The sequence below is a fragment of the Nyctibius grandis genome, chromosome 5 (assembly GCF_013368605.1).
Source record: "Nyctibius grandis isolate bNycGra1 chromosome 5, bNycGra1.pri, whole genome shotgun sequence".
Taxonomy (NCBI): domain Eukaryota; kingdom Metazoa; phylum Chordata; class Aves; order Nyctibiiformes; family Nyctibiidae; genus Nyctibius; species Nyctibius grandis.
This window is the reverse complement of record NC_090662.1, coordinates 36411118-36477984: the sequence shown is the minus strand read 5'-3', so window position 1 is coordinate 36477984 and position 66867 is coordinate 36411118. Positions and strand designations below refer to the sequence as shown.

The 66867-nt window shown below is 42.2% G+C and overlaps 2 protein-coding genes across 3 annotated transcripts; one reads left to right on the top strand and one right to left on the bottom strand.

Moving 5' to 3' along the window:
- Positions 1–9678: 9678 nt before the first annotated feature.
- On the top strand, positions 9679–30344 carry DBX2 (developing brain homeobox 2). Its single transcript, XM_068401727.1, has 4 exons — positions 9679–10015; positions 22668–22763; positions 27418–27605; positions 30027–30344. The coding sequence occupies exons 1-4, from the start codon at positions 9679–9681 to the stop codon at positions 30342–30344; spliced, it is 939 nt and encodes a 312-aa protein (XP_068257828.1).
- A 7900-nt stretch (positions 30345–38244) lies between these two features.
- LOC137664199 (prolactin-like) lies at positions 38245–42546 on the bottom strand. Of its 2 annotated transcripts, XM_068402016.1 has the most exons (5): positions 42331–42546; positions 42076–42227; positions 41845–41952; positions 40246–40425; positions 38245–38509 (listed from the first exon to the last, which is right to left on the bottom strand). In XM_068402016.1, the coding sequence occupies exons 1-5, from the start codon at positions 42359–42361 to the stop codon at positions 38315–38317; spliced, it is 666 nt and encodes a 221-aa protein (XP_068258117.1). In that variant the 5' UTR covers positions 42362–42546; the 3' UTR covers positions 38245–38314. The 2 variants fall into 2 exon arrangements, with proteins under 2 accessions (XP_068258117.1, XP_068258116.1); XM_068402015.1 differs by lacking the exon at positions 42076–42227.
- Positions 42547–66867: the final 24321 nt, after the last annotated feature.

Sequence of the window (66867 nt, the reverse complement as noted above, 5' to 3'; positions counted from 1 at the left end):
CCTCAGGTTTCACTGGATATAAAAATAAAGAGCAAATGGGTAATTGAGTCAAAAGAATAATTATGAGACATATGATTTTAATGCCTTTTGCTGAGCCGTTGCCTCCAGCAACTTCCGCTAGCTACAGGAGCCTGCCTTTAAATTCAGCCCAGGCCAGAATGACTTAACAATTGGAACCTGCCTTCAGCTCATGGCACTGGGAGGCTTTTTGATGGGATGAAGCTGACAGCCCAGTTCCTGCCTGGCAGACGTTCACATGAGACAAGGCTGAAGTCATATAGATAAGCGCTTAAACATTCAGGTATCTTGGGTTTTGGAAACAACGGAGGAGAGCTCTGTTGGTAAGGAGCTGGTACACAGAAGTAAATGCATCTTTTCTGCTATTTGTATGAGGAACCAGCTGAAAAACATTTAAAAATAAAGAAGATCGAGAAATGAAGTAATTTAATTTTACAGAAACTATAAAGTTTATTTAAACTATGAAGTGTATTTAATCTTGAAAGATTTTTCCAATCCTGCTTTGACTGGATTTTACTGGATTACTATCTCTTCCTGTGTAACACAGGGGACTTTTACAGACCTATAGATCACCTGCAGGAAAGATGTGACACACATGTCATGGTGCCCTATGCATATCAAAGAGTTATGTCTGGAAAAAACAAAGTGAAACACAACAACAAAAAAGGCATGTACCACTTAGGGCAGACTTTCCCAGAAACTACTACTGAAATGCAAAATATCATTTGGAGATTATTTAGCAAGATCCTTGCCTCAGTCTGTCAGTTTGCCCCACAGAAGCCACTAGGAGAAATTAGAGTCGGTAGAGTTGAGCTCTGTTCTCTTTGCTTGCAGAAATCTTGCTTTCCTTTGGGTCAGTGTGCTCGGTCAGTCTGCCCAGTCCCTATGTTGCTTGTAGCAATAAAAGCTTTGTGCAGCAGTCAGCAGCTTGCAAGATTCCCCACCTACTCTCCTGCTGGACCATAACCCCTGCTGCAGCTTCGCAGACCTTTTCTTCTCTCCCTCCACCTCCCAAATTGTTTGTGAAGCATTTATGCTTGTTTCTGAAGAAGCAGTATGTTTGGGGGTTTTGCTTCAATCTTTTATTGTTTACCATGATAATGAAAGGTTCCTTTGTGAGCAGAAAAATTGCCACAGCACAGCAAAACTCTGATGATAGCTAAATAGTGAGATTTCCTTTGGGAAACTATGAGGCCCAGTTCTCCAAAAGCCTAAATAATATGAATGGTCATTCTGACTTTAGTGGTGCTCAGGTACTATGATCAGCATGGCACGTAACCTTTCAGCTAGCTGGATCAGGTAGGCTTGAACCTTTCAAGAACACCACACTGAAATACTACTATTTTCTTCAGTAACACCTTGGCTAGACCTACACAAAAGATGGTTCCTGAATTGCGCAGGCAAAGTGCTCTATTACTAGTATCAAACTGGCAACTGCACCATTCTTCCTTTGAAAATAGATTACAGTCATTCCACCTGCGGAAAGAGAAAAGATGTTGTCTTTGGATAAATGAATGGCTACATTCAACAACGATGTTGTTTTATTTAATTGTTTGTTATTAAGCAAAATGTGGCCAAACCTCTGTCTCTTGTGCACTATTTGCAAAGCATGTCCAGCTCAGATCATTGTCCTCTTTGTTCTGAATTTAGATTTCTTCTTCGTTATTCTGGTAACAACCTTGCTTCTCTTGGTGAAAAAAGGAAAATCTCCATGATGTTATGATGGTGTGCAGTGAAGAGAAACTGCCACAGGAAACCAGTCCAGTACCTTCTATGCAGAGTTACCTGAACGGGACTTTTGCTTGACTAATGGACCACGTAATTGTATTGTAAATGTTGGGTTGAGACCTAGCTGTCAAGATTTTACCTCTCACAACTGCAGAAGCTATTTGTGTTTTCCTTTGCCTTGAAATTTCATTACACCACCTAACACTTCAGTTAGGAAATGCCAGAGTCATCCAAGTCAGCCATTTGGGACCCAACCAAATTGCGAACCTTCACCTCTAAGGGTAAAATGCTTCTGAATGCAGTAACTCACCTCACGTGCTCCTCTGCATCACATTACAAAGTTTAAAATAAATTAATTATGTCAATAAGGGGGCAAATATTCTCTCTTTCATACATCTCCCCTCCTTGATTCTCTGCTGGTTTTTTGGAAATTATTATTTCTAATGTCTAAGGAACAATGTTTAAAAATTGCTGAATTTGTTCTTTTCAAAGTAAGCATGAGGAGGGTATGCACCATCTGATAATATGATGGTGACTGATTTCACTTTTAATAGATTTATCTGCATGTGTCTTATTGTAGGGCTCTTCTAGGTACAGTAAACAAACTACATTAATTGACACATATGTAGGGAATAGAAAAAGACTGTCCATCTGTCCCAGTTATTTTGAGACAGACTCACCTGTGCTGGAGCAGTGCAGCAGCACCCTGTACCCTCTGACCTGAAGATGTTAAAGCTTTGGAAACTGTGGCACCATCTGTAAAATAGGAAATAGGGGGAAGATGGGCCATAGGAAAGAATGGGCAGAGGAAGCCTCCTGGAAAGGGAGGGGAAATAAAGAAAACTGTGACCCTCTCACCTTCTTTAAAATTGTTAGAAGGACATTTAACAATTTAGTCTTTTGCTAAAAATACAGCCTGAAACTATGATCTGAGAGGATCACAGTGCTCTGACCACAGAAATAGTTGGTACTTTTGAGCACTACATGGATTTCAGCTGGTTAATCCAACATTGAAAAACATTCCTTAAAACAATTACACAAGTCTCTAACACCATCACTTTCCCAAGAGGACAAAGGAACACAGTAGAAGTTGTGTGAAATACCCAAGACATTCAGAAAACCTTGCTCTGTTTTTTATATCACCAGATGCCTAAAGTATCAACACTGCTATAAATCATACCAAGGTATAGAAGACGATGCTGGACAGACTATTGGGTAAGCTCTGTATTTCACACCAGCAGAGTTGTAAATGTGATTTATTCTTAGGAATATAAGTCATCTTCTGAGAAACCACTGTATGTTTTATACACTGCCTTCTGAATCCTTTGTATCAGAGTAGGAGCAGTAGATCCTACTGTCTAATTAAACGTGAATTACAAGCTCCATTATATAAGCTCTCTTTCACATGCTACGTTTTATTCCTGATATGTCACAGAGGTGAAAAAAAATCCTAACTATGAAAATGAAATGTTTGTGTAAAAGCGTGCAGGACCGAAGTTTTCCACGAGTGGTTTCTGCAGGGAGAAGCATAGTTTTAAAAGTTCGAGTCACATCCATATAGCTAGCTTTCAACACATTAAAATAATGCACAAAAGTCAGGGTGCATGCTGCAGTAAGAATTTGTGCACATCTGCAACGTAACTTGACAGGGAATATATTTCTTTTCACACTTCAACATTTCACTTCTGTGTATTTTTTTGCAACTTGCTGAGATCTAATGCCAAGCCAAATTTGGCGGAAATTACTTCAGTCATTTGAAACTGAGCTCTTGAAGCTTTTTATGGAACTGGATTGAAAGAATGCTAATTCCATCTGTGTTTATTCAGAATGATGGTGATTCCTAAGCACAGCAGAGTTTCCTGGTGAACAGTTAAGTTCGGCTGGCAGTTCTGTGAAATGTTTTAGCTAAATCTAGACTTCTCAAAAGCCTGACTAACCTGGCAAAGTTTATATTGCTTTCAGGATGTCAGAACTGAAAAAAAAAAACCAGCAGGAGGCAGGAAGAGAAGTAAGCGTCAAAGCGAACTGCCTCCTCAGAAATCAGAATGGCAACAACAGGGTGCCTCAAATCTTCTAATGTTGTGGGCTGGATGCCAGTTTTGCTCCTCCCTCATAAGGCAGCTGTGGCTTGTGAGGTTTGGGAGGCTTGCAAGTGGCTTGTGTGGCCAGCTACAGCGGAAACCCATATCCAACACAAGCCCACCCAACCTCTCATCAAGGCTGCTCCTCACTGCTGCATGCAGAGCAAGACAGCAGCATAGTTGCCTACTGTTTTCTGAGCACTGCCTATGTCTCCCAATGCACAGAAAATATTTCCAAGCCAAATGGAGAAAATACTGAGCTGTGACAGGACCCCAGCCTGGCCAGAGTGCACAAATCTAATTCTCCTCTCCTTCCACACCCTGCCCATTCCTGGAAAGAGATACCAAAGGCTTCTCCAGGCTGTCTGTGGGAGACCCAATCATAAAGTGGTGCAGGTAACACTCGTCCAGCAAGTCACCGTAACATTTTTTGGTGTAAGCTACGCTTAAAAAGTCAGCTTATAACACGTTCATGCCTCACATCATGCAGGTGCCATACTTCTTATTTGAACTGTGCCCTAAGCTTCATGGTACACAAAGCAGCAGGTGTAAACCAGAATAGTTTGGGATGCTACAAGAACCTACAAATAAACTTATGGTCAAAACATATACCCCACCTGCAGAGCAGGAGCTTTGCTCCTAGTTTGCTGAGTACCTGTGCTACTTCTGTCATCACTGCTGTTCTCTGGTGCCTCTGGGCTGGAGCTAACCAGAGTGGTTTGTACCCAGGTTAGCATAACCTGACAGTGAGTTGCTTTCTCAGGCCAGGACACTCAGCCTCCACATACATTATTACCACCAAAATGTCAAGGGAGCAATTTTTGAGTGGGGAGGTGTAGTAAGGGGAAAACCGGGGGAGGCACGCTCGCGGGTGCTGGGGAACTGTCCGGAGTAAGCTACACAATCTCAATGTGAGTATGGAAGCTTCTCGTTTATTAACAAATAAAGCAGTGGTTATATAGACTATGCATATGTTAATTACGCGCCCCGATCGCACTTGTGATTGGTCCATAGGTTTACATATTCAGAGCCGTGACTGCCCCCCCCCTCACGGATGTAGTTTTGCTTCCCACGAAGCAGGCACCACGGGGTTCTTTGTTCTGCACCGTGCAAGGGGAGTCCAAGGTCGCTAGCCCTGGGCTTAACCCTTGCTCAACGCCTGGGTTGCTCAGACTGCTCAGTGGCACAAGATCGTGCCCCTTCTCACTTAACCAAACCTCTACAGGGAGGGGAAATTTAGAGCAAAGTCTGCAGCAGTCCTGCAGTGATGACACCACCCAGCCTGAACTTGCCAAGCTGGGTATTATTTTGAAGAACGTACTTTTGCAGACTGCTGTCTACCGTGCTCAGGTCAGATGAAACAGTGTGAGACACCTATCTCCAAGAGTGTGGACAATACATCTAACTTGGAAAATGGCAGATAATTATGTTAATAGAAGTGCATTTTGATGCCTAAGTCCAGGGTTTTTTTTTTTGCCAGAGAACTTCAGGATCAATCTCAAGAAGTGCATGTACACTCTGGTAGGGTTCGTGTATTATTCCTTCGGCCAGAATGTCACTCCAAAGCTTACAACTAGAAAAACAGAGAGAGTATGGCATTATTTTGCTGGAAAAGCAAAGTTAGAAATAATTAATAAGTGAGTTCAAATAGATGTCTCTAAAGTGTCATACACAGAATCCAGTAAAATTACAACTGGCTAGAGCTGCCTTCAGCACGCCTAAGCAAAGAGAGCATTACGAAAGACCTGTGTTCAGTTACCTCATCCCTGTCTCCTGTAAGCGTGCATCTGTTTCTGGATAAAGATCCTCATTCTTGGCTATATGGAATAAAATGGTGGTAATACAGTTTGAGCACCTCAGGCTGCCAGAGACGAACATTGTTTGGATGCATGGAGGCAGACGGCTCACACCACATGAGGTCTTCACGCCCAGAAACAGCAGGTGTGCTGAAGTTTTTGCTTATCTGATTTTAATAGAATGTAAAGACCATTTAAATGACTAATTTATCTTCTTAAATCAATTTTAGGCATTTTATCCATGCTGATTGTAGATGCCTTTGGGAAAACTCTTAGTCAGGAACAGCACAGTGTGAATTTGCCCTGGGCTAGGTAGGACTTTTCCCCTATTTACATGCTTCTTTTGAATTCCAAGGCTTTTCAGCTGCTGCTGTCACAAGGTCCTGGAAAACACATCTTCTCCTGAGATACCTATGCTACCAACATAGCCTATGCAGTAAAATAAAGGAGCCTCCCCATCATCCTTTGGATACCTTGGAGTAATTTACTGGAGTGCAGACCTAAACCTTAGCTGCTTAAACCTTAAGCCGCTGTCTTAGGGAGGTTCTCCTTGTCAAAAAGGGCTCACAGGAAAATTAAATGTATGTAAATCTGGCAAATAATGTAGGTGCTGATTGAATCTGGTAGAGTGTAAAATAAGGAAAAGAATAAAGAATTGTTTCTGTTATTTGGATTATGCGGTTGACTGCTGCAGCTTATGACTAGCCATATAGTTGGCAGCTTCAGAAGAAAGTAAGTAAAATGTCAACAAGTTAGTGAGAAATTACTCGAAAGAAAGTTAAGAGGAACATCGGACAGCTAGTATGTGTGCTTCCCACTAAGCAATGGGAAGGTTTGTAAGAAAAGTTTGAACTAAAGGCAGGATTCAGCTTAACTTGAATTGCTACAGGGAAGGAGCTGCAAGGGAGAGATCCCCCAGCTCAAGGATGAAAATACCATCTGAGAAAGGGCAGAGCTGATGTAGAAGAGGGATCATTAGGGAGACTTTGATTTAGTTGCACAGATCTTGTGCTTGGTATGTCAAACAAATTGTCTGCTTTGGCAGTAAGACTGTACCCAGGACTCTCAGTGGGGAAGGCATAACAGAGAGTGCTGAGTATTTCATGTATAGTCCATGTATCCAATTTTTTAAGCTCTGCAACCCTAGACGTGTATCTTCATGTTTTCTAATCACCCAACCCAAGCCAAGATAGCCAGTTAAGGCAAACTTTCTTCTCATTTAGTCTGGTTATGGTAAAAGTAAATTAATAAATTGACAAAATCCAAATACAGAGTAAGTACCTTCCAAGTTTGCAGAACCAAATGAAATGAGAGCTATTCACCATGTGAATAGCATCTCTACTTACTGTTTGTATCCAGGTAATGCACATACAATGACTTTCCAGGTCCTTGGCTAAGGATCTCTTTGTCACACATTTCCAGGCTGCATTTACGAGAAATGATCTGGGTTTAGGGATGCTACTTGTTTTTACACACAAGTCAGTTCATACTCCAGATCTGAACAAGGAACCTATACTTTCTTGTACTGTGCTCTCTAGCTTTTGACAGGTAACATCTCTTGGGCCTGACTGTACCCGATTATCACGTGTCCAGAGGACAAACAGAATTTGCTAGCTACTGCTCAACAGAGTGACAGACATGTGTCCCAGAGACTAAGTGCTCAAAGGCTGCCTTGGTTTAATGAGTTCATTCATCTGTTCTACTCTACCACCCTTACTTAAGCTCACACAACTGGTTTTAGGTCTGCACTGGGAATCTCTTGAAAAATAGACTGTTTTATTTAAAACCTGGATGAGTTCTCTGATCTGGTTCACAGTGCTTTGTTGGTACAGCTATAAGAGTGGAGCTGGAATATGAGTGAGAGGCCACCGATAGATGAAAACGGGAGAGAGAAAGGGAACTGCTTAAACACACATTTCAATGACTCTGTTGAACCCTGGAACTATAGATGAAACCTGACATGAATTGTTAACCCATAGTGTGGCAACTGATCACTCTCTTCCGTGGAGCAGAGCAAATTGTCAAATGCTGCGTGTATTGGGCTTGTATTTCACAGAAATGTGCAACTTGCTAATCATACTTTACTGAACTACACAGTTGAGATTAACACAATAGTAGCTGCTTTGGCATGAGAAATGGCTTTAGAGGAAACCAAGTGCCAAGCCTGCCTTTGCAGGCTACTGTCTTTGACAACCATCTTTTCCTTGGTGAATACCTTTTATTCATGCAGCACAGCTGGATGGACTAACTGCACTTTCCCAAGTGTTGAATTACGGTTTTCAGTGTCTCAGGCCCTTGGGAACTCTGTGAGAACTTGGTCAGTGAAAGGAAAGACAGAATAAATCCTGAAGTGTGAATAAATTTATGAGGGATAATTGGAAAGGCAGCTACTTGCAATGCTCAGAAGCAGGTGCTCTCCTGGGAAGACTCATTTATTTCCCTTAGAAAGATGATAAACATATATTTCTGCATCTTAATGTTACAGTGATGCATATTACCTTCAGATGTACTCTGGGATCCACCAGGCTAGATTCTGTCCTTTTCTATGGCAAGAGGCAACTCCAGTCTCAAAATGCTCACAGGTAAAACACTTGCATTAATGTCTTGAGTTTACAAATACGAAGGCCTTCAGATCTATAAATACAAGTGCTTAAGCTGTAGAAATCCTTTCAGCTGAGAACAGTTAGAGAACGGGAGTGTATCAGCACAAAACTATCAGATACACTTGTCTTGGTCTTATTCTTCCTCATACTTACAGCCACTGCTGAAGATAGAAGGTCAGACTACATGGGCCCCTGGCACGAAGAATCCTTATCAACTCCTACGTTCCCGCTCACCACAGGTAAACACATCTTGGTGCCAATGGAGTAAGTGCCCAAACTCTGGCAGGGCCAATCTACCCAAGGACATGAAGGAAAGCTTGGGGACATCCAAGCGCTTAATTCACATCTCCGAAGGTATTACTTACTACCGCAGCAGTTAAACCATCCTTCCCGTCGGCTGTCAGAGGACATGGATGATTCCACTTCTCCAGCTGATTTTAGCTATGAACTACCCTGACATCCAAGGGGTTGTGCTATACAAAATACTACTGCTATACAAAAATAAGGGACACACCTGCTCCAGAGGATTTTGCAGGGAATATCCCTGAGATGAGACTGGTGAACAGATGCTTTAAATAAAAGGATCTCTCTGCAAAACAGGGAGAGGCTTTCAGGTCTTTGGGAACAGTATAAAACTTAAACTTTCTGCATGTTTGTTTAAACTGGAAAATGAGACATCTTTGCCACATTACATGGTTTGTAAGAAAACAAATAAGAATACGTTCAAAGAAATAGAAACAGTCAGAGCCACCCCTGCCAAAGGATGTTTATGCCGACAGAAAGCATTGTCCCGCATCTCGAGGAAAACATGACTAACAGCGCCACGCTGACCTTAATCAGATTTATTAAGACAAATGTTGAAAATCCAGCGTGTATGTGTGTGTGGAGGGTAACTAAAGAAAAAAAAAGAAACCAGATAAAAATGCCCAGAGGGAGTGAGCTAATGACTATCTTCCCATTACCTCATGGGATCATTAGGTCGACATGATCTCGCCGCGGCCAGCACCGGAGCCACCTCCCCGCCGGGACGGAGGCTTTTCCCTTCCCCTCCGCACAGGTGCAGCCCCGCAGCGGGAGGCGGCGGGCCCCGGGGGGTGGGAGCGGGGTGGGGGTAACGCTGGGCAGCCACCCCCGCGCCAGAGCCGCTCAGCTGCCCGCCCTACCCCCCTGGCTGCCGGGCAAGGCGGCATTGTTGGCCGCGTCCATCACTCCCCGTCCCCGGCTGACATAATGAATGCGCTTGGACACACCTTCCAGCCCGGCAGAGACGCGCCGCGTCTCCACAGAGAGCTTCGCCGAGCTCTCCGCTCCTTTTCCCTCAGCCATCGGGGAGGCTTCCCCGCAACCCCGCCCGGCCCCGTAGCCCAGCGCCCCGTCCCAGCCCAGTGAAGGGCCGCGGCGGCCGGGCTGGGACGGGCCGGGACGGGCGAGGCGGGGGTAAAAGCCCTCGCTATGCTGCCCAGCGCCCTGTACTGGGACCTGGTGGGCTCCTCGGCTCTCCTCAACTTGCCGGCGGCGCCGGGCTTCGGCAACCTGGGCAAAAGTTTTCTCATCGAGAACTTGCTGCGGGCCGGGGCGCCGCCGAGCCCTGCCCAGCTCCGTCCCCTCCCCGCCAGCCCCGTCCCCCTCAAGCTGTGCCCCGCGGCGGAACAAATCAGCCCCTCAGGGGGTCCCTACCCGACAAGATGGGCTTTTCAAGTGCTTAACCCCTCCGCGGCGGACGGCGGCCGCCTGCCAGCGCGGGCTCCGGCGGCGGAAAGAGGCGGCGTCTTCCCGCCGGCAGCCACAGGTGAGCGCCGGCCCCTTCCCGCGTCCCGCCGCTGGGGAGACGGGGCAGAAGGGGCTTCGCGAGGGCTCGGCCCCGCGCCTCCGCGCGGCGCGGAGAGACGCGGCTGTTCCCCTCCACCCCGACGAGCCCGGAGGCGGAGGGACGCCGTGCCCCGCTGGGTGCGGTACCGCCGGGGCGCCCTCCCCGCGGCGGCCTGCTGCCGGCGGGGCTGCGGGGGAGGGTCTCGCGGTGCCGCTGGAGACGGGACCCCGTAGCGGGGGCGAGGGCTTGGCCGTGAGGGCAGCCGGACGGCGGCTTTAAACCGCGCGGCCCGGCGCACCTGTGGGCGCAGTGAGTGCGGCAGAGCCTCGTGCTGGTAGTGACGGGTGCTTTCAGCTGCCCCGAATCGCAGTTCTTTCAGGTCTACTCGTTCTTCACAGCCTGAAGGGGCGGCAAAAGGCGAACACGCGCTCCAGGAAGGACTGAAGTTCCGAGTTTTGGGAGAAAGACGAGCGGTCCCGTCCCGCTGGTTCGCGGTAGCTCGGGAGGCAGCAGCCCCTTCCGTGGGGGACAGCAAGGGGTGAGGGACCTGGCTCTTCCTACCGAAAGGAAAATAAAGGCGAGCAAAGCAGGCAATTTTCTGGAAGTTTTGACAAAACCAGAGGCTCCAAAAAAATAATCTTTAAAGCTGTGTAAAAGTCTGTAATTAGAAATCGGGTCCAGTGTTGAAGTAAAAGCCAGCGCTTTGGTGGGCGGTGAGAGCTGTGTCACCGGTGCCGGCGTGACTGGTTCCCCGGCGGGCCGGGCTGCCCGCGGGGCGGCCGCGGCGGGGGGCGGCGGTGCCTGCCGGGAGGGCCCGCGGCGAGCTGTGCCGTTGAATGGCAAACAAACTGCGCTACGAAACAGGTTTTGTGTCTTGAATGTGCCGATTTTCATATAAATATATTTTGTCTGGACATGAATAACGTTTTAAAGCATTTTTAGGAAGGCGCGCATTGTCTGTCGTGGAACTGTTTGAAGTTGAATTAAAAGTTAATTCATAAAATTGGGTATTGGACTCACCAGGTATATTGTATTTTACCTTTCCGTTATAATACATCAATTTATTTCAGCCTTGTGTGCTGTCTCCAGAATTTTTATATATGATCATGCAGTTTTAAATGTACTTAAAAAGAAAATAACACAAACAATTGTATTTATTGAAGTAAGGCTTTAAGGTATGAAGGCAGAAGGCTCGTTTTAGAACCAGAATTAATAACAGTTGTTTTCTTTTCAAGCATAATTTTACTTCAGTTAAATCCTGCAAATTGTTCTGCAAAATCCCACACAGTTTTTGATCCTTTAGCATGATGTACTTTAAACGTAGGCAGGAGAGAGCCAAAGAAGTGTACATTAACAATTCTGAGTATACCAGACCTCAGCTGCTGTGTTATCTTAAGCATATCAGTTACCTAAACATGTTTATTTTAACTAACTATAGGCCAGGCCAGGAAACACGACAAGTATCATCTTTCGGGAATTAAGTGCATATTCTTCCCCCGCCAACAAAAAGCTTTAAAGAAGATGATACGTTTATGTGTACAGAGCACATGTAAAAGGGGAGATAGCAGATGCCCCAGCACTCATCACTGTAGGTAAACTTTTTCGAAGTGTTACAGAAGTTCCTGAATTCTGATTTTTTCGAATGCTTGTTTCCAGGATTAGTTATTTCTTTGGTACTTGTGAACTTGGCAAAGTGTTGCAGGTCTGCCTAGTGATTTGGAGTCTGATCCTACGTTTCTTCTGATCCCACGTTTCTTCTGATCCCGCAGCTCCCAGGGATTTCAGAGGGAGCTTTGGGCAAAAGCACCAGCCTCTTACATTTAAGCAGTGAGAAATGCTAGGTTTCCTCATGCATTATGTACTCAGAAAAAAGAGTCTCCCGTGAATGTAGAAGATATACAAGAAAGATGTATACATTCTGACAAGGATCTATTGATAATGATCTGACTTACGTGTCTTAAAGCGGTGAGGGGTCTTGTCTTAGGTGTCTGAACTTTCATAAATGTATATTAGATTTGAACTGTCCTGCTGAGCCAGATTTTGTGGTTTCTAGGGAGTCTCTTCTCTCTAGTGTCGGTGTACACTGGGAGAACCATTCAGACTGGACACTTGCGTTTGTGAGTGAGGCTGGGGTGGCCAAGCTGTGTGTTATGTTTCTTGTTTATGCAGTGATAGGGCAAAAGAGTGTTTTGCCAGAATAAAAATTTTAGCCTTGAGGAACTAATGAAGCGATTTTAACTCAGGAATTAATACTGGGTAGGGCTTTTTTTTAATTTACTGTTTTTTTTGTGAGTATTCGCTGATTTTTGTGAGGTCTTGGAGGTATAAACTCTTTCCTATTTGGACCTCTCAAATCACATGGCATTTTGGAAAATCTTGGTTAAAGTCTTTAATAAGACTATTGAACACGATGAAGCAAAATGTTTTTTTAATCTTTCTGAACTAGCAAGTGTTTATAGATCATGCAGGGACTAAAAGTGCTCAAACAAACTAGCTTGGCATAATCCAGGATTTTTTAAAATAAAAAAAAATGCTATAGAGAAGAGAATTGAAAGAATCAGATTTTTTGGAATCAATATTGCTCATGTAGTCCCACATTCTGGTGAGGTCACCAAAAGCTCTCAGAAAGGAAGGAATATAAAATCACATCAGGGACTGAACTGAACAAGCTGAACCTTTTTACTGTTCCAAAACCAACACGTATCCACAGCACCTATCAAGGAAAAACATGAAGAAAGCATTCCATTTTAGGGTGCCTTTTAACACTCCATAAAAGTGCAAAAGAATGAAAATCCTCTATTTTTTTCTGTAAACTGGAAAACTCTTATCCATGCTGCAAAGGAGACTGAATGGGATGGCAGTCTTGATCTGTGACACCTGGTTGTGGTAGCTTCTCCCTTTGTAAATCCTCAGCAGCAGAGTTTAATCAGCAAGTTTCCATTCCCATAATTTACAGGTTTCAAAGGATTTAGGTTGACCATTTAAAGTGCTTATCTGCGTACATATTTTGAGTTCTCCTCCAAAATTATGCTAAATGAAAAACTGAAAAAGTACTCTCAAAATATCACTCCATAAGACACATCATCTAACGAGTGGGCTTGAAAGAAATATATTTATGTTGCCTGTAAAAGATTAAAATCATCACTTTCCATTATTACACTGATTTTTAAGAATAAAATGTAATCAAATAATAGAGTTTTAAAATTAATTTTATTTTGACTTAGTACAACCATATGAACAAGCAAAATATTACACATAACTTAAGAAGGAAAAGCAAAAGGAGCATTATTACTATACGATAAACTCACTTGCCTTCCGTAACAGTATGCCGGTTTATACCAGCTTGGGATTCCTGCAGGCTTTCTGTCATCTTGCTCTGAAGCCCCGGTGCTGGTGATGAAACACTGAACTGGGCCCACTCCAGTGTACACGGTGAGCACTGTGTTTCTGTCTAGCTGAACAGAATTTCTCCTAACCTGTGTGCTATGGGCCTGATTCTTCTCTTTCAAGACCTTTCGCCTTGATAAAATATATGCATAATTCTACTTTCTGCTTTTTGAGAACTTTGCATGCAGTGTGTATTTGTAGCCTTGACTGAGTAAAGCAGTGGAGAATCTGGTTTTGCTTTTTAAACACTGAATCTTATCAATATCAGTATCTTATGAATACTTACAAATACCTTAGGGGCAGGTGTCAAGAGGATGGGGCCAGAGTCTTCTCAGTAGCGCCCAGCGACAGGACAAGGGGCAATGGGCACAAACTGAAATACGGGAAGTTCCATCTCAATATGAGGAAAAACTTCTTTACTTTGAGGGTGACCAGAGCACTGGAACAGGCTGCACAGGGAGGCTGTGGAGTCTCCTTCTCTGGAGATATTCAAAACCCGCCTGGACGTGATCCTATGCAACGTGCTCTAGGGGAACACCTGCTTTGGCAGGGGGTTGGACTGGCTGATCTCCAGAGGTCCCTTCCAACTCCAACCATTCTGTGATTCTGTGAATGCCCAGACTGTGTTCTTCCTGGCTACAAACTTTTAAAAACGTGCTGTTGCAAAGCAGCATTTCCCAGTGAAACATATTACAGCTATGCAGGTTATACTTGCACTCCCTCTTAAAGGATGAGGGAAGATCCAGATAAAAGTTCTGAGCAAACTAATGGACTCTTAAGTGTGGAGGAAGTCCTCAATTTCTGCTTGCTAATCTGGGATTTGGTCCCTCTCCTTGTACTCCAGTCCTATTATTATCTTCTGGATAAAATGGAAAACTTGACGGTTTTCCTCAGTGTTTTCTGCCATAGGAAAATTATCCAGAGGATGCTGAGATGCAGTCTGTTGTAGCACAGATGCTTTAAAGAGGTTCACTCCACATCTTTCCTCATGACTTGGTTTCCAGAAGTGTTGGCTGACACCGGGTCAGAGTGACCTCCTTGAGAAATGCAAAGTTACTCTGCTACCTGAAATGGTTTTCTGTAAATATCTGCTCTTCTCAAGTAATTTGCCCTGGAGGAGAATGACAGCAAGTGCTTTACAGCCTGAATATGGTCATTAGTGGTATGACCATGAATATGGTAATATGTGTCAAGAATCCGTCTTTCTGCTTTAATCTTGGCATTTTGATAGATTAACAGAGAAGGGAAACTGAAAAGCGCAATGAAACAAATATATCAGTGAGATGCTTCCATTGAATATTTGCTGAAAAATGGAGCCTAAGGGATTTTTGCCTAAAGCATCAGAATACAATAGAGCAGAATCAAGTACAGTACATATAGCACAAAAGGAAGCAGTTAGAACAAGTATATCATAAACATAAATTGGACTCATAATAATAAACATCCATTCTGTGATATAGATGCAGCTTTTCTTTCTGTAACGTTTGAGTACTTTACATTTTAGTGCATTTATCATCACAATGGGCCAGTGAGATAGGAGGGATTTCTACCAAGTAGAGGAGGAGCTGAAGCAAAAAGAAATGAGGTGACTTGCCTAAGGTAATACAGAAAACCTGTGGCATTGCAGGAAAATAAAACCAAACATTCTTCCGCAAGCTGACTCTTTGGACCCATGTCAGTTTTTTCCTTCTCAGGTGATGACAGCAATTCTATCCTGCAACGCTCTTGTTTTAATCATATACCTTATTGTCCATTTTTAGTAAAAATCTCTCGTGGTTCTTTATGACAACCAGGAGATACTTGAATTACTGAAATTAAGTGATTTTTTTTCCTTCATTTTAGCCCCTCTCTTAGTGAATAAATGCTAATTAATTATTAATTTCAAACCAACTGGCAGCAAGAGTGTGTCCTCAAGTGACATGTAACACTGACTTTCAGTAAAATAAAAGGCAGGAAAGGGCCGAGTGTTTTATCTCTGTTCCCTCTAGGCTTGCACTAGCCTCTTGAATGTGCTACCCTCACTCAGGCAACAAATTGACTAACAAGTCTCGAGATTTTCCTGTTTTGTTGGTGTTTTCTGAAGTTATAGCACGTAATTATCTTGAGGTATTTTGTATGTACGTAGAAGAATTTTACCTCCTCTGCAAGAATCTTGGACAATTTAGTGGTGTTCATTAAAGTCCCCATCCCTGGAATCTTGAGACTATGTGAATATCTCAGGTTTCAACTTGAAAAAGTATTTCCTTGTACAAATAGAAAAAGACTAAAACCCTCATGTGTTTTAAAAAAAAAGGGGAAAAAGAATTCACCAATTTTTATTTTTTCATTCTAACAATGTTTAGCCAATCTTGAGACTTTTGGCTGGTTGGAGCTGGCAACACTGCAATGAATAAAGACTGGATAAAGATAGGAAATTTTAGCTAATCGGTGCATACCTCTGGAATAAATAGTGCATTTTGGCCTATTGTAAGTTTTTGAATTAGGGCTGTGACAATGAAAAACCAGTGAATTGTCGTCTTGCAGCGTATGACCCTAATTTTGCCTTGCTTGAGGAAATTATTTCTAAACAAATTGTAATATGTTGAAAATCAAAGGAAATAACTTTAGTGCCTTTATGGCTGAATTTTATAAATTTTTACAGAGTACTTATGGATGTACAGAGGATTATATTCTTTTGACGTTACCTGTGAAGGATAAGAAGAATGTCATAGTAATTCAGCTGTTTAATAAAAAATAGGTGTCTTGTCTAACCTAGTTGTCTAAATACCTTGTCTAATCCCTAGTCAATACAGAGAGACACCTCCAGAGGATGACACAATTTATCTTCTTAGGTGTCTATTTTAAGATGATGAATCATTATGTAGAGCTACTTATCTCTTCTCATTGACTGCACAGGAGGCCCAGACAAGGAGCTTAGACAACACACTGAACTTCTAGGCAGAGGAGTGACAGTAATGAGCCAGCAGTGTGCCCAGGTGGCCAAGAAGGCCAATGGCATCCTGGCCTCTATTAGGAATAGTGTAGCCAGCCGGTCTAGGGAAGTGATCGTCCCTCTCTACTCGGCACTGGTGAGGCCGCATTTTGAGTACTGTGTTCAGTTCTGGGCCCCGCACTTCAAGAAAGATGTTGAGGTGTTGGAGCGAGTCCAGAGGAGGGCGACCAAGCTGGTGAAGGGTCTGGAGGGTCTGATCTCCGAGGAACGGCTGAGGGAGCTGGGGTTGTTTAGCCTGGAGAAGAGGAGGCTCCGAGGTGACCTTATTGCAGTCTACAACTACCTGAAGGGAGGTTGTAGTGGAGTGGGAGTTGGCCTCTTCTCCCGGGCAACTAGCGATACGACAAGAGGACACAGCCTCAAGCTTCGCCAGGGGAGGTTCAGGTTGGACATTAGGAAGAATTTCTTTTCAGAAAGGGTTATTAGACATTGGAATGGGCTGCCCAGGGAGGTGGTGGAGTCACCATCTCTGGATGTGTTTAAGAAAAGACTGGACATGGCACTTAGTGCCATGGTCTAGTTGACAGGGTGGTGTAAGGGCAACAGTTGGACTCGATGATCCCTGAGGTCTCTTCCAACCTGGTTGATTCTGTGTGTGATTCTGTAATGCCTCTTTTGACAAGAACTGGTAAGCAGAAAGTGCTGGGGCACATTAGTGCATGGGCAACTTGAAGGAGAAGGACAAAGCTGGTAAATCCACAGCTTTCCAGATCTCCATCTTCTCAATAGCAAGGCTGTATACAAGGCGTGGAGAGGGTGGAAGTCACCTTTACTGCTGACACCAGGAGACCCATGGAGTCTTTGGCAAATGGTATGGGGTTTGGTTGTTGCTTGGCATTGTCAGAGAGGTGAAATCTGACCATGCATTGTCACCAGCCTGAGGCACCCGTGTTTTCTCAGACGGAGAAGAACATGTACAGCAAATCATGCCCTACTAATAAGGCATGTGAATGATGCCTCTGAAAATTGACAGTGATTCATGTGATTTCAGCTAATCCGCAACATGACTCTGTCAGCCACTACATTGCTATAGATGTAAGGAAACAATGATCATGCTGTTAGCACATTTCAGGCCCTTTTTGGTGTGACTGCTCTGCTAATTTTTGAAAGCCCCACCGAGACCCAACATAAAAATAAAAGCCCACTTCTCACATCTGCTTTTTGTGCAGGATTTCAAAATATATATTTAGAACTTCAAAACCCTTTCTATGAATATTTTAAAACTGACCTGTGTATGCCACTCTGGTCTGCACTTTTGGCTTGACTTCCTTTGAGCATTCATGCAGTTGTGTTTCACAGGAATGAATGGGAAGTGAATAGACAGTGACTTTGGGAGTGCAGGAAAGCCAGCTCTGAGGGACGCTGTACCCCAAGCTCTTGCAGTAAGTTGCCAGGTCCATGTGGTGACGACTGCCTTTGGTGGGATATGGCAGAGGTTGTTACTTCCTTCTCATGGCCAGGGGCTCCCCTTCCGCTGCCTGAAATGCTTTGGGTGTGTACAACTGCTGCTGGAGCATTGCACCCTAAACACAGTAACTGCTGGGGGCAGAACCATGGATCATTGCAAGGCCCAGGGCTTGTGGTTCAGGAGCAGAAATGGTGCTGTGTGGTTCAGCTGGACCACTAACCTGGCAGAGCTGCTGCTGGACTGTTTGCAGGGAGCTCTTCGTGACTTGAACTTTCCTGCAGCTTTTCAAAAGCCTGTTTTAATCATTGCCAAGAATGGGCAGAGGTAGGAAATTGCAGTTTACTTGTGCCCACTTCATGGGCACAATGCATGCAAGGTCCTCAGATGAAATGAGATCATTTTACTGATATTTTTAATTTGCCTGCCAGGGCTGGAGCCCGGGCATCACTGTGGAAAGCAGTTCATGTGGACTTAGCAATACTTGGAGAATTTAAGGCCTGTGTTTATGCAGCTTGAGGTCTGTCTGTTCCTGTGCTTACTATTTCTTGTTAGCTGGCTCTAGGCAGCTTTCTCAATAACTCTTCAGAGGTGCTATACCACATTTTTATCAGTTAGTTGTAAAAAACCCCAACAAACTAACAGCATGTAAAACGAAGTCGTCCTGTATGGGGAATACCAGAAGTTTACCATCGTTTCGCTTTTCCTCAATAGCCATTCTTCCTTCGCCTCTTTCCCCTTTCCTGCTGGCTAATGGCCTACACTGTTTGCTGAGTCATTTTACAACACTAGCATTAGGAAAGCAAACAACGTCTTGAATAATGTAGAATTTTAAAATTACATATCCATTTGAACTGAATTGTACTTAGGAGCCTTACTCACAAAATGGTGGATAGTTGGAAAATTTCTAGTCCCATTGTTGGCATGACTTTTTAGTATGGGAGGGCTTTTGAATTTAGAATATCTTCAGAGCTGGCAGTGTATTTTAGAATATCAGTATCTGAACTAATCTCTGAGTTTTAGCACTGGATGAGCTTGAGGTCCATTTGCATGTTTAGTGTCATTTTATTGTCTGTTTGTAAAATGCTTTGAATTAACAAAGCTGAATGTAAATGAGCATTATTACTAAAATTTTGCATGCAGCAACAGTGTCAAAAGAATTTATCTTTTGTGAAAAAATAGAAATGAATTCTTGATTTCATTTTAGATATTTCATCCTTTTATATTTATGACCTGATAAATTTTCTTTTAAAGCATATAGTACAGTTTTTGGGGTGCCAAAAGGCACTTTTACCCTACTCTGATATTTCATTTTCATGCATCTGTGAAGCTAAACCTGTAAAGTCTCAGTCTTGTGAACTGCTTAGTTCCACACAGTCTCTGTTTTTATGAAATGGGAATGCTAACCAGAAAAAGAATGAGGTATCTTGAAAATGAATTATTAGGATTTGGCCCATGGCTAATGTGTACTCCACGTGGCTGGAAGCAACAGCTGCTTTTCAGTACAGTGTACTTTGTTCTGGCCAATAAATACAGAACTAATATTCTGACATTTCAGCAATTTTCAGCCTTATGTGAACAGCAAACAATGTTTGCTTCAGATCGCCTGACCAAAAATATTGGTAGAGTGGCCATGATATAAATGACCAGAAAATAAACGCATAGGCAATGCTTTCTGTATGTTGTCCTCAGTACTGATAGCTATTGTGTCATTCCTACAGGTACACTCACAGTATAATTCTGAATATAATTCTGAAATACTTATATGTTAAATATGTCATTTTTCCCTGAGAAATTTTAATTCTGTTAGTGCAGTTTCATGCAGACAATGGAAGTCATTTAATGCAATGAATATTCTCTGCTCTTTCTATCAAAGATAAAAAACATACTTGTATGTGTTAGGTTGAAGCATTAACATTTTTCTCTACGTAGGGCTGCGAAGGTAGCATTGAGTATCGCTATATTATGCCAGATTTTTTACTGCTGTGGCTCTGTGTAACTGCTACACATTGGTTTGAGTGCAACGGCTTTAGTAGACGTGACCTGCGGATGTAATTTTTTATACCTAACGTAGAATTCACTTGTGCATCAGTGTAGTTGGAGCACGTTAAAGAGAGTTTATAGACTAGACATATGCGTAGGCTATAGGTTTAGAGAGACATAATACCATTGTTTATTCCACAAGATCTAGAATAAAACAATCTTGAGAAATGGTCTCAGAAACTACTTGGTTCAGAGTTATATGAGGATATCACCTGCATCTTATTTCTGAAGCAAATGTTCTGCCTTAGAGGGATATGTGCCATTCAGGCAGAAAAGACAGCAGTTGGTTGAGGGAATTAAGTAAAATGCCCAAGAAAGCCAGAAGCATGATTTCCATTGACTTGAGCAGAATTAGTGCCAAGATATCTACTATTTGCATCATGGTGCTGTGCTAGTGCATTAAATCATTGCCAGCAACATCCATGGAAATGTGTGGCTTGTTTGGGCTTTCCTTAAGCCCAGTGTCTCAAGTTTTGACCCTGATCCATCTCCTGACCTTCCTGCTTGCAGCTTGCTTGTTGAGAGATTTCGTGAATGGAGAACACCTATCTTTTCCTATTCCTCAATCTTTATTTGCAGGAACATGCTATCTATCTGAAGCAACAGCTTATTCAATTCTGATTCATCCAGATATCTCCTGGCTGTATCACATGTCATTATGAGCACCACATTATCAAAAAAGAGCAAGGAACTGGAGAGAGTTAAGACACCAGAACAAGGAATATCAAGGACAGGCCAACATGACTGACAAAAATTGTTATGGCATGAATAAGGTGCTCGAGGGGAACAGGGCATTATAGCAGTCAAGGAACATTTGAGACGTGTGAAAAGGAAGCAAAGAAATTGAGTGTAGTACCTTCTGTATACTGAGTTGTACTTTTAGAAGTGGATTACTGTAAGGGAAACTTGATCATGTCATGGGGAATGTGGCTCCCAAGGAAAGGAGGAAAAGCTCTTCACCTGGGAGTTTGGAAACTGCAGCAGATAAAACGTATTGTCAAGAACAAGCTGTCATGTTCAGGAGGATGGCTGAGATAGCCTGGCAGGTGTTTTCCTTCTCCACCTCCTGTGCTTCTTCAGTTACAGTCAAATCCTTTCCAATTTACACACCCCACCAGTTGCGTTGAAGTCCCTTGGAGATGTAAGATAGGTAAAATTTGGCTGCACGTTCATGACTCTTTTAAGGTCCTTAGGACACAATTCCACATTTGATGGTCTTGTGTGAAAGAGAAGCTTTAGAATACTAATGCCTGATGTAAATCATTCCTTTTTGTAAATGTTTTGCAAGCATACGCCTCAAAATAGGCAATTAGTTCCTCTTGGAGTATATATTTCATTAGAAACAGTAAAGTATTGATGAAAAAGCTGTAGTAATAAAATGCTTATCAATTTGTAATTATAGTTGAAGAAATTTTCACCTAAGCTTGTATGAAATCAGACAAAAAATAGAGGTAACTATTTTCAAAATTTTCAGAGTTAGGCTTCTACAGCAATAGTTTATTGCTTTGGGAGATCAGAAGATTTGAAAATCAGGAAAGTTATTAAGATGCCCTAATATGTACTTGGGAACCTAATTTTGGGTGATCTTTGTTTTCAATTCCAGTAAAAAATCTTCAAAAATTAAGAACAAGGCTTAGATACGTTTATCTATTTAGCGATCTTTCTTCCTGATTATTTATTTCTTATTTTTTTTATCTAAGTATGCATTTACTTTTTTTTTTTAATTAATCATGTTATTTATAGAGATTTAGAAAAACTACAGTACAAAGTCTAGAGCTGTTTATTTTCTGCCTAAACCAAGACAGAAAAATGACATAAATGTTTTGATGCTGATCACATTTTACAAGTGTACAGTTCTAGCAAGCATGATGTGTCTATTATCAAAAGAAAAAAATATTCCAAGTTTCATAGTCGACTAATACAAGCAGAAATTAAAAGGTAATTAAGATTAATGGAAAAGCCCATGAGCTTTATAGAAAAAAAATAAGGGATTATTAGATAATGAAGACCTTTCCAACATTTCGAGCACTCTTTAGACATAACAAAGACTTTTGTTTCATTGGTTCAAAAAATTCTATAGAAGTTTTACCAAATATTACCTAATTCTGTGGGATGATTTTGCAATTTTTTTATTGTATTAAGCAGAGCCTTCTTCAGCAAGTGGTTTATTTAAATTTAGAGCACTTTCCCAGCAAGAATGAGTTTACCATCAGGATAGCAGAATCAGGCCCTGTAGTTTGTGCCTGTAGAGCTCAGCTGGATCGTCTCATTGCATTTTATAGAATTTATTAATAAAAGTTTCTTATTTATTGAAGACCTTATTGGTTTGAGTCCTAATAACAGCATTGGAGTATAAGCAACAGAGACAGGATTCAGTTTTAGATTCTTTTTTTCTAGGTTATCATGCTTATTAGAGTTATTTAAAATAACTTTTTCAGATGCATTATACTCGTTATTTCAACCATATATTATCTAAACGACATGCTCAATCCCAATATTTAGGATGCCCCCCCATATTTATAGCAATTACAGAAGTAAATTTCAAGTCTTCAGGGTTTCATTGTTACGATGAATATATTGAGAGTTTTGCATATTGTATTTAAGCTACACATGTAAAATAACCTTGCTAAGTTAAAGAGCAATTACTTGGTTTATCATTGTTAGCCTTAAAAATATCACCATCTTGAAAAAAGGAAAAAAAACTTGTGGGGCAGGACTTTACACACTGACTTTTTGGAGGACTGTTGTTATGAATATCACCTAAGCTCAATGGATAATCAATTAGATCTGTGCTTTCTTTGCAGCTCTTTCCAAACACTTTTTTCTCCGAGCCCCGCCATTCTACTCAGCATGCTGTGGTGGGTCCTGTCAGCACCCTGCGTCCCCCACTGCTTTTCCAAGTAAGTTTTTATGCTTCATCAGTAATGCTTGAGTTATTCTGTAAACCAAAGCAGCAGGATTTAATGTGTTCTGGAAAACTAATTGGTGATGCAATGGCAGCAGCTAATTCCTTAGTAAAATCACAGCAATCCTATTCAGAGGGTTTCCAAAGATTTATCAAACTTAAGTACACTGAGCAATTGTGAGAGGTTTCTAATGGCATTGAGGCACCCAGACAGAGCTAACCTAGGAAAGCTCCTTGTTTTCAGTTTGCTAGAAAAGATTCTTTAAAATCAGTAACTCTTTTAAAAATCTGTGTCAATAAACATTTGCAAATAAGAAAAGAGCTGAAAGATCTTTAAATGGATGCTGCATTTTAATGTCTATTAGGGATAAATTATGATTCAGGAAGCCCTAACATTATTTAAATAAAACAGTCATTCTTTTTGTAGCAGTCAAATGCATGCACGTTTAATTTGTTTTTCTTTTTTAATTATAATGCAAAAAATTGAAGGAGTAAGCTGAAGAGAATTTTGGCCAATATACACCACATGTTCAGGATTAAGACCTGGAACACACTTCCATTTAATCCAAATCGCAATTTAACCTTGATTTTGAGGTTTATGTGCCACAGTGTAAGAATGGATATTCATGTTTTTACGTTTATGGCTCAGGAATACAAACAGAAGAGGCGTTTCCTAGTCCTTCAAAATGAACGAAAACCACAAAACGCCTTGCAAATCCAAATGAAAATTGGAGTTTATGGGTGCTCTAGCATATACTTTTTTATCAGAGTTGCATTCAAACCCTTCCTGACTATGTTGATGCATTTTATGAATGTTTCAGAAGGGCAGTTGCTAAGCTGAATGATTCTTGACAAGTGAGGCAGCAAATGCTGGCAGTTTAATGAGCTGCAAGTTTCTGAGCACATCTTTAGGGGGCTGACACTTTCCCACAGAGCATTTTACATGGCCCCGGCTCTCCCACAATGGCTGACAGCACTATGACCAATCACCACTTTCACTTTACTCATCCACACGCGACCTCACCACAATTTTTCACTGTGCAGATGAACTTTAGGAACCATTTCACATTGAAAAGGCCTGGGCAAGGGTCAGTTGCCCTTTTGTATGGCCATAAAGCAATACTCTATGTGCCAGTCTTTTCTTCTGTCTCACATTCCAAGAGATTTTCTGGACACCATTTAAAGCACTTGACTGAAAAATAAAGCAGTGAATGAAACTGACTTTTATAGACTCATTCTAGCTCATCTTCCCATATAACCCTGTCTACCTGAAAAGGGATTTAGTGGATGAGCTGAGTGTATACAGGGACTTGCTGAATACATAGGCCCATTATCAACTGTGGGGATTGTTTATTAACCAGGACTGATACACTACTATTTTGGAAGTGACCTATTAATTGTCCATTTAACTAGAATGTATTGAATTCAAATGAAAAAAATGGAAACCATGACTAAAGCTTTTACTTGCTCCTTCAAGGTGGTCTCTGCCATGAACGCAAACGAAGATTGTTCCACAGATTAAGAGGACATTTATCACTATATATTAGGATACAAAGGAAAGATTTAAAAAAAAAAAACGAAGCAAAACAAAAACCAAACCAGCAACATAGGAAATAGTTGGTAACAGATTCACATTTATGTCAGCAGAGCACTAAACCTTTTGATGCACGTTCAGAGTGGCAGGCTGCAAACTGACTTACTTCATTTTGATGGAAGTTGTAATGTATGAATGGCTGCCTATCCCGCCATACTGAAAAATCCTTTAATCCACAACCAAAATTTAGTTTTTGTGTGAGCAGTCAAAATGTATTTTGGAATATGGGCTATTCTTAAAAAAATTCCCCAGGCTAGTCAATTGGGGGTGAATATTCATTATCCCAATCACGAGTTTCAAATTTTTTCAACCAGTGGGTGTTTGCTAATGCTTGTGCGCATTCTGCTCGTCATTAAATTTTGTTTAGCTAATCTTTTAAAATCAGTCACATATTGTGCCTTAGAGTGCGTAGATTCTTCACTGTTAAATTAGTCTAATACAGGTGTTAGGCTGTACCCTACATACTGCCTGTATGGGAATTAATTGGCGCCTCTGGGCTCCAGCAGGAGGTTGTTTCTTTGCTCATTGACTGTTAACAACCAGCCAGGCAAGACAAATTTTAAGGGGTCACATAATCTGGCATCCTCTGTCCTTGGCTGACAACTCCATTGTGGAATGGAGGCCAGGAGGCAAGAACCAGCCCTGTTACGCCTCTTCCCTCGCTGGTGTCTCTCGTCCCACAGTGGCGATGAGAGAAGGTACCAGCTCTTCTGCTTTCAGACTGTACCTTCCAGTAAACTTGAGAATAGCTGGCGATTCATCAGAAACTACTCAGCAGCTACCTGGAAAAAGGTACCTAAATTCACCAAATCTGGGGAAGAAGGAGTGAGAACATGCTTGAGAAAGAAGGGCCAGTGTTTGCCCCCAGCTTCACGGGCAGGATGGAAGCTTGGGCTGGGGGTCGTGAGGAGGCTATGCACTCCTCAGAGAAATATGAACCCAGCTTGCCCTTTGCAGAAACCTCCATCGTGGCATTTTGACTTTTATGCTGCAGATAGTTTATTTTGGTTTGGATGGAGTCTGACTGTGTCTCACTGTGTCATAAATATCAGGACAAAAACCAGTAGGTTATGATTTTTGTATCTGATCTCAAATATAATTTTGAAAATTGAAATACATCTGTATAAATTTAGGCTTCTTTATATTGCAACATTTTTAAATCATAATAATTACTTTTTTGCCACAGGCTATTATGGGGGACAAATGTAAAGATGGGTTCTTAAGGTGTAGAAAAATTCAAGAAAGGCATGTCTAGCAGAATGCAATCGGTTATGTTTGAAAATGGCAGTGTATTTTAGGGAAGGATCATTGTATACTTACTAAGCTTCTGATATTCTTCCTGTGCTGGTCACAGCTGGAGGTAGGATACAGGGGTAATGTATGTAATATCAAACCAGTCACACATGCACCACAAAAGTATTTATTCAACTTTGCAAGACATACATATATACACTTTAGTTTCTCATCATTATACGTACACAGTTCTACAATGTCCTCAGTGTATATGTGGTTGTTTCTCTCTGGGTGTTTAAAGGTACACGTACCCATGTGTATAAATGTATAATATACAGAAGTTGAAATGTGGGGTAGCCCCAAGGAACAGTTTGTGAAAGCTGCATCTGGATTTAATTAGTGTTTTCAAGAGCATTATGCCTATTGAACAAATGTATTTACCCCCCGCCTCGCTACAGCTAACTAGAAAAGATAGACTTTTTCATGAAAGAATGTGCAATCTTTTAGAAAATCTGCTTTACATGAGAATTTTGCCATTGGCTTCAATATGAAAATGATCCTTGACAGAAATCAAACAGCAGCACACCTTTGCAGCTGCTGTAACTATAAACTAGGATGGCAATTCGGCCCATGTACATGGGAAGGTGCCACCAACAGAAGGGCAGCTTGCACCTATAGAGTCTAACTTGCATGTGGTACAAACCAAAGCCATCTTCATGGCTGCCCTGTCACAGAAAGATCATAGGTGTCAGTGGCTATATAGCCATGGCACAGGTTTCTGAATCAAAGGGCAGCTCTTTCCTCACCTGCTAGCCACTGCCCCATGCAATTATCATGTCCAACGCTTAGTGACAGGCTCTATTCAGCTGGCCTCTGGTACTGCTCCCTGAGCGAGCATTTGGGGAAGCCGGGAGTGCTGGAGGCATACCGAGCCTCACCAGGGACTGCTCCCTGTACACCATATCCTTCTAGGGGACAGGGAGCGTGGGAAAGCACTATGGCTTTAGGCTTTATTGGGTGTGAGGAAGGTGAAAGATTTATCTGCATTTGGGTTTTCTGTGCTCTTTGTGAGGCCAATGAAGGGACAACGTGAACATTTTTACTCCACTGCAGCTCTTTCCCCCAACTTTGAGGCTGTTTTCCAGGGTAGGGTTCCCTCTAGGTGTGGATCAAGGGGATGTGATTGGATTCATTGAAAGCTGCCCTCCCAGGACTTGCTATGAGATGTCAAAGGATTAGAAACCAGGCTGAAGAGAGTAAGTTCAAGTACTCCCCAAATCCTGTAATAAAGAAATTGCTGCGGTTTCCAGAATGAGGAAGTGAATGGCTAGGGATTTTCTGAGAAATAGTTCGCTCTGAAAGCCTTCCGTTAGTAAACAAAACTAAAGAAAGCCTATTTAGTTTCTTTGAATCAGTATTACAGACAACTTTTATCTTGTTCTATGTTTCACACAAGGAGAAAAAAACTCCTAGGAAAACTTACTGCAGTTCACTCAGTGATGATAACGTGCAAAAGAAAGTGGAGAAATATCTCCCTGCCTATATTTGAATTTTACAGTAGCATGAGCCTTGTGTTATTCCTCTATGAACTCATCTGATTTACTTTTTACCATGTCAAGAGGAGACTTTTGACCACTGACAACACCTCTAGATCCAAGTGAGGATTTAGTCTTTAAAGAACGTGACAGAAACATTACGACACAATTGTAACACCAATAAATCAAAAGTGGGACAGTAGTCTGCTAGCATTATAATGAACAGCACTTAATATTTCTCTGATGTGTGTTAGATATTATGTGAAACTCTCATCTATTTCTACTAGGAGAGGAAAGTGTCCTGCCTGTTCTGACCCAGGAGTCTAACTCCAAAGCCCGGAGAGGTATATTAAGAAGAGCTGTCTTTTCTGAAGACCAGAGGAAAGCTTTGGAGAAAATGTTTCAGAAGCAGAAGTATATCAGTAAAACAGACAGGAAGAAACTGGCCATTAACCTGGGTCTAAAGGAGTCTCAGGTAAGGAATGACAGAACATCTGTGACTTTCTGTCTTTTTGAGGAAAAATCTTTAAAATGCCTTTGAAGGAGGAAAATTGAACAGCACAAGGGCAGCCCTGAGATCCTTCACTGAGCGAAGACCTCAGTAAATCAATGGCAGTTCAAGGAATGCTCAAACAGGTTCCTAGTTTATTTCCTGAAGGTGTACATTCAAAAGTAGATCACTCCATTTTCACACAAAGTGGGAGAAACATGACCTCTGCATTTCATTTCCAACTCCCATTTTGCTGTCTGACAGAGCCCTCTCACAAGCTTTGGAGTAGGGAACTATGCTCCATCCCACTGCCTGACAGGCAGTGATGCAGGCAGAAAACAGCAGAGCGTAGAGCCCTCGTGCATTCCTGTGAGCACCCTTTGCACTCACAGATGAACAGCTAGTGACAATGCAATCTACAGCACTTGGTCTGAAACCGTTCTGCCCCAAGAGACAGACAACCATCCCTACAGAAAGAAACTTAGCTGCACAAGCAAAGAGATCCTCGGAGCTGAGAGAAACTGTAGAAAGAAAAATTTTGCAGGGTGACCTTCTAAAATGCTCCCACTTTACTTATCAATTCACATTTCATGGGATTTCTCACGAGTCGGAGTTGGCCTACTGCAGGACTTTAGAGTTTATCTGAGGGTCTAATACCTCCAGTGAGCTGTTGTAAATGAACAAGCACATTAATGGTAGTGCTGCGCAGCAGTAGCCCAATCTGGAATCTCAGGGGCCTGACCTAGCTGCAGATAGAAACACAGGAAAAGTGCCTGGCTTGAAGAGCACAAAACCTGAGAGAAACTGGAAAAAAAGTTTGTGAGGGCATGTAACAGCTGAAAATGAACATGGTAGCCATGGGCAGGTAGGATTCTGAAGGTGCTGGAGTAGACGCAGATCTCTAGAGTACAGCTGAAAGATTGAGAGAGTAACAGTACAATTTTATTTCTTTGCATGTATCAGGAGTGAAAATGCTTAAGATATGTACGACAGAAGCTATCTGGGGGGCAGAAAAGCCTGGGAATGGCGATGGGAGCTCTCATCATCTTTAACTTGGAGATTTTCAGAACTTGACAAGGCCCTAAACAGTTTGATCTAACTTTGCAGTTGGCTCCACTTTGTGCAGGAGGTTAGATCTTGTGGTCTGGAGTGGTGCCTTGCAACCTGAATGACTGACTCCATTGCAAGCACTGCAACTATAAACAAACACAAGCAGCAGAGTGTGATGAAGAGAGCTGTCATCTCTGTAGGATAACTATTGTGATGAAAATGCACAATTGCACTCACCAGTGTGCTGCCTAAAAATTCCCCAACATGTAGTCAAATTCCTAATATTACTGTTATTTCCTTGAGTTTTTCTTCTGTGTTCTTGATATTCAAGAGAGCCCAGGCGGAGTAAAAAATAATGGAACGGCACATAGATAACAGCTACCACTACAGGAAAATAATTTCATGATAATGATAGACCAGATGGTATCTATGTCTTTTTTTTTTTTTTTTCCCCCTCATGAAAGGAAGAGCAGTTGCCGTGAATGTTACTTCTTCAATTTTCAGACCACTTGTGCTGCAGGAACAGTACCTGCCACCTAAGGCAATGGTTCTCAAACCTTTGAAAGCATAGTCTCTTTGACTTTGTATCAAGTATCTGAATACTAGAAGTAAATGCAAATATTTAAGGGAAAATCGAACACAATCTGAATAATTTGATTGATTCCCCCCGTTTCTTCTCTTTATGTAAAACCAGTTCCTAGATGCATACTTCCCCAAGCTTTTCCAAACATTTCATAAATGCTTTTGAACACTCGTGATCAAGCTTTGCAACTTGAAGTTTTTGAAAAATTGGTTTTATCTCAAAAGCACATGGATTCTAGGCAACTCCTGGAAAACTGTAGTCAGGTAGACAAAATGTCTTTAAATCCTCACTACTGTGTTGTATGTCATAACACACATTTTAAAGCTATATGCCCGAGCTGTTTTTAGCTATGCTTGTGAATGGGACAGTCATAGTTCTTAGAGCCTCTTTTAAACAGAGGGCTTCACATCGGCAGTAATATAATTTAGTTTTCTTAACGACGATGCTAATTTACTCTGAGAATCCTTTTCTGTCTAGAAGGATGTTACTATAGGAAATTGATCTATCCCTAGATACTGGGCTGTCCTTTTCCCAGTCTAAGCCAAATAATGACCTGTTTGAGGTGGTGAAAGTCAAGGAGAGTATTTGGCCCAGCTGTAGTACGTAGTGATGGGAAAATCCTCAGATAATGTCAATCAGTCAGCTTCACTGGATCTACTATAACAATGAGTAAGGAAGGAACATGAAACTAAGGGGATAGAAAGAAAAAAAACCTTCTTAGGGCAAAGCTGTTTAAAGAAAAGAATGATAAACTCTCATTAACTTGCAAACAGGTGAAAATTTGGTTTCAGAATCGAAGGATGAAATGGCGAAACTCCAAAGAAAAAGAAGTGCTTTCAAACAGGTGCCTCCAAGAAGAAGGTCTTCAGGAGAACTACCTCTCATCCACCATGAATTTTACCTCGCCGTGCCCATCTGTGTGGGAAGTGTCTCAGGAGCAGGCAAGTTCAAGGTGGAGGGAGAATTCTCCAGGAAATTCTGAAAGACTGACTAGTACACAACCACCTCCAAGAGCAAATTCGTTGCAGAGCCCACTGTATTTGTATCCTGACCAAGACACTGCAAATAAGGCAGTTACATCATCAGCCTAAGGAAATAGGGACAGTTTGTAAATTGAGTGGAGAGCATAGGCTTCAAATGAGCAGTCTTCTAAGACTAACAATATTTGGACATTGTAAAGCTAACTAGTTTATGCCTCATAAATTTGCTACAGTCTAACACCATTAAAATGACAAATAACTAATGATTTAAGAATTATTCTTCGATACTCAGTCTTTTCTTGTGTCTTTTCCTGTCTTGTACTGACTTTAAAAGTGAAATAGGAAGTGATGGTAAGTAAAATGCAGCAAAGAGCATGAAGATGAAGTTGTGCTCTGATTTATACATCTGCGTTGTACACGATATTAATTAAGAACACACTGATAGAGAATCACTTTTATCTCTCATTGCAGTCAGACCAATTAATTTCTTTTGTACACGAGATAAGAATAACTCTATTTTCCTCAAGATAGTCAGTTGCTTTGGGTTCTTTTTGAAATTCATTAAAAGACACAATAGATTCATATTAGACAAACAGAAGCTTTTTTAGTATGTTTTCTCTGTCTGTCCTCACCTGTATCAGTATTAAAGTAGTTTTAAATAGCATGGTCACAGGTCAGCTGATAACCCTGGTAAAGTATGCAATACTAAAAGACAACCAACCAACCCTATACAATGTGCTGTGTTTAAATCACTTTGATGTGAATGCGTCCTGGGAAACACAATTCACTATCTCCTGTCTTTTCTCCTGTGGATGAACCTTCCTGCGTTCTTAACTCTGAATTTCAGTGGCTGTTGTCAGACTATTAGTACAATCTCTTGTAATCTCTTCTGTATTTCAAAACTGGAATGGTGATATGGAGAATTCTACCCCAAATGCACTAGGCAACAGAACTATAATTGGAAAAATTGCCACTACAGCCATCTCAGAGAAGTACTTAAGGAGATGGCATACCATAGTAGACTTATTCCTGACTTATTCCTATTTAAACTGCTACCAGTAAATACACATTAGCATATGTCTGTATCAAAGACAGGACAGTATTCTGTGTAATACAAGTAGCCTCAAATAATATTATTAAAACTGCTTTACTTAAAATGATTTGCTTGATTCATCCACTTTAAGGAAATCATGCTATGAATTTAAGTATCATTTTTTGTTTATTTGCAAGGCTTATCTCTCAAAATGGGAGCAGAACTTTTTTTCTTTATCATACATTGATTAATGCATTTGTTGAGAAGAAAGACTGAAGGTATTTTATGTTACAGGCAAAACCTTTTGGAGAACATTCTGGTTTTATAGGGTCTGTTTCATTTCTGGCAGATTCATATATTTTATAGTCAAAAGAGATGACCATGATAATCTAGCCTGGCTTTCCTCATCATGCATGCCATGGATGTTTATAATTATTCTTGCCTTGAGCTCCAAAGCTTTTTGAACTGTATTGTACGTCTTTCAAAAAGCCATACAATTGTTATTTAACATTTTACCTTTTGGTGGATGATCTACTGTTCACCTTGTTACGTTGTATTATCTGGAAGGTGAAGTTTAGATACATATGCAGCTAAAAAACTTGAGACTGCAGTGATGAAGCTTGTATCATAAACTTTATGCATGATCAGGCAAGTTTTGTATCCTGCCTTGTGCATGTCCTGCCTTCTGAGTGGTCAACTGTGCAGTCCTAGTCTTGCACTAGATGTCATTCCTTGCATGTGATTTCCTACTCTTGTTTTAAAGAAAAAAGAGATTACAGAAAAATTAAGAAGTAATCTCTTCCTGTGGTTACAAACCCTCATTAGCGTAAGCTGCCTGGATACATACCCTCAGAAGGCACTTGAACGTTTAGTGTATGCCATGTGTTATATGCTATTCAATAACGTGAGAAGTTTATTCCTATCTTGCAACTGAAATCCCAGAACCAACTCATATTCTGCCTAAAACCTTTAGGAATGGACAGACAGATTGTGTACACCTGGGGATGAATTTACTGTCCAATTGTCCTGTTGAAGTCATAGTCCTGCCCTGTTTGACTAACTCCTACTTGAAAGACCAGCAAGATTCTTCTGAAATGGCATTTGCTAGTGTCTGCCTACAATGCAAGGCATGCAGGTATTTCCAAATTACCATCAAATGATCAAGTGGAGGTACATGTGTGTGGGGGTATTCATCAGTGCTTCCCATTTTGGAGGAAATCAGTGTACAGTGGGGGTGATTGGGGTTTTCCCATCTCACCTTTCAGGGAAAGGGAGTCTCCACAGATGCTCATGTTCTTTTACTGCAAGTCAATCGCGCATCAGTGTTAGAAGCATCGCTTCTGGAGAGGGGAGATGGGATTCAGAGTGCTCCCTGGGAAATTCTTTCACTTGATGATGTTGCAAGCACCAAATGTGAACTGCTGTCAAAACTCTGATCTGATGTGCTAAACAGAATGCATCTGAAGGAGGTCTCACTGAGGCAAAGATCAAGCAAGGTTCATGCAGAATTAGTTTCACAGTTATAATGTTATACGTGTTTTAAATTGAGCAAGTTCTGATTTCACTGTAGCCTATTAAAACTTATACCATTTCACAGCCCTCCAAATCTCTTAACACCTCCTACCAGTATTCTTATTCCACAGCTAGAATAAAGTTTCAGTATGCCAGATAAAATATTCTTCACTTGAAAATGCTGATCAAGCTTTCTCAAAAACCGTAGAAGTATACACGTGGATTTTGAATTATACCTAAAATAGTCCGATTCAATTCGTCAAAATGGATTTAGGCTCATGACACATACAACCTTGATTCCTCTCATTTTAAGCTATTTAAAGGAGAAGTTTCCCTTCAGTCCATACTGTGAAAACTTGGTAAATGAGAAACAGCACCCAGTATCAATACAAAAATATGATATATTACAGTGCCAGTCTTTTCTGTGTGAAGGATCAAATAGTAAGTATTCGTTTTCTTCAAATAATGTATGCACACTTGTTATAAAAGAACAAAGACAGCACAAATTATATGCAAAATCTCCAACAGATGTTTGAAGTGGTTCGTAACAGGCACATTGCAGAGGTGTAAGGCATAGAATGCATCTTGTATTACAGAGTGATGTGATAGATACGGAGGGCACCTCACAGTTAAAACCAGCAACACACTACTTTGACTTCAAATATATGACCTAACGGATGACCTTGCAGCATGGTTGTAAGGTATCTGAGGTATTTCCTATGTGTGGCATTTTGAGACTAGTTCCAGGCTGTAAGGTATTATGAAGGACATTTGTTAGGATCCTGGGGCTGGGGAGAGTTCAGGTACCTCGAATTGCGAACTGTAGTTAAAAAAACCCCCGCTCTTGAGAGGCCACAAACAAAGCAGATACTTATACTCGAGGAGCACCTCTCTGTTTAGTCTGGCAACTTATCAATGCTAATGTAATACAGAATACAACAGGGAAAGGGAAAAAGGGCTGAGACTCAGTACTCGCTTTGTTACCTGAGCTGCAGACTCCTGGGCCCTCAGGCTGTGCTGCTGACATGGGGATCTTGCTGCCCAACTGAGCAGCCTCAGCAACAGTAGAGGCTTTTCTCACCTCACCTATTGGAGATCCTCCAGACGGGTCTGAATGCGGATCTTGAAAGTCTGTTCTTAAGGTCAGGCACTCAAAGGAGCTTCTCTGATACCTAACAAGGAGGTGCCTATTTCCTTTTCTAGGTCTGGCTCTTGGTCTTTTAAAAGGTATCAAAAATGATGCAGATTATGCCAGTCTACATCAGGCACAGCCACGGTCATGTTTTATTGTGTGTAAACAACTGTGACACTGTGAACATGAGAGGCCAGCTAGCTCCTCCATGGACCTCATACAACATTGCTAACAGCTGAATTTGCTGACCACACCTGTGTCAGCACTTACACTTCGGTTGTACAGATTTATAGTATGAAATAGTTTTCTAAAAGTTCTCTTGTTTTTATTGATTCTTTGCCAAACACGAATTAATTGTTATGATCTGCTGAGGAGAAAAGGACTGCTTTAAGGCACAAAACTGCATTACTAACTCCAGTGTCAGAACAATAGTAGAACAGTCAAATGTCACTCCTGAGCTGCAGTAATACATCAGATTTATTTTATCTGCCGTGATTTACTAGTACTGAGTTTTAAATACCAGTTGCCATCACTGTAGCCACACAGCTCCTCTGACGAATGTATGTTCCACAGTCAAAAGACTGACATAAATTAAGTACATTCACATGCTTCAGCACCCTCTACCAAGAAGACCGTTACTGATTTTCACAAACTCGAAGGAAAGACAAAACAATTTCAAGCAAGTTAGCTGTAAATTCAATGCCTTAAGAAAGGACCAGAGATGAATTAGAGTCCAATTAACTTGAGACTTAGCTTTGGACCCTGGGGAGTCCAACAAGCCCCTGCAGAGAAAGGTTCACGGTGGACAGAATTGCCATTGACTGTAGAAGTCTGTAATGACCATGCTTCTAAGTCATGTGCCTGACAACTGCTGCTGTGTAAGATAAACCTGGATCTGAGATGCTCCCCATGTGGGCTTGCACCTAAATTAATTGCCAGAAAATGGCAACTCCCACTCCTTGGTTTCCTATAGATACTGGTTGTAATTCTAAGCAATGAAGCTGGGCATGGTGGACAGGGATGTCACAATGCAACATCTCAACAGTGTTCCTCTAGTACTCACCAAAACGTACAGATATCTTGCCTTTTATAAACATCCAACCCTTGAGGAATTCTTAAGTTTTTCCAAGTGATTTTTTGTTTGCATGTCAACCTTTGAATGTAATACAGGGTAGCTGAACATTAACGCATATTGTTCAAAGATGACTGTTTCCATTTGTTTCTACTTTGCTATCGTGGTTTTAGACAAGAGTTAAACTACAAGTGACATCTGTCACTGAATCTATCATGTAAACATCAGCACATATCAGATTCAGCCTAAATTTAAAATACACTATCAAAACCATTTAGCACATTATGAAAGGAACAAAATGAATTTTCAGTCACTGAGTGTCTCTGTCATATCCTTCTCCATCTGAAAAAATGGAAAACTTATGATGAGGAAATCTCTAACGTACAAAAGCAGCTTCTAATAACTGAAAAAATGAATTGGACTATACAAAAATGTCAATAATCTGGGGTTATCCTGCACCATTTCATGGAATAAGGGCTGAAGAACAATGGAGAAATTTTTCATTCTTAAATTTATTTGGCTGACAAAGAAAGTTAATGGAAACAGGTTGTTGCACAAACGGAAAATTCACCATGACTTACCTATAACATATATTGTTACAGGTTGTTGCAGATGAGCCCAGCACTTAAATGGAAGCCAACCCTGATTTTCTGATTTTTTCATTACTTTGCAAAGTTGTTTCTCCTAAGTTAATATTCTCAGATGCAAATGATGCATTCTCAAACTCCAAAGCATTTGATTGTAGCACACAATCTTACATTTTCAAATATCCCTAACTAGTTTCGCTGCTGTCTTTGAGAGAAACCATGCAGGAGATGAAGTATTCGCCAGTGTAAAAAGCAACCGTCACTGGTATTTCTGTTTGAGGCATCAGTAGCCACAGAGAAAAATGTGCCCTTTTCAGCCAACTGCTCCGTTGTCTTCTCAATCAAAAGAGGAAGCAAGGCGATGTTGGCAATGTAGGCAGGCTTTTGTTTCACCAGCACGCCTCACTTCAGCCAAAGGCAAATCTTGAAATGTAACACCAATTTGTGATGGCAAATGAGTACGAGTGACTGTGGGTAATACTTCGGTGCGTTGTTGTTCCCCCTGTGGCACCTGCTTCCTCATTTTCTCTATTTTTGCATTTCTCTACAGCAAAACCTTCCCAGGGTTTTGCTCTTTGAAGGGGATGAGAATTATTTTTATGATCTGCTCCGTTTGCAACGTGTTTTCCACCTGACCCTCAGCTGCAACCCCTGGGGTGTCTTCCCAGCCGCGGAAGTTCCTAGTAGCCAATACAGCTGATTTCTGAGACACCTTGTAACTCAGTCTGAGAGCCACCAACCCCAGGGCCTGTGGGGACATGGCCACCTCCCACACGCGAGGACATGGACACCACCCACTATGCAGGGATGCAGCCACCACACACCCGCGGGGACACGGCCACCACCCGCCGCGTGGGCACACAGTCACCACTCGCCCGCGAGGACACGGCCACTTCCCACCCGCGGGGACACGGCCACCTCCCGCCGCGAGGGGGCCCCGCAGCGCCCCCCTGTGGCAGCGCGGGACGCAGCGCGTCAGCCGCGGCCGCGCGGCCCCGGGAAGCGGGACGGGACGGGTCGGGTCCGGACACCGCCGGTCCCGGAGGGAGCGTCCTTCCGTCAGCCTCGTTTGGCCCAGTGACCCCTCCCGTGTCTGTCACCTCTCGCTGCTGACGGCGGGTCGCCGTTGCGGGTCTGCTGTGCCCAATGCCGTCTCCGCCGGGGTGCAGAGGGATTACAGCCTCGCACCGTTTTTCTCCTCGGTGAATGCACACTTGCCCCGGTTCAGCATTTCAGAGGCAGGAATAATCCCTTGCTGGCACAGGAGACACACAGCACCAGCGTGCTGCTGTAGTCTGGGGCTGCGGCTACACTACGTGATGAGATAAACTCTGTAACCATTAATTGCTGCTACACCTTCTGTGACTGTGGATAGATGCAAGCGGAGTGGGCATCCCTCCCTGCTTCTCTCTAACCATTTGCCCAGAGGAGCCTTCCTTTACTCTGTTTGGAGCTGTGCTTTGTTTCCACAACGTCTTCAAAATTTCGTTATGTGTTTGTAGCATCTTACTGCCTAAGGAATTGCAGCTAGTGACTTCTTCAGGGCAGGCACCATGTAACCTTTTGCATTTCTACCATATCTGGCACAACAGGGACCAGATGTCAATTGTTAACACTCACAGCTTCTAGCTGAGAAAGTACATCAGCTGTCTAGTAGATAGTAGATATCTGAAGATATCAGCAGTTTTGGAGATGTAACTGAAAAGGTTGTTCCTCTGTTCTGCATAAATGTTTCTTTGAAACATTTTCCTGATGAGTTTTTCAGACCCAAATCAAGTATCATTATTAAATAATTATCATCATTTTGCTCTCCATTCTTGGCAGCCCGAGCTCCAGCTTCTGTCAACAACCATCAAGATCAGGGGAGGCCAGAAAAGAGCATTCAGGGATGAAATAGTCAAGAATATAAAAGATAAATCCATGTTGATTATAAATACCTGTTCAAACGGCTCATTTAGGATCCGAAACACAGAATCATAGAAACATTTTCATTGGAAAAGACCTTTAAGATCATCAAGTTCAACCATTAACCTAGCACTGCCAAGTCCACCACTAGACCATGTGTCCCTAAGCACCACATCTACACATCTTTTAAATATCTCCAGGGATGGTGACTCAACCACTTCCCTGGGCAGCCTGTTCCAATGCTTGACAACCCTTTCGGTGAAGAAATTTTTCCTGATATCCAATCTAAACCTCCCCTGGCACAACTTGAGGCTGTTTCCTCTCATCCTATCGCTTGTAACTTGGGAAAAGAGACCAACACCCACCTCGCTACAACTTCCTTTTCAGGTAGTTGTAGAGAGCGAGAAGGTCTCTCCCTAGTAAGAAGTATGATATGAACATAAAATTCTCCATGGGCCCTGCAGTTACAGGAACTGATCAACAGCAATACCACTCTTCAGTGTTAAGCAATATTCTGCAGGTATGTATTCATGTAGAAATGGGGGAAAACTTTTTTTTTTTACACTAAAATATGCTTTATTTATAGTATGTAGATGTATTTGTACCAAGATTTAACAAACTGAATTTCACTTTTAACTATGTATACAACTAAACTGTGTGGGTCAGCCATAATATAGTCTGTCACAGTGTAACATGCAAGGACATTTATTTATCTACTGCTAGAATAATCCTTTTTATCTGGGGCATTAACCCACATACACACGATGTGATAATTTATAAATTATATTTATCCATCTTTATAAACAACATGCTGAAGACTACTTGTCAAGAGATTACAACTCAACAACTATTTTCTGGCATAATCCTACATTTAAGAATTTTTAAGTAGCTTTGTACTTTGTTGGAGTCTCTCCTGAAGCAGTGAATAAAATCAGAGTCACTCATCATGTTTGCTTCATTACTAATTGATAAACCAGCAGCTTCAGATGATGCCATTCCATTTAATGAATTGCTGATGATCCCCATTGACTGCATCTGTATCGAAAACAGGAAAAGAAGTACAACTTGTAGCTGCACACATAGCAAATCTTCGAAATACTAGTGCAGAAGTCAACCAAGGCATTACTGTGTTGGGCTGTTTGACTCCAGACCTTTCACATACTTATTGAAGATATGTGTAAAACTCCTTACGTAGAATAACACTGTCTTTTTATCTTAACGGTATCTATACAACCTTTAGACTAGCCTGAAATGATTTGATATACTAGTAATGCAAGAATACTGTGGTGTAACTCCATCCGACTTTAACTAGAGGAACCCCTGTTTGGTAAACTTTATTTTCCCTTGAAGTAATACAGCAAATCAGTCTTGAGATTTTTTAGCCGTTTAGTTTAATGAGTTTTGACATGGGAAGCTTCTAACGTGAGCATTCACCAGTGCTGTTTAACCTGGTGGACTCTGAAGGCTGTTACCACCTTTAAGAGTAGGAGCTTCGCAACAGAAAGCAGCTTAGAATTAGTGTCTTATAGAAAAACACAGCTGCAAAACATTGGAATGCATTTGCATTGTTCGCTTCATTTTCTTAAATTATATTTCTACTGTGTGGTATGTCCATAGTACAGAGAGGTCAAAACTTCAAAGCTTTCCTTCTCAGCAATTCTTTCAAAGGTTTTTTTTGAAAAATAAAATCAGGTAAATATACCAGAAGTGTGTAGTTAGTTTACAGTTTGATGGCTTTTTTCAGTTACAGAATGAAGCAAACAAAGGTCAAGCTCTTAGGTTGAATACCTCTGAACTTTAAGGCTATTTTAACCCAGAACCATGACTGCACTTGGAAGACTGACTTTTTCCATTTGTAACTCTCAGTCACCCTGATCAGGGCTGCATTTTAGAGTGGGGTGAAATTCCTCCTATTCTAGTGATGAGCTGCTTATAATTTTAAAGATTGCATTCCCCACCTATGTTCATAAAGCTGAAAGGTGATCTACTGGTGTAAGATATTAGTTTATTATTCACTTTTTAGTGGATCAGACACCCTGGCAGTGTAGCCATTTCAGAGAATGGACACACAGCCCTCGTTTGTTTAGCCAAAACTCCAAAAGAGTTTAGACACGAATGCACAAGAAATACAAAGATCAGGACTTCCAGTTAGTAATGAGAAGACGGAAATGGAAAGAACAAAAAATTACATGTAATAATTTATATATGACCTGCCAGAATTTGGAATGGAATTTTGAAGTTGTTTTGTGACTGACATCTGATTTAAGCAATGCCACTGTTGTCTTGAACAACTTATCCCAGCATAAAATTGTTGCCTTAGGAAGGAGCTCTTTGCAGCAGACAACAGGGATACTTTAATTAGTCAGAATGTAAATCCAAATAAAACTGAAAACAGTAATTAAGTACTTGTCATGGTCTACCCACATCTCCTTCACTGCCCTAGAAAAGTCAAGTCATTATTGGCTTGTATATGAAGATGTAAATGGCTCTAGTCTTTGTACTTATGACTTACTTTCATATATTTCATATCAGTAAAATATTGCTCTACACATATGAGCATATATACTGCCATCTAAATATCTTCCAAACCATAAACTAAGTCACATCCTTTGGCTGAAAAATTGCTGGATCTGTAACAAAGTCCAGTGTTGCTGGATCAGAGCCTCTGTTGGCATCAAGGTTATAGCCCATGCAACAGCAGACATGCCCCCCCCACGAAGTCACTCCTGCCACATAACTGGTATAAATAAAAGCTACATTGAAAATCTTGCCTTTTCTGTTACTTTCTCAACTCCAGTCTTCAGCTCATGTACCATACTGCTGATTTGCTTAGCTTTGCTAAGGCTGTCATCAGGGAGCTCTTGATGGTGCTCAATATGCTGGTTAAAATGGGAAAGTGGTTCTTTCCAGGCTTGCAAAAGTTTCAGGATCAAGTGAGTTAGTTCTTCTCTCTTATGAATTAAAACAGTACAGAATTTCTCTGTTAGCTTGCAGCAGGTCATATGAACACTATTAGACAGTCTCACTGGGAAATCTCAGCAGGTTTAAGATTTATGTGTGCAATTCAGTAGTCTGCAAATATGCAGAACTTAAGGGCCACTTGTTCTCTGGTTATTTGCTTAGATACAAGCAACACCAAGAAGTTGTATTATTTGTCTTCTTTTCAGCTTTCTTAGACTCCTAAGCTCTGCAATACCTAAAACTGTGGAGTACAGCATTAGCAAAATCGTTGCATTCCTGTCAAACTTACTCAGTACTGAAAAAGTTTTCAGGAACTCCTAGATGTCTCAGGAGCCCAAGGAGCCTCATCTAGACATCTGTTTGCTGGTATGGAAGTGCAGGTGTTTCCTCATACCTGCCATGGTTATAGATGTGTAGGTTAGAGGTTCGCTGCAGGCACGCTTCCCAGAAGGTGCCCGGTGGCCAAGACGGTTGCTTCTCTAACAGAAACTCAATGGCCCTAAGACCTCTCTTGCAATGTAAGTTCAGAAATAAGGTTGACTGCTTAAAGCTTTCTAAAGCAGGCAGGGCCTCATTTCCCATTGCACTTCTAGGGGAGCTTCTAAATGTCTTGGGGGAAGCTCCTCACTCCATCACAACCAAAGAGCAAAACGTCAACATTTGTCTCCATCTGTCTCCTCCCAGAGGCAAAAGTTTCTCCTGCTGCTGGATTCTTGACTTTACAATCTTTTTCTCTGTCTAAAGAAACTCTTCCTGCTCTTCTCTAAACTAATAATGATTTTTTTCTCTTTGCCATTAAATCTGTCTAAAACAATTTGCTGTTCTTTTCCCCTTACCTAACTACTGATTCAGAGATAATGACTGTTATTTCTTTCTCCTGATTGCTTTTTGTACTTGGCAGTGACACTGATTAATTTAACTTATCTGTCACATGCACACTTTTCTAAGTTTCTGTTCCACAGAGACTGCCACAACAAAATCAACGGGATGTCTGTCTGTCAGTTGTTTGGACAAAGTACTACTGCAATACCCTCATTATAACTAATAAATATGATCTGAGCATATCTAACCATATACAGCTTTTAAAATACAACAAAGGAATGATTCATATGCAATACCTGTTTGGGGTCAGAACTTATCAGCTGCTTCAATCCGAACTGTTGATGAAGCACCGGAGGCAGAATAACCTCTCTGCCTATCTCCAGCCCGACTGGGGTGGGGGACCACCGCAGCGTGATGGGTGAGCCGTTTGGGGACTCTGATGGGATGGGGGCTATTTTCCCCTTCCTTCAGGCGGGGGAGAGGAAGCAGTGTGACCCGCGGAGCCGCCTCCGAGCCCCCCAGCCCCGTGGGGTCTGCGGTGCCCCCCGCCCGCCCCATCTCCGCCCGCCGCCGCCGTCCATCCTTACCGGGATTTTTTGGGCGTATTCTTTGCCGTTGGGGGTCGGCATCCCCGACGTGTGGCACTTCCGAGCGGCCTTCCCGAGCTCGTTCTCACGGGGAGGAAAGTGTTTTTCCTATGGGGGAAGGAAACCTAAAGAAACACCGAGAGCACCCCCCTCCCCATCCCGCCCCGCTGGCAGCCGCTCCCGGGGCGGCGGGCGCTGGGTCCGCGGTGGCGGGGCTGGCCCGGCACTCACCAGCTCGGCGTAGAGCGCCGTGGAGAGGCTGTGGATCCTGCCCGAGTGCCGGATCACCCGGTCGAAGAGATCGGCTACGGTCAGGAGGCGGCAGCCGGCCTCCCCCGGGGCGCAGACCAGCAGCCACAGCAGCGCCAGCGCCGGAGCGGCACCTGCGGAGAGCCCGGCGGCGTCGGGGGGCGCGGGGCGTCGCGGGGGCGCCCGGCCCCGGCCCTGTCCGCTCCCCTCCGCCCCGCCCCGTCCCGCCGCCCTCACCTGCTCGCCCCGCCGCCTGGGCGAGGGCCATGGCGCTGCGGAGCCCGCTGCCCGACGCGGAGCGGCTGGCATCGGCCGGTGCCGGCGTTGCCCCCGCGTCCCCTGTATATGCCGGGTGGGGATGTGAGCGGCGCGGGGGGGGATCTCCTGGTCGTGACGGGTCCCTCCCTGGCGTGTGCAGCCCGCGGCCGCCATGAGCAAGCCGGCCGGAGCGGGGCTTCCGGCTCGGCGGCGGAAGCGTCCCTCGCACCGACGGGACCAGTCCCCCCCTCTCCCCCCGCGGCGGCCCACAGGACCAGCAGAAATACGGCTCCTGGGCTCTGTGGTGGGGCTGCTACTGACCCCGCAGCGCCCGCCCGCCGTGGGGCCAGGGCTGCCCTGGCGTGGGTGTCACAGCCCTCCCCGCGGGCAGAGCGGGCGGCTTCTGCCCCGCACAGAAGTGGCATGGTCAGGCATATACCTGCATGTCCGCGGCCATCAGCGGGGTAAAGATGTGAGAACTGAGACCAGGCTGATAAACTGCTCTTGTCAGTGATAATGAGGGGCTTATACAAGGACAGCAGTGAAGCAACATGAGGGGTAGGAGAGAAGCCTGGCCTGATGACATTCATCTCTTAACCATCTCTTCTAGTCACATGGTTAAGGTCAGATCTGCTTTCCCTGCTCCTTTCAGCTGGTCAGAGGTAAAACCACTGAAGGCGTGATAGCTGGTGACTGCATGCTTGGTGGAGCAAGCGTGCCTGAGGATGGTTGGTGATGCACCATATGGCTAAAAGGTTAAGGGAGTAACACATCAAAGCACTCAGATCAGGATCCCCAAAGGGTGCAAGTCCTGTGGACTCCGTTGCTGTCCTCGGTTTCTGGGCATGAGATCCTGAGCAACCCTGCAAGACACACAAGGGAAGCTGAGATGTTTGTTGTGAGGCTCACGACTGCTGACATGTCAAACTAGGAGCTGCTTCAAGCTGACCAACAGGGGAACATGCGCACAGGGTCTTACTGCTGTGTTTTCTGGGTTTTGGCACCCTACCACTTTGAAATCCAGTGGGAACAGCTCAGGGTCTGGTAGAGCTGGAACTGGGCACCTTCTCTGCCTGTGGGTATTCAAGCTGAGGTTGGCTGGGGGACTGCTATAATTAGTGGCTCTTTTGACATGGGGAATATGTCAGCTCTGCCCTTGTTGAAGTTTTTCACTGCCAAGGGATCAGTCTGCTTGGAAATGAGAATACATCTGACATGAAATTGTCATCTTTCCTGTGTAACAACCCCAGCCACTGTGATAGCCATGTATCTGTTTTCTGGCCCCTGGATCCCAATTTTCTTTATGGAAAATGGAATGACCATACCTCCACCACAGTGATGAAGAATGTCCCTCTCCCCCATCCTTTAAGGACAGCTGGGTGACTGGGACCCCTTCTGGAGGTGGAAGATGTGAGTTTGACCAGCTCTGGGCCAAGGAAGAAATGACCTTGGTCTCCTATAGTCTGTGTGTATGCTAAAAAATTGATAGAAAACTAGTAGAGGCAGTTACTTCTCTAGCCAAATCTTAAAAGTAATTGTCACCTGCCACTGCATTCTGCATGAAGTCAAATGGCATTTACAAAGGATTCACATTTTGAAAATAAGAGCTTCTCCAAGAAGTTAGGTGTTAGTTTCTAAGCTCTGAATAGGTGTCTGCATGGCTATCCACTGAAGTCCAAAGCCTGTCAAAGCTGACACATTTTGGAATGTGCACAGGTTCAAAACATTAAGAAGTGAAGACCTTTAGTGCTGAAATGCCAGCAGAAGTCACTGCGGCCCCCGTTTGCCTGTTTGCACTCTCTACCTGGGTTCTGTTTTCCTTGTTTGCATCTGCTTAAGGATTTGGCTCTCTGTCAACATGACAGATTTTTAACTAGGAAAAAAAGAGTTTTAGATTTCCTTTCGCCCAAAGGAAGACTGAAAACATAGCATGTGAGAAGGAATATTCAAATGTCTTTCTCACACAATCTACATTGCCTTCATTCATACAGACATCTCAAATGAAGGTTATTTCTCTTTGAGAGCTACCCGCAAATCGTGTGTCCTTCCAGGGAACTTGTCTTGCTATGATGTGTGCTGAGCTAGCTAGATTTGATTTAGTTAAGTGACTGCAATCTCCAAAAGGAATTTTTTTTTTTCTTGACTGAGTTGAACCATTATAAGCAAATACTGGAAATCTCATTACTGGGCTAGTTCATGTGCTCCTCAGCCTCTACCAGCCAAACAGCTTAGCCAGACCTTCAAACCAATATATCTCTGAACCCAACAGACCAAACTCACTTCTCCAAAATTCCCCAAAGTCACTTCTAAACTTTGATAGCACCACGGGCCCATAAGATACTTTTTATCCCTCATGTTTTGGAATTTCTAAAATTAGTTTTAAAAGCAATACATTAAGATGTGCTCACTGATCTACACTATTCAGTAGAGGTTGTTCTCATTCTCTTACCTTTGCTTTATCTCTAATGAACAAAACAATGCAGTTAATTTCAGTGGTTAGAGCTGCTGAGCCAGTTCTTAATGGGGATCATATGGTAAGCCTTGGCAATAGCTCTGAGATCTTTGGTAGCTGATAAAATACTTCTGACTTGTCATCCAACTGAAGGCTTGGAATATTAGTATTATTTCTGATAACTATCAGAAAATGAGCAATCATGCATATGACAGGATCTGGAAAACGTTGGTAGTGTGCATATGGGAAGCACGTGGATCAATGACTTATTTTTATTGGCCAATAGCCATTTTCCTTTGGTTTTCACATGTCTTGGAGAAATCCTGACACATGCAAATCTTATCCTAGAAAAGGTTCCTTAAAATGTGAAGACAATTTTTGAGTTATGAAGGAGCTGTGAACTTGTGCTATGTAAAACGTAAATGACTTGCCCAGCAAAAAATGCAGTAAAACTTAGAGGAAAGAATTCACAGTAAAAAATGAAGTTTTATTTAAGGTTCCAGTTTCTAAAATTAATGATGTTTTCTTAACCAGTGATATGTCAATGTTCAAAGAATTGCTTTTCCTGTCTCTTCACTGATATTTTAAGTTTTTAAATGACACCAAACTAGAAGTCACTGGCATTTTAGAATTTAACATGATCTTGAAAATTAGAGAAATGGCCTGAAGAAAGCAGGGTACAGTTCAGTAAAGAAAAATGCAAAGTACTATTCTTAGACAGGAATTTAGACTTCCCAAATACAGAACAATGTAGCAGTTGCACAGAAGAGGATCACGACTTGTAAGAAATAACAAGCTGAACCTAAGTCAGTAGTGTCTTACTGTTCCTTTGCATTGTTTATTTATTCATTTGTTTTGCAATCTGGGGTATGCCCAGATGTGTTCAGGTTGGACATCCCATTTCAAGAGAGAGATGAGCCAGATAGATAGAAAGAGCCCAGAGCAGAAAAGCAAGAATGAGGAAGGGTTAAAAGAAAAACTCTATGGCCTACAAGGAAAGACTGAAGGAATTGGGGTTATTTACTTTCTAGCAGGGAAAGACGAGTCAAGGATACAGTTTTCAGATGTGAGGAAGGTAGCAGCAAAGAGGAAGGAAATAAATTATTCACCACATTCATTATGGATACAAGATATAATGGGATTAAACTGCAATAAGGGAGATTTAAATTAGACATTAGATGTGGAGGGGTTTCTGGAAGAGAATGGTCACCTCCTGAGCCAGATGTAAAAGGCTGCAGGAAATGAGGACCTGGCTGCATGACAAGAATCATGTAGCAGGGGCCTGTGGACTGACCTTGAAGAAGGAACGTGAAGGTTGTTTGCGGTTGAGTCGACTGGAAAGAACTGGTATAAGAGGAAGAAAAAACTGTGTACATGACTTGGATCAGAACACAAAAGAGGATGTACGAGAAGACGTCAAGGAGCGTGGACAAAGGGCTTTAACAAATCATAAGCATGCTAAGGGAGCGTGATAGCTACTAATTACCAATCATATACGAGTAGGAGTGTGATAAGGAGATAGAATTGCTATATTAATCTGTGCGTAACGGCTAATAAACGGCATTTGCTTGATCACATTGGTTGTGTAGCAGTGTCCTGTAACCTCCGCGTCAACAATTAGAAAGAACTTCTTAATGGCTAGAAGAATTAAGGACTGGAACAGGTTGCTCAGGGACACTGTGAAATCTCCATCATTATCTAACCTTTCCTACAAACTTTCAAACAGTTTTCAGACAGTCAGCAGTGGTGTTCATCATGCCGTGGGCAAGAGGGTGAGTGGGCAACATCAGACCTCTCCTTCTTCCAGCCTGCAGCAGTTTTATAGTGCAAGACCAGCTGGAGTTCATTATATATTCAAAATCACTCCTGATTTTACATCATCAAGGAGTAAAAGATGAAATGAAAAGGTTTGTTTCAACCAAATACTGTCCACTACTGATTTGCTCTTTTCCTATAACATAGCAACAGGCACATTTTACGGTTCAAGAAGGGACAAGTCACATGCTTTTGCTCTGAAACTTGATGATATGAGCTCTTGAATGAAACAATATGGAAATTATGTAACCAGGACCTTAAAAGCAAAATGAAAAAAGAGCTGACTACTCACTTGAAGGAGCTGGCTGGATCACAGATCGATCTATAGTTCTTCCTAGTTCTGTAACAAAACAGGCATACTTTTGCTTTTGTCACTTCATGTAGAAGTGTTTGGCTTTTCTCTTCTCACTTCTAACTTCTCTGTTCTCTCTCTCCTCTCTTGAAAAGAGCTATGTCCAATTCAGTGTCTCCCACCCTGCATTCATATACTAATCACTAAACTTACTGGCTTTGTCTTGATTTGTATTACTCTTGATTGTTGCAGCCTTCAAAATCTGAAGACATAGACAATACAAGATAAGTAAGAACAGACAGTATTTTTAATTGGATCAATTGATACAGCTGAAAAAAATGGAAACAAGCTTTTGGGCAAACATGACCTTCTTCAGAGTGAATCTGAAAAATTGTCTGTTTGCCCAACTATCCGTTTTTTAAAAACGAATTGTTAGCAAACCATGTCTTGCTCTTGATTGTATATTTCTTGCGTTTATATTTTTCTTCTCACATTCCTCTCACTCTTTTTTTCACAATATACACATGCTTTAGTCCCCTCATCTTAAAACAACAGTCCTTGACTCCATTTGTCTCTCTGGGCAAAATCCTTCTCTACTCTTCATCTATTTTAATAACTCTTCACTCACTGAAAAGTTGTTTACATTCATCAAATAGATTTCTCTCCCTTTTAGGATCTTCTCAGTTGTGTTCCTTTGTTTTGATCTCCACTAAATCTGCTTTTGTTTATATCTATAATGGCTTTTTATAACCAAAGCTCTCCATTGTCATCTCCTATAAAGCCTCCTGCTTTTCTTGTCCTCTCTTGGCTTCTACAACTATACCCTTTACTGTTTTTCGTGCTGCTTCTCTGATTTCTTACTTAGAGAACCCTCCCCATCTCTCCTCCAGTTTTATGTGAAGGCTTTACAGGAGTCTGTCTCACATATTACAATCTTATCAGCAAAGCAAAAATTCAGCTACTACTTCTTACTGGCACTTGCAGCCTGCCTTCCTGCTCCATATTGGTCTCCCTATGTCCAAATAGAAATCTCAGATTGTCTCTTCAACGTGTGCATTTGGGTGCTTGGCTTTCGCCTCAAACATAGAAGAGCTAAAGGAAACCACAGCACCCTTCCCCCCTGCCCTCATAAAAAGCATTTTATTTTTACTCTCTCTGCACCTCAGCAATCTTGGAGATGTGCGTGTGTTTGGTATATACACTGGGGAGTGCTTGCCTCAGATCCATGGCACTCCAGAAAAGTAGTTTAATTGAAGATGGGCCTAGGCTGCTGGAGCTACTTTCTGCATTTGTCATGTTACTTTGGGGGAGATCGTTAAACAGAATGAAGTGTAGCACCCTCAGTTCTCCTTCCACGGTCCCGCCTTTTTTTTTTCTACTGCAGTCTCTTGCTTATGGCCTTACTCTGACCCAAAGAATAACGTCCATAAAAGATCTTATCCTCCTTTCAGCACTCTGGAAAATGAGGCATTGAAATAAGAAATTTTTCTGTGAAGGGCTGGGCCTTTATGGGGCAAACTTCTAGACGGAAGGATCTTGTCAACCTTCATTTCCAAAATACTAAAAAGAAATGTGTGTTCAGAGCATTCAATGTCATTCTCTTCCAGTTATTCAGGATAGGAGTTATCTCCTCCAATTTTAAACATCTAGAGTTTAGAAACAGGCACCTTCTGAGGTTCAGCTGGAGATAGGTGTCCATGACTTATCTGTGGTGATGCCTGGTTTTGTCCATTGATTGTCAGGGGAGATTACGGTGATGAGTATAGACTAACTTAGGGCAGAGGAATCTCATTTTCCATTTGCAAATGCAGACCAGGAGCTGGTGGAGCATGTGCTTGACACTTCAAGTGTGTCAACTGCTATTCCTCTCCTGGACAGCCCGTTACAGATGTTGCATGTTTGCCTCCTCCTGGGGCTATGAAGATTAGCCTTAGCAGCCAGGAAAACATCCTCCTTACTATTTGTGTCAGTGATGGTAGCACACAAGTAGAGAGAAACAAGTTCTTGAAATATCTTCTCTATTCCAGCTCTCTGGAGAAAATTAATTTCTTAGTTGATCTGCTGACTACTCATCAGAATGAACTGCTGTGCTATTTTAGGGAAGGACTGTATGCACTTAAAGGTTAAATAAAACTGAAGATAAAAAGCCAGTTACAAATTCAGGTACCTTAAGTTTTGAAGCTCTTCATTATGCATCCTTCTAAGGAGGTAGAATCAATTGTGTAAGGATGAACTGGGCTTTATGTGTAGCGTCTGAGCTAAAAATTGCCATGTTAAAAGAGAGATTATGGTAAATCCATGATTTCCACCATACTAAGCATCCCACAAGTCAAGTGGGAAAATAAATTTCTCAATGTTTTATTTATGAAGGGATGTTTGTTTTGGATATTGTTTCAATTTATTTTTAAGAGGAGAACATTTCTTTTGTCATCTCTGTTTACTTCAGTGGGATTGCTTATATGTGTGAATTTAGTTCTACCTGATAGAAGATTTACTTAATATTAATGATTTGGAGGGTCTGATCCCATCACAGGGAAAGGTAGGTTCTGTGCAAACCCTGATCTTCACTGGAACTTGAAAAGGTAATATTCCCTATGAGGTCTTCCTTTGAATTTTGAATCGTTTTCTACACAGATTTTTGTTTGTGACATTTAATTATTTAAAATTTAAGTTACATATTTTATACTAGATTTTGTGTATTTCAGTTTTACAACACTTGAATGTGGCCTGGAGTAACAAACTACTGAATTTGAACATGAAAGGCAGAATCTATAATTAAAATATTTAATATTATTTAGACACTGAAACATGAGAAGAAAAACTCTGCTCTCTGGGATGTACAACTCCAAAACTCTGCTCTCTGGGATGTACAACTCCATTGAAGAATGTGTTTACTTACAAATGTAAAATATTTCACAGAATCACAGAATCACAGAATCACAGAATCACAGAATGTTAGGGATTGGAAGGGACCTCGAAAGATCATCTAGTCCAATCCCCCTGCCGGAGCAGGATTGCCTAGACCATATCACACAGGAACGCGTCCAGGCGGGTTTTGAATGTCTCCAGAGAAGGAGACTCCACAACCTCTCTGGGCAGCCTGTTCCAGTGTTCGTTTTTTTCAGTGTTTCTGAAATATAAAAATAAAATAATATAAAAATAGATTTAAAAAAGAGAAAGGCATGATTGAATCCTACTATTTGAATATCTACGAATGATCTTATTGCCTAAAACAGAGAGATGAGATGTCATATTTTATCAGGTAGAGATTTTGTGAAATGTTTAAATGGAAATATAAAAGAAGCCAGTCTTCTCAAAAGAAGCCACACCCTAACTATAAAGATGCATCACCATCCTTTCTACTCCTTACAGTGGCCATATAGGATAGTCTGTATAGTATCTCTGATGTGCTATAACAATATTAAATATTTCAAGCTTAGCCATGTTTCTCCTGATGTGAAAAGCGTCACTGATGTGTCAGCAAGATCAGTAGTAAGTAGCATAATAAAGAGATGTGTTAAATTTTAAAGGAGGTGGACTTGTATTTGGAGTAAACTTTTTTGAACATAAAGATAAAATTATATATTTAATGTTTGTAAGTGCATCAAGTAAAAATGCATTCTTTACCTCATGATCAGAAATTATTTGGAGATAAATTTCAGGCAAAGTCATTACCCCAGTTCTGAGAATTTTAAGGAAATAAAGATATCTCCATCACACACTGAATGCAATCTTAAGGGCACTAGTGCCCTAGTGCCCACTGAAATCTCTAACCGTCTTTGGCTGACTTTCATAAACACTGGGTTAGACCATCATGCTTGTATAGTTCCACTAACTTTGATGAATTTACTTTTGGTTCACACTGGTGTCACAGAGATGGGGTTTGGGTCCCGAGTCTGTATTATTGATAAGCATGCACAGTTGGAAATGAACTGTAAACCCTGGGGTTAGTTCTGTAATACCCATCTGGAGAAAATACATGGTATGTCCTCTGTTTAGGAAATCAAATTATTTTAGAGCATTTAGTGAAGTAGGGAAGAAGACACTAGCACTACCCTATGTATATTTAGGGTTTTTTTCAGGACTGTACACAGATTTGAAGTGATGCTTCATTTAAATTGTGACTTCCCATCTGCCACCATATTGAAATCATTGTAGAAGAGAAGCATGTCAGAGGTACCAAAGGTCCAAGGTTTTTTTATGAGTGTAGTATGGATATAAGTTAACTGCAATTCATTTAACATCTGGCTAGTGTCAGGTGTTGCCAAGCCGTGTCTTCTCCACTGCCATAATAATATTTTACGGCATAGAGTAGTATGCAAGATCTCAAGCTTTGCACTTTTATAGCAGGACTCACGGGCAAAATGACATAAATATATGAGTCCTTCCTGTTGTCAAATACTTCATAATTTCTGCAACATTCTTTTCATATTCTCAAATATTATAAAGACATTTGTTATTATAAAATGCTCCTTAATGCAGTTGAAAATACTGAGTACGCTATGGAATCTTCCTTCGCACTCCTTGTGCATACAAGCGTAATAGCCTTTAATGACATGACTGAATGATATTTTTTCACATGGTTTCTGCTTGGTTTAGTATACTGTATTCAGCTGAATAAGCAGCTATTGAGTTTTGTTTTTCTTTTGTTGTTCACTGTGTGCTTTTGTGCCTTATTTACTGCACACCGTTCAAACCCATTCTGAATATATAATAGTTTTCCTCCTGGATTCTCTCTATTGCTCTTGAATATCTGTCTGTTCACAAGCATTAATTAGTTAATTATCCCAGCATACTCCTGAGGTGAGGGGATGCTATCAGACCCACTTTACAGATAAATGAAGAGGTACAGTGAATTTACAGGTAAGTGAAAGGACACAGTGAAATTATGTACTCACTTGGATAGTCAATTTGCGATGCAAAGGATATGAATAGTACTTGAGGAACAGCCTCACATCAGATTATGAAAAACTTAATATATAAGCACTACCTTTACTGAATTCAGATATAAAAATCTTTTGTTTAGGTCCCAGCTCTGCTATTCTCAAAATACTTTTTTTCCCCCCTACCACGGGAAAAAAAATGTAGTTTCACCCAGCTCTGCTTGGAAACCTGAGGTCTGTTTTAAGACTTGTTTCTTTTAAAGTAAGAAATTTATAGCAGTGGTAAGTTGTCATTCATTTGTGGGGAAAGGGTAAAGATATTTGCTGACACTAAGGTAACGCTAGGTGAGACCTGGGAACGTTTTGTTCCATCTCAAGTTGTAAAGGGGCTGTGCTGTCATTGGATACAACTGATCTCCATTTCAGTCTTGTCTCTTTGGTACTGAGACACGGACACATAGTAAGTATTCCCTTCACCAAATATGCCTAGTATCTGGATATTTTCCCCAGTTCTCCCCTGCCTTCTAGTTTTGAGCTACCCGTTCAACCTGTTTCATCCTTTCTTCCTACCTCTTGTAGCAGTCTTTCTGCTCAAATTTAGCCTCTAGTTATCCTGTCTGACCCATAACCTGTCTTCATTAATCCCTAATCTTCATTCCCTTCCATGCACCAGACTTTTTGCCCCATTCTATTTGCTTTCTCACTAGTTAGGCCTGAAGCTTGATAGGACATACCTGAGACTTGGCAGGACAAATTCAGGTCCTGCTTTCCTCCACCTGTTCTTCCCAAACTGCTCTACATGGGACTGGTCTATGCCCTCTCTGTATTTGAATCGGGCAAATTCCTCTTCTGGGGTTTCAGAGCACAGCATGGAAGCAGAGGCAATGCAGATAAGATGTTGCGTACTCTGAATTCAAGTGTCATGGCCAAGATCTTTCATCCTGTAGTATCTTAGAGCTGCATCAACTCTGTGATAGAGGATGCTGAGTGGAGGTAGGATCACTTGGAAAGTTTGCAGCTAATACCAAGAAGGTTATATTGCATGTAAACAGAGTGTTTTCCTTTTTCAAAGGGTTACAGTTTGACCACAGGAGGGTGGATTTGCACAAGAATAAAAAAAATACCTATCCCAGATACCATGTGTCCAATCTCTACTTTGAAAGAGGAGGGTGAAAGGAGAGTACTGGAATTTTATAAAGCAAATATTGTCTGATCTTTCTGGAACATAAACAAAACAACCTTTTCCCCCCTCCCTTTGTTTGGTAACAGCCCCAATGATTCAAGTTGAAGTCTTTCAGAAAATCAATAAACCTTCACTAGATCCTGAATTTTTGGTCATTTCAATCTAAAAAAGCAAGGCTTGGGAAACTATAAAGAATCAGGAACCAGGAAAGTACGCAACCTCCTTTGTGATAGGCACTGTTATCTGCCTGGTTTACAATAAAAATAACAGAAAAAGATGACAAATAGTATGCAGTTCCCTAATCATCTTGAAGACCATGTATCCAAGATGCTCTTCAGTCATGACACCTTCCTGCTTTTCCTTTCTTTAAGGGAGGGTGGCTGGGGATTTTCTGAGCTGCTTCCATGAGCGTTATTTTCTTATTTAGCCCCACTAAGATGCCAGTACATGGGCCAGTGAGCGTGGGTGGAGTGGAAACAAGGTGCGGAAACTATTTTGTCTCTCCAGTTCTTTCATTCCAAGGAGGAATGCAAGTGAGCTAGCAGGCAGCTGGCCCTATTATACCTGCAAAATGAAAACCAAGGAGAAAATGGACTTTTTTTTTTTTAACTTTTCCTCAACATGGGTAGACTAGCCAGGAGTTCATACCTCCATATGTGACAGAAACAATCTTTCCTATTTTCCTTGACAAATGTTTTTCCTGGATTTGCACTACTTCTAAGATTCCCTACCCTAAAGCTTATAGGACACCTGGGTAGTACAGCTTATAGCTTATAGCTGTCCTTTACGTGACTGCTGATGAACAAATTCTGTTCCCTTAGCAAAAAGGCTTTTCTAGTCCCTGCTCACCACACCAGCAGTACTCAGGGGTCAGAGGAGACAGAGAGCCAGATCTCTTTTTCGTAGGAAGTACTAACAGTATGCACTATCCCATTTGGGGGTTAGGAGATGTTTTTCAATTATTTACAACATTGAGTGGAAAAGTGACTTACGCAAGGTGGTGCAAGAAGTTTTCCTGGCCAGAAATAAAACCCCTGCCTTTCAGATCCTGTGCTCTAACCTCAGGAATCCTTCCCTGAACAGACTGGGTGCTCCTTGCTGAGGCAGAACTGGTGCACATGCTCCTGCCATTTATGTTCTGGGATCTGTAGGAAGTTCCAAATTATGCTCTTGTAGCTTTTTAATAAATATTGCATAAAGTGACAAATTATTCAGAGTCAGAAAACAAAAATTGCTCCCTCTTGTTCTCTTAATGTTGTTTTTCTAGAGGGTTTTTTTTTGTGTATTTCCAAGTCACTGACTTGTACTTCCATTTATACCCACATGCTTATGGGCTTTATTCTTCTGTCATTCCCTGACTGCAGCCATGTGATAACGATAGTGAGAAAGCCTGCAGGTTTTCTTATCAAACTGCTGCAAACCATTTAATAGATTCGAATAAGTGGCTAACCTTCCACTTTCTTATGTAAGATGATGAACACAGATTATTTATAGAGGCTGCTGTCTCTAAATTTGTTTACTGTCACATGGAATGTATGTCTGTCTTTCATGTGTCTCTGTCAATACTCCTTAGAAAAAATCAACCTACCGCCAAATGCTAAGAACCCACTGGTCCTGTTGTGTGTTGTAGTTGACAAGGATGAAAAATGACATACTTACAATAAAACAAATTGGAATGAGTAATTGTGTATATATATGTATAATTATAATGCTCATATGTTTACATCTAACTCACGCCAAAGGAAATAATTAAATACCAAATTACTGTAATGTAACTTAAGGCTTCATTGCAGTGTTTCCCAATGATCCTTTCCATTCCCAGAGGGGGAGTTATTTAAAAAGGGTGGCCAGAATATCTTTCCAAAAGGGAGAAGCAGTCATGCAAGTTAAAATTTTCTTTCCCCCGTGTATCTGCTGTAATTTACCTTTGTGTGAAAGAAATGTGGAGAAATAAAAATCCTCCTATCCTGAACCAAGCGTAACCGGGCAGGAGTACAAGATCCTTCCAGTCTGCTCTCCTCATCATCTTGTATTTCTGAGAGAATGAGTAATCATTAGCACACTACATACTGGAACCATAGGATCTGTGCAGCTGCAGGGTTCTCCTGGACTGCGCTGCGGGGATCAATGTGTCACTTGCCAAGATCTCCACAGCTCTTGGGAGCAGCCCTTCTTGCTCCAGCCAAGTCCAGAATGCAACAGGAGCAGGAGGCCAAGCATTGCTCTTTCTTGTGCACTGATCCTCATCTGGTGCTCCTCATGCTCCATCGGCACTACAGCCCTGTTCGTATCAGTGTGCCTGGTCCTGTCAGGAGCCAGTGCTATTTGAAAGACAGAGTTTAAATCACAAGTGATGAGAAGAGTTCTTACCCAGACAATGTTTCTGAAAATGCCTGCCAATGTCCCTGATTTATATATCAGAGACCCTATCACCTCTTAGTCCATCCAGGGATGAGTTGTTCCAGCTGCAAGTAGTCAGGTAGAGGCTGTCAGAAGGAATGGGAATTGCAGCTTCAAGCAGTCCACAGCCAAGTGCAACACTGGCATGGAGAAGACTTTTCCTCCTCCTGACTTCTCTCTATCTATCTCCCTCACAACAAGATGGAATAGAAGGAAGAACAACGTGAGCAGAGACAATGTGACCAAGGAAAGGCCTGCTATGGAGAGTAATGGTTTGTGTTTCTCAATAACTCCATGATATTATAAGACTCCAAGCTTAACCGCTCTTGTTGTGTTGTGTGGCATGTGTGTTGCCGCTTGTCTGCAGCAAGCTCCGTTCGGTTGCTGGCTGGCCTGAGGTTATCCGCACCCCAGGGCCATTGAGCACTGACACTAATGTGAGGATGCAACAAATGGCGTTTATTTAACTGCGCAACAGCCTTATATAGTCGTCTTGTCCCGTACGAACTCGCACGATAATGACACATCCTGCTCCTTTCGCCACGCCTACCTTCCGTTACAGCCCGAGATTTTCCGGTCGCCGTACCCTAATCTACCTACATTTCCCCCTCCCCATGCTTCAAGTCATGCAAAGTAAAGCGTATCGCTGATTCTGGAGCCTTGCATCAAAGCATAAGCGTAGCTGGCGGATACAACATCCCGAGCCCAGGTTCTCCAGTAAGATTCCCCTGCAACTCCTGAGATGCAAAGCAAAAGCAAGCTAATGATAAGCGCATTGCTTAAAGCTTTTGTTTCACTCAGCAACGGCCGCCGTTCCTCATCTTTCTTGGCACCCCGCCGCTTTACCAGACTCTCTGTACTGTCATGACTCCTCACGTCTGAAGGTCGAGGCTGGTGCTGTTTCGGCTTCCCCCACAGGTACTCCTGCAAAACATAAAGCTCGGACAGCGTACATATTACTTCGGGTTAGGATTTTGTTTTAAATCGGGGCGCAAACAGCGTGTAGGGACCCACTGTATAACATCATCCCGTTTGATGGCGGCATACCCCCTCCCGTGATGTAGCAGCTCCCAACCTGTTTCCCACTCCGCTGACCCAGGGAACCGAACCTTGACTGGGGGGCCCACTTCTGGCACCTCTGGACCCCAATGTCGCTCAATTGGGGCACGCTCTTGGTCTCCCCGGGCAAAATGATTTAAAGAATAAAGAGGGCGATGTAAAATGTGAGATTGGTAGTTGACAGGAATTACGTCTGGGAATCCTTCCCCCTCCCCAAGAATCTTAATTCTGTGTTTTTGTTTCTTACTTAAACCTGGTTCCCTGTGTCTCGCAGAGCCCAGTCAGAGAATCCCAGCCTTGGTTACCCATAAATCCTGCTCTCTGTTGTTGAGCCACAAAGGTTGTATTGACCATTCGTTGCACAGTTTTCTGCAAACATGCAAACAAACAGGATAACACAAGTAGGATAATGCCTATTATAAACATTCCCATAAGCAGACTCTATCTACAAAACATGCAGTTTACTTCAGAACATACTGTTATTCTCTGTTATTCTAGCTGAAAGGAAAATTACTGACAGGAAAGCTGATTCTGTTTAAAGGTAACACAGATCAGGCCTTTTAGAGCCTACTCTGAGGCCTACTCTTGCTAAACCGTTGCTAAACCATCCGGTATCAATTTCCCCCTTTGGAAGTAGTTAGATTTATTATCTCACTACTTCCATATACTATTCTCAATGATTGCCTCAACACACCCCATGCAGATCCCTATGATAATTATAATCACAACTATATAAACTATTCCCTCTAATAATGTGGCTAATCATCCTTTTAGAAACAATCCACCGTACTCCTGCGCCTGTAGAGACAGAAACATAACCTCGACCCATTAGTAATAGTTCCCCTGGTCCCAACCACTCGTTAGTACCTGGTTCCCTATACCACACTTCGCCTTTGTTTTGCACATAGCTTGCTCCCTGTTGAACTGCCTCCCAATGTATTACAATTGGGGGTCGCTCCTTATCTCCTGCTAAAGTTAAATGGTTAAGTACATAAACAGCTTTTGCAAGTCTCTCAGAAGGTTCAGTTTCCTCTCCCCCTTTTTGTTTTTGCAGAAGCTGTTTCAATGTACTATGAGCACGTTCCACAATCGCCTGACCCGTAGGCGAATGAGGAATCCCGGTGACATGTGTAATACCCCATAGTTGACAAAATTGACGAAAAATTTATGAACAGTATGCTGGTCCATTATCAGTCTTAAGTTGTTGTGGAACCCCAAGACTTGTAAAGCAAGCAAGTAAATGTCATTTGACATGACGACCTGTTTCCCCAGTTTGTGCTGTTGCCCATATTATATGTGAAAACGTATCAACAGATACATGAACATATTTGAGCCTTCCAAATTCTGCAATGTGAGTAACGTCCATTTGCCACAGTTGCAACGCACTCAGTCCTCGAGGATTTACCCCTATTCCAATTCCCATGCCAATTTTCTGACAACTAGGACAAACACTAACTAATTCACGTGCTTGTGCCATGGTGAGGTGAAATTGTTTCGCTAACATTTTCGCTGATTGATGAAAGAATTGATGGGATAGGTGTACTTGTTCAAATAAATTTGGTGATATTTGCGTATAGGACACAAGTGTGTCTGCTTTATTATTTCCAATGCTCAAACCTTGATCAAACTGATGACTACGAATGTGGGTGACAAAATAAGGTATCTCTCTGAGGTTTATTGCTTGATGCAACTGTAGCAAAATGGTGTAAAGTCGCATATTTCTTATTGGTCGTATAAAAGCTTTTTCAATTCGATTTACAATGCCTGCTGCATAAAGAGAGTCTGTTACAATATTGACAGGTAAATCCTTCCATTTCACAAAAACCTGATATATCGCAAAAAATTCAAGTGTCTGCAATGAGTCCTCAGTTTGTCCTGAGAATTTACAATGTTTCCATTGTCCATCCTCTTGCCAGGTAATAACTGCTGAATGTGATCGCTTTCCTGCATCAGTAAAAACAGTTAGTCCAGTCACAGGTATCTCTGATCTGATAGGTTTTTCTTCCCAATCCTGTTTTCAAATAAACTGTAGCTTTTTATCTCTTGGCAAATGTGTTAACAATTGTCCAGTAAAGTCCTGTAAGGCCATTTGAAAAAGAGTTGACTGATTTGTTAACCACTGTAGATATTCCTTTCTGATAGGTAAATAGATAGCATCTGAGTCTAGTCCGGTAATGTCTGTAATCCTTTTATGTACTTTGATAAGCAATTGTGCTATTGCTTCCACTCTGGTACAAAGTGTTGTTTTAGGATGAAAAACCAAAGAGTCCACTCGAGCATTGTCTTCTGCAATAAACCCAGGCAAATTAGTATGATTTCTTACATGTAAAACATAAAACAATGCAGTTCGGATTTGAATTTCTTGCCACAGAGCTCGCAGCAATTCAAAACCACACTGATTACATATATGCTCTATAACAGATCTATCCAATTGCTTTATAATGCCAGCTATATATGCTGAATCAGCAATCAAATTAAAGGGAATGGGAAAATTCTGAAATATTTTTAATACAGCTCGTAATTCTACCACCTGAAGTGAACCCTTTTGTTGTACTACCATAGATTCCCACTTGCCATCAGAATACCAGACAAGGCCCACCTTGCCTGTGTTCCCAGATCCATCTGTAAAAATGGTAGTTCCATCCACAGGAGTGTCTGCGCACAACACTCCTGGGGCAATTGGAAGTTCTGCACTCAATTTTATAACAGGATGGGAGGGCAAGTGGTAAACAACCTGTCCCGAGAAATTCTCCATAGCTGTTTGCAAAGCAAAGCTATTAGCCATACACCACTCAAAATATTGAGCTGCAATAGGAACGGTTAGTGATGCAGGATCTCTGGCCACAAGCTCCCGACATCGCATCCGTCCTTTGATGAATAATCTGTGCCAATAGCTCTGTAACGAATCTGATCATTCTGAATTCCATTGACCAATTATTGCATACGGAATTTGCCTATCAAACAAAGTGATAATTTGTATTTCCTGATTCAAATCAATACGATGTACAAATTTGGAATGTAGCCTGCTTTCTATTTCTGTAATCAGTTGCTGTACCTCTGAAGTAGTGTGTCGTGGTGCTGTTAAAGTTGTGTCCCCTGCTAATAATTGGAATAGAGACTGCAATTGTGACGACGTAAGCCCCAAGTACGGCCGCAGCCATAACTTGAGCCTTATGTTCCACAGTACCCACTTTTGCACATGCCTTTATCATAGCATTCAAATCTGTTTTTTCAGGTAAAGCTTCAATGATCTTTTGACAATCAGCATTAGCATTATCCCTGTTTGCCACAGGTCCAAGGCTTGGCAGCCGCACAGGTTAACCCCGTGTGGAAACACCAGTCCTGCGCTCCCTGAGGTTTGGGCTGCGAGTTAACTGCATAGGCCTGGAACAGGTTGGGAAGATTCATTTGTGTCAGCATACAGTTCCCCCCCCCGCGTTCTTTCTCCAGTTTCCCTGTATTCTGCAGCTGGTTGTTATCAGCTGACCTTGAGCATTATACTGAGACCTGCACAGCTTCACAAAATGCCCTAGCTTCCCACAGCAATGACACATTAAAACAGAGTTATCTCTCCCACTCAGCTTCAACTTCTTAAGGCAGTTTTTCTTAAAGTTCGCATGTATAACAACGATGAACTACCTTAACTGCCGCCGCAAAAGTTTTTGCTAAATGCTCCATCTGAAATGTGGTGGTTCCTACTTTCTCACAAGCATCCATTAGCTCAGTTAAGGTGGCATTACTATTTGCCATCCCTGCAACAACTTTTCTGCAGTCCTCACCTGTGTTGTCTTTCGCTAACTATAGTGGTAATGCTTCTCCCACAACCCTCCAATCCAACAGTTGCCAAATATTTCCTCCCTCAGGACCCGCACCCACAATCACCAGATACGTCCGTGGAATCACAAGTCCTTCTAATAACACATCTCGAATGACCCCTTTCCATTTCACTCCTCCCTCACCTCCCCCCCCTTCCCCTGTATACGCGGGCGGAAGCTGACCCTCTCCCTCACCTCCCACATTACCAGATGGACGCAAACCTCCCCCCCGCCCTGATCTAAAGGTGGAGTAGGGAGTTGTAAAGGAGGTTGAGGTGGCCCTAATACTTGTCTCGAACACAGAGGGGGGTTTTTGGGGGAAACATAGTCACGTGTCCCGAGGCGTTGGCTGAACAATGCTGCTGCAATTCCGTCTTTAATTCTTCCAGTCATCTACCAAGCTCTGTCATGTCAAGTTCGTGTCCATTTCGTGATGGTAACAGTCCTTTAAGTCCTTGTGACTCTGGTACTGCTGACTCTGTAAATGGCGAATCCGGTAAAGGTGGGTACAAAGCATGTTTATCCTCCTTCTTGTCCTCCTGCTCAGCCTCATCCGTAGAGAGATCAATGAGAGGGAGGGGGTTTCGGAGGGGGTTTCTGCCAAGTCTCCTGTTCAGCGTCTGAATCAATTAGTTCAAATCGAGTTCGTGTTTTAGGGCGCTCTACCGGTTCTGATGGATCTGTATCTATTTTTCTCACTCCCCGCTCCTCAGCTTTTTTCGGAGCCGTCCGTACCCACGGTGATAAAGGAGCCGCCACCGGTACAGCCACCGGGGCCGTGGGAGGTGTTGGTCCCGCAAACAGTGAGGGGGTAGTAGGCGCCTGTGGTCCTAAAGCCATAAAAGCTGTATGTGTGACTTCTCTCTCTGCTTTTATTCCTTTTAACGCTTCACTAACCAGTCTCCATGTAGCAGACAATTTAAAGGCTTCCTTATCACCACTTGACACCGCATTCCAGAGAGAGTCACCAATCTTCTCCCATAAAGGCACTTCAAAGACATCATTAAAGGTTGTAAAATGTCCTTTATCTTTTGCCCAAAACAGTAACTGCTTTAACGCAGCTTCGTCATATTTAATTCCTCTCTCAGAGAGTATATGTTGGAGGAGTTTCACCACTGCCACTTCTGTCTTGGTCAGGGTAGACCCCATGTAAACACGTCCGAGCCGCATCCCATGTCGCCCAGTCCTCCCGCGCAGTCCGTAGCAGCCACAAGATAACTCCCCATGTTTTTAATTCTTTGGCAGAACCCGCTGCCATAGCTCGCTCAGCGAGCTGCATCAAGCACCGCTCCCAGGTATTCGGCTGTAAACAATCAGCCGGTCCTGCCACCGCCCCGCCCTTTAACGAGACGGTCCACACACTGGGCTACGTCTTTCGATTTCACAGAAATCTTAAATTCCCCGCCCAGTAACGAAATCACCTTTATCAAGGTTTCCATGGCTCGCGAACCCACTCTGACCGCCTGCGGTCCGCCAGTCCAGCAATCACGTTGGGGTCACCACTTGTTGCCGCTTGTCTGCAGCAAGCTCCGTTCGGTTGCTGGCTGGCCTGAGGCTATCCGTACCCCAGGGCCATTGAGCACTGACACCAATGTGAGGATGCAACAAATGGCGTTTATTTAACTGCGCAACAGCCTTATATAGTCGTCTTGTCCCGTACGAACTCGCACGATAATGACACATCCTGCTCCTTTCGCCACGCCTACCTTCCGTTACAGCCCGAGATTTTCCGGTCGCCGTACCCTAATCTACCTACACATGTGGTCTGAGCGCCCCATGCAGCTGTATCCCTTTCTGAGGGGTTCATAAGTCTGTCTAAGGTGTAGGTGGCTGGCTGTTTGGTAGCCTTAAGGCATATCCAACTAACATCTAACTGTTTTCTTATTGTGTGTCCCACATGGTAAAATATATGGTGTTGAAAGAAGGGAAAAACTGGAAAGAATGGTCTGGAAAAAATTGGCTTGGGCTAAGAGAAAATCTGAGAAGAAAAAAGTAAACAGTGTTACAAAAAATGTAAGCCCAGCTGGAAAGAACTAATGGACCTTCCTGCAAAAATGGCTCTGCTTTTCCCTACAATGATAAAGAAAAATGTGAAGCCTGGAAGGAATGGGAGAAATAGGAAGGGAAGCAATTCTGAGGGCTAGCTACCCTGGTGAAAGGAAGATCGGGGAGCGGGGGGGGCGCAAACTGTTCAGCATTTCAAGCTCACTGCACAGACTGGTCTATCACTCAGCAAGTGAGAAGAGTGAGCAAAGGTTTCCTCAGCTCTGACACAGGCCAGAGAAAGCTTTGTATTCCCGTCCCTTCTGATTTACGTTTCCCATTTACTTGACAAGCAGACTGTTAATACTGTTGATTTTTTTTTTAAATGTCAGCTGAAAAGAATTTTATAGGAAGAAAAAAGAGAAGAAAACCCAAGACTATGCTTTTCTCAGCATTGTCCTATGGATGTGTTATGGGAGTTTTCCATTGTTCTGAGATATGCAGGTATTTTAGTTCATGCTTGTATGAAAATGAATGAACCATTACATGATCACATGCAAAACTCTATGTGGCGTTAAGAAATAAATTATAATTGCGTGTCACCAGCTATCAATGGTCTTTAAGAACTGACAATTCCTATCAGTGAAAAATTGTCCTAGACTTTGTAGTGGAACATGTGAACCCTGAAGGAACCATTAGAGGCAGGCTCATTAACAAATGCTCATTTCTTTAAACTACAGACAGAATATGTTGACAGTGAAACTTAGTTGCCAAGAATGTATTTGGTTTAGAATTACTGAACCAAATACTAGGAGACTTTTACAGGGAAGTACGTTGCCACACCATCTTTCTTATATAAGTGGGGCCATTAATCATCATAGTACAAATCCAGAGATTAACAAGAACAGTTCTTGTTTTTTTTAAATGTGTATAGATTTTGAACAATAGCTATTTCATCATTCTTCTCTCCTAATGTGTCATTAATATTTTCCTCTCTATCTCCCACTGTCCGGTCTATCATGTAAGTGTATGTAAGTGTACAAGGCACTAAGTGTGAGATTAAGAAGCCATGCTGAGTTATAGTAACTATTTGCTTGAATAGCAGTATAGGTAAGCCTGAAACGATGTAATTAAAATGGTGCCTTTGTCTGTTTCTTTGTCAGTGACAGAGTATGTCTTTAGAAGGGAAAAACTGTCAAAGAAAATGAATATAAAGACATCAGCTCTGCAGAATATGAAAATATATGTGTGACTATGAATGTATGCTGGTTGGACTGATCAGTCTGACAGCTGCAGGATTACTCAAAGTTACACCTGAATACCATTTGGAATTGAAGCCTGAAATCTTAAGGGGTAGATCCAGGTAAGACCTTCTGCAGCTGTGGGGAATCCAGGCCCAATACTATGGTGTGAAGGACAGATTGCAACAAGGAAGCTCTGCAGAACCACCTCTGATATTTTAGGAAATGGCATCTGAAATTAAATACCCACAGCTGAGATTTTCCTTTTACTTGGGATTCTCGTTCACATCCAGAGCTAATATAAAACTAACTCCAGGTGAGATTTGAATGGAGTTCTTAATTTGAAGTAATGACTATTTATAATAGCAGTGATGTGACAAATAATATTAACTAGAATGAGGATTATTGAAGTCTATGATACTAATGAATAGGTTGATTTGCTATTTTCTCTGTAGTGTGCATTGCATATCATTTAATGGGACAAATCTGTGTTTTGGAGTCACGTTGTTGCCTAAGTAGTCTGACATTTATTGGATGATTTTTCAAAGGGACAGATAACCAGAACAGCAAAGAGATGGGAAAGTTGGTGGGAGCTGGAGTCAGGGTCTTTGAAAATGTTCTCTTTAACTGTTTTTTAGGTATTGTGTAAATATTGTCTAAGAATTTCAGTCTATTGTTTAACAAGTTACTATTTCGTCTTTGCCCATTAGCAAATATTTGACTCATACAATTCAAATCATTAAAAGTGTGCTTCAAGCATGAGCACGCGTGGAACTAATTTTTGACTGGTGTCCTTATCATGTGGTAGATTTTCAATGATTAGGAGGCATTGAATGAGTCACTCCATAATGCAAGGTTAAATAAGAATGATCTTTACTAGGGTTTATTCTGTCTTGAATGGAAGGAGGTCACAATACGGGTTTTTCCTCCATTGCTGTGTAAATGCACCTTAATTTTGACCTGCAGCAGTAGCCTCTAGTTAGGCAATAGGGAATTTTAGTTTTATACTTAATTTTTAGTCATCCTTTGACATTGGATTCTGGCCTTACTGCTTGTGTTGTAATTTGTGGTATTTGTCAGTTACATGACAAAGTGAAGTTGATTTGAATTAAGGGTATCAAAGGCCACCAAACTCAAGTCAATTATAAGCAATAAATCCAAAGGCAGTATAGTATTAGTGGTTTATCTTGTTGTAACTAGATTTTTTTTTCCAAAAGCAAACATGCTTCATATCTATTGCACATGGTACGTGTTGCCTTTACTGTTAGCTCAGGTTTTTGTCATGGTTATTTGACACAACACCACTGACCTCTGTGGGGCTGTGTTTGCTTATAGCAGTGGATCTTCCAACTCTAACAGGAAATTGTGACACTTTTGCCTTGCATGTTAGAGTTTCTTTCTCTCTTCTGCAGATAAATACTCCATAACACTTCTGAAAAGAGAAAATCAAGGAGGAGATGAGTGAACTGAGCAGAGGTGGATACTGGACAGCAAAAGCAGTACTTCCACAGGGCTATGGCTAGGTATGAGATAGCAGCCAAATACCAGCCTCCTGTTTTCCACACCCCAGTCAGCTCTTGCCTCTCGGGGCAAAAAGTGGTGGCATAGAATTTTACACTCAATTTGAAGATCTTAAGGAAGATCAAGGACCAGGAGGGCAAGGCTGAAGGTGATGACAAATTGTCTCTGATGAATCTGGCGTTAGTACTGAGCAACTTAATGGATACAATGACACTGAAGCTGATGAGAGGCAGCATCAGGAAGAACAAGAGCAAAGAGATGCAAAAAACTACAGTCAGAATGGGAATGGACGATGATGAAGTATATGACAAGCCCTGAGGAACAGTGTGACTGTCTGCCCTGTGGCACCAGGATGCCCTAACACAGGATGGGAGTAGAGGCAGATGTCCCCAGCATGGTCCCTGGGAAATGGATAGAGAAGACATGATTTAATGGAAACCCAAGGGGGAAAGATGGGGCCATTCAGTCAATTTGTGAGGATATTTGTGGAGCGGGTTGGAGAGAAGAGCACTATTAAGAGGGAGCAAATGGAGAAGTGCAGAGCTGGCTTACTTAGGAGCACAGTGGGTCACTGAGGGTGGCAGAATTACTAGAGATGGACAGATAATGTTTGTTTTGGCTTGCTGAAGTCAGTAGGCCATGTGCTTTGATGAAAGTTGCATGACCTATTAATACAAGTGTAAAGCTAATGGAAATTATGTGGAATTCAACAGCTGAAAGCAAAATAATTTTTCAGTCCTCCTGGGAGGAATAAATCAAACCCAAATAAATGTGGAAGTTTCCTGATGCAAAGGAAAGAATTGGTCAGTATGATTTCTAAACATCCAAAGATTCATCTGGCAAAAGCAAAAAGCCATTCAAACAGTGGGCCCCCAACTGAATGTAAACATGACAAGCCTCCATGATATTTGGAGAAGATGTTTTACTTTAATGTGCATGTTGTCATGGTTTAAAGCTGGGCCGGCTATTAACCCGGCGGCAGACGCTCTCTGTTAACCCTCTCCCCCCCCACCCTAAGGGAAAGGGAAAAGGGAGAGAGACTTCACAGAATCACAGAATGTTAGGGATTGGAAGGGACCTCGAAAGATCATCTAGTCCAATCCCCCTGCCGGAGCAGGATTGCCTAGACCATATCACACAGGAACGCGTCCAGGCGGGTTTTGAATGTCTCCAGAGAAGGAGACTCCACAACCTCTCTGGGCAGCCTGTTCCAGTGTTCGGTCACCCTCACCGTAAAGAAGTTTTTCCTCATATTTATGCAGAACCTCCTGTGTTCCAGCTTGCACCCATTGCCCCTTGTCCTGTCAAGGGATGTCACTGAGAAGAGCCTGGCTCCATCCTCATGACACTTGCCCTTTACATATTTATAAACATTAATGAGGTCACCCCTCAGTCTCCTCTTCTCTAAGCTAAAGACACCCAGCTCCCTCAGCCTCTCCTCATAAGGGAGATGTTCCACTCCCTTAATCATCTTCGTGGCTCTGCGCTGGACTCTCTCTAGCAGTTCCCTGTCCTTCTTGAACTGAGGGGCCCAGAACTGGACACAATACTCCAGATGCGGCCTCACCAGGGCAGAGTAGAGGGGGAGGAGAACCTCTCTTGACCTTCTAACCACACCCCTTCTAATACACCCCAGGATGCCATTGGCCTTCTTGGCCACAAGGGCACACTGCTGGCTCATGGTCATCCTGTTGTCCACTAGGACCCCCAGGACTTACAGGTTGGAAAGTTAAAACAGTTTTAATAAACTATAATAATGAAAAAGAGTATAATAAGAATAATAGAAATAATCAAATATATACAAAACCAAGATCGAGAGCTTGGAAATCCTCCTCAGGCAGAGTTGCTCCCCCCAGCACAGGCAGAGGGGAA

Bases quoted from the DNA above. Each gene is read 5' to 3' on its own strand.
- DBX2 (XM_068401727.1), top strand. From the start codon at position 9,679: ATGCTGCCCAGCGCCCTGTACTGGGACCTGGTGGGCTCCTCGGCTCTC. The intron at 10,016-22,667 runs GTGAGCGCCGGC...CTTTCTTTGCAG, and splicing joins CTTCCCGCCGGCAGCCACAG to CTCTTTCCAAACACTTTTTT. The intron at 22,764-27,417 runs GTAAGTTTTTAT...TATTTCTACTAG, and splicing joins GTCCCCCACTGCTTTTCCAA to GAGAGGAAAGTGTCCTGCCT.
- LOC137664199 (XM_068402015.1), bottom strand. From the start codon at position 42,525: ATGGCGGCCGCGGGCTGCACACGCCAGGGAGGGACCCGTCACGACCAG. The intron at 40,426-41,844 runs GTAAGGATGGAC...TTAATTCATAAG, and splicing joins AATACGCCCAAAAAATCCCG to AGAGAAGAACTAACTCACTT. The intron at 38,510-40,245 runs GCAAGATTTTCA...TTTTCGATACAG, and splicing joins TTGAGAAAGTAACAGAAAAG to ATGCAGTCAATGGGGATCAT.